Genomic DNA, 72,089 nt, shown 5'->3' with positions numbered 1-72,089 from the left:
TTTATTTTTATTTTTATATATATATATAATGTAAGATGATAAATATTTTAGGTTTTTGATGAATGCACATAAACTCTTTGTAGACGATGTAAATAAATTATATATGGTGGAGAATTTTTTTTCTTAAAATAGTTGATCTATCAATAAAAATTTTATTAACTTTTATTCATTACGAGAAATATAACAATAGTTTGACAAAACCAATATTTTATATATAATAAATATAGAATGCAGCTTTAATTTGTGCTTTTAGAAGCAGAGTGGCTTTCATGATATTAAGTCATTTTCGATGCTGAGGCTTTCGAATCGACTATCGGTTCCGTTAGACTTCATTTAAAGTATTGAAAATGTCTTGAAATTAAATAAATTTTATAATTTTTCATTATCATTTACCTAGTGATGATATGACACTAACATTCTAAATCAAAAATATTGAACTTGTTTCATATAGTATAAAAATTTTTCTATCAAAATTTCATGTGATTTTGATATTTTTATACTATTAGACTTGCAAACGGCATGTCCATTAAAGTATTGATTTTGGCCCTCTTTGATCATTAAGTAAATGATATTAAGAAATCGCAAAATTCATCTTCCAGATACTTCAAATACTTTAGATCAAGTCTAACAGAGCCGATCGTTGATTCGAAAGTCACAGTATCGAAAACGATTTGATGTCACAGAAGTAACGGTATTTCTAAAAGTACACAAGCCTAGCTCATAAATATATATTATTATATTTATAATATTATATTTTATTAGCTGTATTGATACCATGTTCGTGTCTTAATTCTTTTAAAGCTATTTAGCCGTTATGTCCAACTCGTCGTGTATTGCGTGTTTGTATCCATAACACCTAGATTACATCTCAGTCACATTACACACACAACAACACAACACAACATCTGTTTACATCCAAACATATGCAAGCTCATACAACAGCTGCGGCTATACTGCTTCTGCGACTTTTATTACACACGAGAAATTAAGAAATTATAAGTTTATTGAAAGCTAGGTTTAGCCAAAACAAGCAACAACGCGGAACATAAATCGGTGAAAATGACCATCAACAACAAGCGAAAGTAACACGACAAAACACATGCGTGCATGCAATATTACGGTGTGACTAAGTGACGTTCTCGTACGTATACGTATAATTGTACGTAGAGTATATCTTCCTGATCAGTACTGTTTGGGATGGGGTGGAGGGTACGTCGACTTGTACCCGTTCTTCTGCTGCGGTGGCGTTGGCTTGTGGTGCTGGTGCTGGTGCTGGTGCTGGTGGTCGTGGTCGTGGTCGTGGTCGTGGTCGTGGTGGTGGCGGTGCTTCTTGTGCTCGTGCTTTTTCTCAGGCGATGGCGGGGGGTAGCCGCTGACCGGGACCGCCGTCGCCGTCGCCGCTGCTCCCAGAATGATAACCAATGCAAACAAAACAAGCCATTTGCTCAGACCCATCTCTTTCTCTTTAGGTCTCTCTCTTTCTCTAGTAGTTAAGATGTTTGAGACTTTACTATGTTTACTACATCTCAATGGCCATGCACCTCTTTGTATATATACATATACGTGGAGGTATATAGTATAGTAAACCTGGTGGAGTATTCTTCTGGGGATTAGTTGCACTAGCTAGGGAGAAAAAGTAATACCCAGTATATAAGGTGTTGGTGTAGGGCTTAACTGTTCTTCTTCGGGGAAGTTGCCCCCACAACAACAACAACAACAACAACAACAACAATAAAAAAAGAAAAGTCTACAAGATGCATGTGCCTTACTTGGATGTGCCCTTCATTACTACCGACACTGCGTTCAGATTTGGATTGATCGGCAGTATTCGGCAGTGAAAAAGTGTCCGTGTGACAACTCACATCTCAGGGAGTCATCAATTTTAGAATTATTCTAGCTCTGATATGCTTAACCCTCTTAATCTTTTGCATCTAGACATCGTCCAAAATATTATAATCTGATTAAGAGGATNATATATATATAGTAGAGTGAACCTGGTGGAGTATTCTTCTGGGGATTAATTACACTTGGGTAAAAATTTAATTTAATACAGTAAAAGGTCTTGGTGTAGGGCTTAACTGGGAAGTTGCCAAAAAAAATATAATAATAAAACAAAGAAAATCTACGAAATGTGCCTTACTCAGATGTGCCCTTCATTACCACCGACACTGCATTGAGATTTGGATTGATCCGCGATATCCGGGCTCGAGTGATAAAGTGCGCATGTGACGCCCCATTTTTCATGGGTTCATCAATTTTAGAATTATTTTAATTCTGTCACGTTTATTTTCTTAATTTTTTAAGTATAGTCACCGCTCAAAATACTATAATCGGATTAAAAAGCTTAGTTGTATCATATCTCATATATAGAATTATTTGAAATTTTGGAAATATTACATTCTCACTATTTTTAAGCTCCAACGTTCTCATCGGACTAATACACACTCACAAGCACTAAGAGATGTGAGACTCGTCTCGCTAGCCTCAGCCAACCTTGTGGGGAGCTGCACTAGCTCCATTCACAACAATCATCAGTCGGGGAGCTATGCTCTACCCGCTATATGATTCTGACTCCGCAGAGACTAATCTCACACTTTCGGCTGATGATTAATTTAGATTCCAATTGTGACACCCCGTTTCTCGAAGAGTCACCTATCCTAGAACTACTCTAACCCTAACACGTTTAACTTTCTTAGCCTCTTGAGTTTAACCACATGCTAATTAAAATATTATATCCAGATTAAAAGATTTAGTCTTACTATACTTGATTTATAGGACTAGTCTAAATTCTGGGAGTGTCGCAGTGCGCCTGCGTGAGAAGCATATGATAGAATTTACTTCTTTTTCCAAGTACACTATTTTCATGCTTAAAGCATGACTTATAGTTGAGAATTATAGCTTTTGAATAATGAAACTTACTAAATCAGTCTACTGGTTTGTGGTATAATTTTTTTTTTTTTTTTTTTTTAGAGTAAGAATTTCTATTACTCCTTATGTATAGGTAGTAACATTAAATTGTTAATGGTAATATGTTTACTAATGATAAAATAATAGTGTTTACTAAATCTGATCAAAATAAGTATGTGATGAGCAATAATGACCAAATTCAATAAATCTCTCTCCGCTTTACATTTATAAATTAATCGAAACTCGCAACTCTCGTAAGCTTGTTTGAGAGGAGTTGTCATTTATTGTTTGGGTCCAGATGTCTCAGGCAATAACATGAAATTTATGAGGAGTGTTTCAAAATGGCCGATAGTTTAGGCGGTCTTCATACATTTTTTAATCTTTATTTTATTTTGGTTACAAAATAAAATGTTATCACATTTTAAATGATAGATTTGACCACCTAACAATATTAGGAGCGGTTTGGTTTCCGTAAAAATGTGGAGAAAAATTTTTCAATTTTTTTTTTTTTTAAACTAGCATTTTTGAAAAGATTTTGTTTAAAATCTTATGAAAAATTAATGTTTTAGTTTTTTTAAAAATTTGAAAAATGAAAACTCCACTTTTCTATGAAACCCCCAAATTTTTTTTTCCAAAAGAATCAATTTTTCTAAAAATCAAACGAATGGACAACTAAAAAAAAAAGAGGAATGCTTCAATACACCGGCTAAATTAAATCTAACCGTTCATATTTGAGGGGCGAGATTGACTTTTGCATAATAGTTACCTGATCAACAGGTTACCATTTGTAAGGGTAATATGGGAAAACAAATATAGACTAATTATCAAATTTGATTAACCCTATACAAATATTTGTTTCCTTATTTAATTTTGTTACTTAACAAATTAGAAAGTGCTAATTTGATAAGTAATAAATCTTTATTTAAACTTTATAATTGTGTACATTAAATTCAAATTTAATTTTAATTTTAATTTTTAAAACGAAAAAATTTATGTTTAAATGAATAGTATATTTCAATTCAAATTGTTAATTTGATATTAAAACGAAACGAAATTTCAAATATATTAACTTATTTTAAATTGTAAATTATGTTGTATTTATAAACATAACTTTTATTATTTATTTAAATTAAAGGCTTCTATTTTTAAAATTAAATTCAAGTGCTAATTTGATAAGTAATAAACCTTTATTTAAACTTTATAATTGTGTACATTAAATTCAAATTTAATTTTAATTTAAATTTTTAGAACGAAAAAATTTATGTTTAAATGAATAGTATATTTCAATTCAAATTGTAAATTTGATATTAAAACGACACGAAATTTCAAATATATTAACTTATTTTAAATTGTAAATTATGTTGTATTTATAAGCATAACTTTTATTATTTATTTAAATTAAAGGCTTCTATTTTTAAAATTAAATTCAAATTGTTCATTCGATGGTAAAAACAACATTAAAGTTTAAAAATATTGATTAAAATTAAATTTTAAATTTAGATTTAAATATAGATTGAACATGGATTTCTCTCTCAATAAAGAAAAAAAAAAGGGTAAAATAGCTTCGAGAAAAATATCTGTGGCTGAAAAGTTTTTAAAAATAAAATGGGATATCTTACCAAATTACTATAAGGGCATTATGGGAATGAAAATAAAAATTTACAAAAAAGCCCTTCATGCTAAATTTACATATGAGGAAATAATTTACCCTTGATAGAAGGGTGACTGGTACTTATGACAACAAAAGCCAGTCACCCTCTTAACTAAAAGACATCTCAACCATTCATTTTAAAAAATTTAAAAGCCGCGATCTTTTTGGTGCATAGGAGCATTGCTCAAAAAAAAATTTATAAAATTCTTTTTCAATACTTTTTTTCTACATTTTCTTGAGGAAACAAACAGCCCTTAGCTATGCTATCTAGCTTAATCTTTTGACTATAGCGATACTTCTAATTAGATATTCAATTTTAGTCAAGCATTGTAATTAATTAATTAATTGCTACTCGTTAATGCTAAGCGCCAACCAACTATTCTAAAAGTACGTGCTGATAGACATGGCGCACCCATCGCACTTAAGGGCTTAACCATAACGTTTACGGGTTTCGACCTAACTCAATCTATATGCACGTTAGGTTTATTGTTGGACCTTTGCTGTTAGGTTTCTTGTGGACCGCAATGCCACTTAACTTATTAGGCTCACCTAACTCAACTTATTAGTCTCCCGAACTATTATTATGGGACAGAAAGTTGAATCTATTTTAGCTCAATAATAAATAGCCAAGAGTTAATTACAGTAATTAAGCTCGGTATTTGTTCTTCATTAATTGCTGTAATTAGCACACAAAATTAAGTAATCAAAGCTAAATTTAAAAGTAAAAAAAATAATAATAAACTAGAATACATAGGATATATATATATTGACTAGCAATTCACAAACCAAGTCATAGGCTAGGCTATGTAGCCTGTTTATTTAGAGTTGCGCTGGTATGCTTATGGAAGCACGGAGGTCTCCATGCTTCTAAGTTATTTTCGATGTTCGGATTTTCGAATCGACGATCAGTACCGTTAGAGTTGATCTAGAGTATTTGAAGTATCTAGAAAATAAATTTCACGATTTTTCGATATCATTTGCCCAGTGATCAAAGGGGCTCAAAATCAATAATTTTAATGGCCGTGGTGAGCCGGTTGCAAGTTTAACGGTGTAGAAATATCCAAATCACGTAAAATTTTGATAGAAAATTCTTTATACTATATAAAATAAGATCAATATCTTTGATCTAAATTTTTAATGTCATATCATCACATTTTGTGATATTTTTATTTTCAGCNTATCTTTGATCTAAATTTTTAATGTCATATCATCACATTTTGTGATATTTTTATTTTCAGCCGTTGATTTTGAGCCCCTTCGATCACTAGGCAAATGATATCGAAAAATCGCAAAATTTATTTTCTAGATACTTTAAATACTCTAGATCAAGTCTAACGGAGCCGATCGTCGATTCGAAAGTCCCAACATCGAAAACAAATTGGAAGCACGGAGGCCTCCGTCCTTCCATAAGCATACTAGCCGCACTCGTTTATTTATTTATTTTACATAGGGAAAAATGTACAAAAAAGTCCTTAAACTTTAGTTCTTTCATAAAAAAGCACATGAATTTTTAATTTTGATTTATTTTGTCAAACAGCTCAATAGGCCCCTCTAAGTTATTAATTATATTGCTGTTTTGATTAGATGCGATGCAAAATCTTGTAAGACATCAAAATATTTTTAAAAAAAAGTCTATTTTTATATTCCAATTTGGATAATTAAGCGATTGAATAATAGAGTGAACGTCGTAACTTTGATTTTATTATTATTTTTATATATTAAAGTAAAAAAGTAAAATCTTTTGTGCTTTAAAACTTCATAATATTTTATACTAGATATACAGCCAAATTGCTGTGTAATTAATTATTTCTATTAAAAAGAGAGATCTATTGAACTATTTTATAAAATTATGAAAGTTCAAATGCCTATTTATAAAACAACCAAAGTTTAGGGGGGCCTCTGTACATTTTTATTTTTTTTATTTTCTATACATATAATTGAGTTGCATGAATGCGTGGAGTTGTTCATTAATTAGCTCAAATTTTGAATCCAAAGGATACAATAAGATCCTGTTTGGATGCATATATATTTTGTCCGCTATATTTTATAATTTATTTGAAAAGTTTGTACAATTAGTATATAAGAAGTGTGATCAAGGTCTTAAAATATATGCTATATTCAACTTTTAAGTTTTTCTTTTTTTATAAAACATATCACATCGCCGGTGAGATATATTGTCCTACCAAATTATGAATACCAAGATCTTTTAAGTAGCAAAATATTAAACTCCTTTTTCACAATCATATTAAAAAAAATTTTGTATCGAATAAGTTATTCTTGAATAACTCATTCTGACATCCAAACAAGACCTAGTATACGTACTCAAGATAGTATAGCAATATATGGGCCTATTTAGTAAGCGAGAAAATGGTAGAATATTATCATATTCACATTCATATTTTTTCTTCGGATATGAATTCCAATGCGGATATATATTGAATACTAAATTTTTGTAATCATATCTACTAAATATGGATCCAGATTCGGATTTAGATATGAATTAAATTTTCATTCAAAAACTATTCAAATAATAATATATATTAATATGTATATAAGAATTAGAACTAGTGCAAATCTATATCTATATCTATATCTATATCTATGTACATACATTATTTCTCATAAGCTTTTGTCACGTGGCAGCACCATAGTTTTTCATTCTCAAAATTTCTACTCTCCAATCATTGCGACCGCTCGTCTTTCTCGTAACATTTGCCTCTTCGGCTTTCCGTTTCATTAATTATTTCCCTTTAACGTCTGCTTTTTCGGCTTCTCGTTTCATTAATTCCTTTTCTGTAACGTATGCTTCTTCGGCTTACTGTCTCATTAATTTCTTTTCTATAACGTCGCTGCTTCGACTTCCCGCTTCATTAGTCTCTATTTTCTGAGAGGCGTTGCTCGAGGAGCTCGTGGGCACAGCATACGGCGTCCTCGACAACGACCTCACTTACTACGTCCGCTCCAATCTCAAGCCCCGCAGGCGCGCCGCCCTCGCCCTTGTCGTCAAGGTCTGGTGAGTCAAACTCTAACCCTAGCCCCAATCTTCCTCATTCGATCTCGACCACTTAAATTTGTAATATATAGTTATACAAAGGGTGTATATCCCTCTTCTTTAATGGCCTCGGAGAATGAAAAGTATCGGCTAAGATATGGACTTGCCAAAAAAGGGTTAAAAGGCATTGTGGTACTTCACAAAATCGTCGGTGTTAATAAAAAATACCCTAAACGAGGGTACAAAGGAGTCCAATTTTTATGTAATAAATTTTTTTCTCCTATAGATTTTTTATCTTTTGTTGTTTTCATTGAATTAAAATTCTATTCTAAAAATTTAAAAATATTTTTTATATTATTAAATTTAATCAAATATGATTATATATGCCGCATCGCGCTACACTAGTAAGACATAACACAACAAAACTCCTGCAGTCCTGTTTAAATTTCATATACTATATTTTATTCAATAAAATCTAACATTTAACAAATATAAATATAATTTTAACATTAAACTCATAATAAAATAAACAAAAAATATGATAAAAAACTAAATTTTGACAAAATCATACATGCATCCATATTTTTTTTCGAATGCGAATTTAAACGCGAATATGCACCGAGTGCTAAATTTTCATTACTGTATCCGCCAAATAAATTCGGATTCGGATATAGAGTGAATGTATATTCAGATATTATTTAGATAATAATATATACTGATATGCATATATTAAACTTAGCACCAATAATGCACAATGCAACTAAACTTCTGCGCTCATGTTTAAATTTCATTTGTCTATATGTTATTCAATAAAATATAATATTTAACAAATATAAATGCAATGACTTTGTAAATTATCGAATGTAACTCATGTAACTCATGAATCGTAAATTAACATGAGTTACATTCAAATTCTAATTAAGTTCATAATTCAATTCATTTGACTAAATATATTAATAGCTGACATATAAAGGCCAATGTGCATAAAAAATCTATTAATTTTGAGCTTTTGCAAAATTAGGCCGCATTTTTGAATTTTACAGATTCAGACCGAATTTTCAGAAAGATAACTAAACTACTCATCTTTCAAATTGCATAAAATATATATGCATTAAATGCCTAAAAAAATACAACTGCTAAGCCATAAAGTGTCATTTTTTTTAGAAATGACAACTGATAAGCCATAATTATATTACCCTTCTCGTAAAACGAGAATCCTCATTCAAGATAAAATAAAAAAATAAAATTTAATTAATAAGATAAAAGAGTGCAATATTCTTTCAAATAGTGCAACATCCTTTTCCAAATAGTGCAATATCTGTATAAGTAATAGAACATATGTATTGTTAATACACATTTTGTATAATTTTTACACTAAATTACGTATAATATAGTATATTACGTAAAAATAATATAATATATTACAACATACTTTAATAATTATACAATATATGTATAAATGGTGCATATTTTCACTATTTGTATAGATATTTACACCATTTGTATAAACGTTGCATTATTATGAGAGAATGTTGTATCATTTAGATGTGTGTTGCACTATTTTTTTAAAAAATTAAATTTTATTACATATTAAATAAAGTGTCAAATTTTTTGAAAATGACAACTGCTAAGCCATAATTATATGTAACTTTCTTATAAAGCGAGAATTCTCATTCAAGGCAAAATAAAAAAAAGATAATTAATAAGATGAAAGAATGTTGTTTTTCTCTTAAATACTGCAACATGTTTTTCCTAATGGTGTAATATTTGAAAACTTTAATGGTGCAACATTCTCTCATAATAATGCAATATTTATATAAATTGTATAAATATTTATACAAATAGTGTAAAATATGCACCGTTTATATATATATTGTATAATATTATAGTATAGTGTAATATATTATATTATTTTCACGTGATATACTATATTATTCGTAATTTAGGGTAAAAATTATTCAAAATGTGTATTAACAATATATATGTTGCACTACTTATATAGATATTGTATTATTTGGAAGAGTATGTTTCATTCTTTGAGAGGATATTGCACTCTTTAATTTTATTAATTATAGTTTATTTTTTTTATTTTGTCTTGAATGAGAATTCTAGTTCTACGAAAATGGTACAAATAATTATGGCTTAACAGTTGTCATTTTCAAAAAATTGACACTTTATTTAATGTGCAATGAAATTTAATTTTCAAAAAAAAAGTGCAACACACATCTAAATAGTGTAATATTATCTCATAATAGTACAATATTTACACAAATAGTATAAATATCTGTATAAATAGTATAAATTATCACCGTTTATACATACATTGTATTATTTTTATAATATGCTAAATATATTATATTATTTTTGCGTAATATACTAAACTATACATATTTAGTGTAAAATGATGCAAAATATGTATTAATAATGCATATATTGCACTATTTAGAAAAGCATGTTGCATATTTGAGAGCATATTGCACTCTTTCATCTTATCAATTATATTTTATTTTTTTATTTTTTCTTGAATAAAAATTTTTATTTCACGAAAAAGGTACATATAATTATGATTTTGTAGTTGCCATTTTCAAGAAATTTGAAATTTTATTTAATATGCAATAAAATTTAATTTTCAAAAAGAAAGAGTGCAACATCATCTCATAATAGCACAATATTTATATAAATGGTATAGATATCTGTACAAATAGTATAAAATATATACCGTTTATACATATATTGTATAATTTTTATAGCATGTTGTAATATGTTATATTATTTTTGTGTAATATACTATACTATACGTAATTTAGTGTAAAAATCATGCAAAAAGTGTATTAACAATACATATGTTGTAGTAGTTATACAAATATTATACTACTTTGAAAAGAATGTTACACTATTTGAGAGAATGTTGCACTTTTTCATCTTATTAATTACATTTTTTATTTTGTCTTGAATGAGTATTCTCGTTTCAAGAAAAAGGTACATGTAATTATTATGACTTTACAGTTGTCAGTTGTATTTTTCTAGGCATTTAAAATATGTAATTTTTATACATTTTGAAAGAGAGGTAGTTTGGTCATTTTTCTGAAAACTCGTTCCGAATCTGCAAAATCCAAAAAGACGGTCTATTTTGTAAAAGCTCAAAACTAATAGATTTTTTATACAAATTAGCCATATATAAATGATGTAACGTCTTAATTATTATTACATCATCAACCACAACGTTGCTATATCAATTTTATGCCAGCAACACAACAATATTTAGCATAAGTTGAAATATAAAATTTAATTATAATAATTTAAAAAATTCGAGTAAGAAATTATAGTGAATTAAAATTTACGAACCAAAATATTACAAATCAGTTTGAGAACCAAAAATATAATTTATCCCCAAGAAAAGAAGAATGCCAAAGTAGAAATTATTGCCTTCGTTAGATACAAGAACATCTTAGAAACGATAAGTTATGATGATAAAATCTTAAATTAAAAAATTTCTATATAAAAATCCTAAATTTTAGACAGATTTTTTATAAATCAACAAATGATCTCTTTTTAACTGTTAATTATTAAATATATTTAATACTTAACAATAAATTTTCAAATTTTATAATTTTTTATACATAAAGTTATTTAGATAATGTGACACCCACAATAGTCCCCACATCACCATATGTGAATTAAAAAAAAAATTTCTGATCTAAACTCAATTCCATACCTAATCTCAAAACCAAATTTAACCATCCAGCTCCAAATTGAATATGTATCAAATTAACCGGAGAATAAATCAAATCCAATTCAAAATCCAAATTTCAACATAGTTGACTAAAAACACGCACAAAACAAAGACACAGATCACAAGACCCCTTTTCTTTTTTTTTAAGTTTAGGGGGTTTTTGGTCGTCCGTAAGACTGAAATTTTTTTTTTTACACTTTATAGTATTTTGTTTGTAGAAAAAAAAAATTTCACCAATACCGGTTGAAAGAAAAAAAAAAAATTTTTATTTGGTTCCATAGAAAAGAATAATCGAAAAAAAATTTTATACGACTTGAGTTTTTATTTTTCGTCAAAAATCTGCGAAAAATAAAAATACTTTATTTTTTTTCAAATNGATTCACCGCTTTTATAAGACTATATTTATAAATAAAAATTTAATAAATTTACTTTTAGAATAAATGTTTAGGAAAAGACTATTACACTAAAAAACCCTCAAAACAACCGCATGAAAAATAATTTTCAAACCGAAAAATCATTTTTGGTGCATTTTACGGCGTACCAAACACACACTTACCCAATAAAATAAAAGTTCAAAAAAAAGGCTAATAGAAAGAAAAAAAAAAAAAAAAGAAGAAAAATAGTTTTCCGAAAAAAACTTTTTACGGCAAAACAAAATAATTTTCAAGTCAAAAAGTAATTTTTTTTTTTTGTGTATTTTACGGAAAATCAAACACACCCTTACCCAATAAAATAAAAAAAATAAAAAGAAGAGGATAATAGAAAGAAAAAAAAAAAAAAGAAGAAGTAAATGAAGGGAATGGATCTCATGTGCTAAAGCCCTAGAAAACCTGCTTCATAGAGAATCAATCTCACAGCTTTATCTAGAAGCAGAAGCAGAGGATTTAATTTCCGAGCAGCACAACACCGCCATTGCCACCTGGGTTTTTAATCGGCAAAGGGGCAACCTGCCTCATTGCTCGGTAGCATCTAAACATTCTTTCACATGACGATGATGCATCGAACATACCATATGAATTATTAATTAAATTAAAGCATTAAAAACAAAATAGAATGATAAAGAAAAAGAGAAGCAAACCAAATGGGTTAATGGAGATTTAGAGGGAGAGAGAGAGAGAGAGAGAGAGAGGGGGAGAGAGATTAAAAAGGAGGGGTTGTTGCGGTAAATGTTGTGGGAATGCTGCGGAGTGACAGGTGTAAAGATCGTTGCGGCACCACAACGCAATCCTCGGAAACCACTAGAAAAAATGGCGAATGGTTGGGGATGTCAAGGGGGATGGAAAAATTCTAGAATGGTCCGGAAATATTGGTGACGTAGCGCCGAAAATCAATCAAATATATATTTTTTTAGAGATATATATCTTAGAGAAAACTTCAAAAATCCTTCCCGTAGTTTCGTAGTTTCTCACTTTGCCCCTCTATGGTTAAAATATATCAATTTGCCCCTATGTGGTTTCTTTTTTCTCTTCTTCTTATCAATTTCATTATTTTTTTTTTTTAAATCAGTGATAAAATTAAAATTAAAGGGTACTAAAATGAATATTTGATAAATCTAGATGGGTATCTGAAATTTTTTGTATATAATTTAATAAAATATTAACGAAAAAGCTACCGAAAAGATAAAAACGAAACCACAGGGGAGCAATTTGATACATTTTAAACCACAGGGGGGCAAAGTGAGAAACTACGAAACCACTGGGGAGGTTTTTGAAGTTTTCCTTACATCTTATTATGATTATAAAAAAAATATTTTTATTGTACTTTTATTTGAAAAAAAGAAATGTGATTATCTTGTTTTTGATGACATGGTGCTTTAAGAAAAACACAGAGAAATGCTTCTGTGTTTTTTTTATGAGAACATATAAAATATAACATTACATATTTATTTAGAAGAGTTCGGCTGGTATACTATCGGTAGCACGGAAGCCTCCGTACTATCAAGTTGTTTTCGATGATGCGGCTTCCAAATTAACGATCAGCTCCGTTAGACTTGATCTACAATATTGAAAGTATTTAAAAACTAAATTTTATAATTTTTCGACATTATTTACCGATCAAACTAGTAGTCTAAAAATGAACAGCCGAAAATAAAAATTTTACAAAAAATAATGATAAAAGACTTGAATTTAAAATCAGAAATACTAATCTTACTTTAAATAGCAAAAAAAATTTCTATAAAAATTTTATCAGATTTGGATTGTTTTACATCGTTAAATTTACAAACGCATCACATCAACCATTAAAATTGTCTTTTTTGAGACATTTTGATCACTAGCCAAACAATGTCGAAAAATTGTGAAATTTAGTTTTCAAATATTTTCAATAGTGTAGATCAAGTCTAACGGAGCCGATCGTTAATTTGAAATATGCATTCGAAAACAACTTGATAGCACGGAGGCCCGTGCTATCGATAGTATAACAGTCTAGTTATGTACAGAAACAAACATGTTATTCTTTTTTATCATACTTTTACACCACATATAACGGAATCTCTCCATAATCTCAAACGAAGCTTAAGATAACCATGGTTTAATTATATAAATTCTAATTACTGAAATAAAATGTCAATCTTTTATCCAATTTTATTTTTCACTTCTCCTATTGTGTCCTAAAATTACTTATATCAATAAACTCTTTACAGCTCTTCCACTGCAGTAGAGATTGGAGACCATATTGCTCTAGCAGCAAGAGATCTTTCATTTAATTTACAAGTCCATCCAATCTCAATCTTCAACTTCAATTCAACAATCTCATCCAAGCAAGATTATTTGGATCAGCCTAAATCTAAATTCCACTAGCAATAGCAAGAATGTCTTACATCCTTTAATCTCTAAGTGATATGAACCTAATTTCTTCAAAATAACTTGAGAGTTGAAGTCTAACTTCAGGTTTTGCTCAGTCTGTGTACAATAAGTGGCGAAAAATGCCATCACACATATTACTATATAAAAGAATCAGAGAAAGAATTGACAACCAATTCAGATAAATATTATATCACCCTAATAGTCTCACATCAGCTATTGTGGAAAAGTATGACTAGTATATTAGGACTAATAATTAGGCTTCAGTATTTTGGGATGGTGATTTTGGTCCGACAAATTGTTGGTGTTAGTGGACAAGATCATTGTATTTGGTATCAGAGGACATCAGGAGTTAGTACTAATAACTGAGCTTGAGCATTTTGACCTGCTGGTTTTGGGTCAGGTCGTTACAAATATAGCTATGAGTAATTACATTTTACATTCCAATAAATAGTGTGATCATCAAGTATATACAAGGGTATGAATGTACAGAGATAACGAAAACTTAAAAAGAGAAGTATACCTTGTCTATAAAAATGCTCCAACATGCTTGCGAGCTTACGCCATCAATCCAGATTCTGACAAAGAACGAGATCGGACTTGCATTCAGAAGTTTTTCATGAGTTTTGTTCCAATAAGCTATCCCAACGTTTCCTTAGAATCTCGCATGCCTCGGAACACGAGAGAGCTACAACGTTGAGGTCTTCGTCCATGGGGAACTCCATAACCAAGCCCAATCTCACCAGTGTATCCATAGCCTTGTTGATAGGCATTTCAATCTACAGAGAAGTAAAACTCGATGATTAACCAATTTTTCGCTCTATATGTAAGGGACTAAGGAAAAGTTTCATTGCTACCTTTTCTTTGAACTTATCGTACATGAAATGTTCGCATGCATCCCCTATGGTTTTTCGGCAGGATATCTGCATGAGAAGCAATAAACTGTATACATGTACACTGTACATATGCATGTATTAAAGCAAGACTACAATCCCCAGTATGTGAACCTTAATGTTTACAAGATGCCGGCAAGATGCATGCTGTTGGATTTGGCGATTCATTATGTGGCAGAACCAGTTTAAGTTAGAGATTCTGCATAAATAGGGTTGCAACTAGGTTTTGCAAGGCAGTGTTTTTTAAGACTGTCATAGCCAAGGTTTTAAGTGCCTATCGGCACGCACCGTATCCACAGTACCGTACCGTGCCAACAAGATAACGGCACGATACAGACCTCGTGCCAATGGCACAGCTCAAAACCCTCTATTTTTTAAATTAGTAAGTAATTTCCTCAATAAAGTTCAAAAGATGTGATAAAAAGACATAATAAGTAGTTAGAATATTTTGTTGCTAAAGAAAATAAATATTTCATGCTATTATGTGTCGGCACACAAGATTATTTTTGACCGGCACGCATCGGCACGGCTCGGCACGCACTGTGCCATACCGTGCCGGCAAGTTTCCGACACGACCCCGTGCCACGGCACTTAAATCCTTGGTCATAGCTCATAGGTTTCGTTTGGGTGCAAAGAGAGCCAAAAGAGAGAAGTTCTCCCAGGAGGAAAGAGCGATGTAGAGAAGAATACCGCAACGTAGGGGGGTTTCAAAGTACGGCTTGTGGTAGAAGCAATTTTCTGGAAAGAAGAACTAGAGAAGTCGATGTACACCTCTTTTACTTAGTGTGGTATTTTCTCACACATATTGCCTGTGTTATTCTCCTTGTTCCTTTACTGCCTCTTTTGTTTTGGTATTACTGTGAACTAGCAAGGATTGTGTGCGTTTTGGGGGGGAAAACAAGGCCAATAAGTGATTTACGGCTTCTGCTGAAAATTTCCAACTAATGGTATTGGAGACTTTAATTGGAGATCTCTAAGAGAGATTGTGAAAGGAGGCCATGGAATCCGTGATCGGGAAGTTCGACCATACGCAGAGTTTTAGTTAGTAGCAAATCAAGATTCGACGATACTAGTGGGGCAAGGTTTGGAAGCAAGTGTTGAAAAGGAAAGGGATGAAGCAAAAGGACATCAAGCATTGAGGCAGAGTAGAAGATAGAGCAGGATTTGACGTACCTGATACTTTTTTGGACAGAGTAAAAGTGCGTACACCAAAACTGCTTCCTTATACTGTATCACAATGAAAATAGTTATTTAATACAAGATGAGTACTTTGGAAATACTGAAGGAGGAACACTTTTATATATAAGACGTACTTGTTGCTGCTCAGAAGCATCAAGAAGAAAGTAAACTGAACCAAAACCACTGGCTAAAGTTTTCTCATAAAGAGTTTTATTGACCAGAAGCTGTGGCAAAACACATGCAATCAGAAGAGTGTTGGGCAAATACAAAGACATGAAATTGCAATAAAGAAATGTAATTGATTTACTACCATATGATTACATGTCTAAATATATACGTCTAGGGCAAAGCCGTAGGTGTTGTTCGGTTTCATAGGTTTGTCTAAAAGAAGAAACAATAGATCTTCAGAATTCCTAAAAATATGTCATTTCTTGTATGTGTGATTGTACTAATGCATTCGTGTGTGTATGTGTAGGTATCTACGTATGTACATATATAGGCATGTGTAACTTAAAATAGTCATAGACGCATGGGCAAATATATTAGGGGCTAAGGATTTAAATGCCTATCAACATGAGCCGTACCCACGATGCCGCTCCGTGCTGATAAGATAACGGCACGATATGACCCCCATGTTGATGACACGGTTCAAAACCCTCTTTTCTTTGAAATTAGCAAGTAATTGCATCAATAAAATGCAAAAAAATTAATAAAGATATATAATAAGCAATTAGATATATTGAAGTCAAAGAAAATAAATATTTCATGTCATTGTGTGTTGGAACACAAGTATTATTGTGTACGACGCACATCAACATGGTACGGCACGACGCACATATCAACATAGCACCACAAGCATTGTGTTGTACAGTGCCAGCAAGTGGTTGGCACAACCCCGTGCTACATCACTTACAAGGATTTAAGTTTCCACCAACATAGGTTGTGCCCACCGTGCCAATGACATGGCTCCAATTCCTCTTTTCTTTGAAATTAATTAGTTACATTAGTAAAGTGCAATAGTTTTGATTAAAAAAATATATAATAATTATAATATATTTGTGCCAAAGAAAAAAAAAAATTCATATCATAGTGTGTCAGCACAAATGTATTTTTTTGACCGGCACACATCGGCATGGCACGTTATGCACCGTGCCAAACCATGTCGGCAAGTGCTCGGCAAGATCCTGTGCCACAGCACTAAAATCCTTGTTCGAGGCCTTCTGAGAAAACCTTCAGTTAAATCAAAGTTTTAAGTGCCCGTCGGCATGGACCTTATCGACCATGCCGTACCGTGCCAACAAGATACCAGCACGATACAGACCACGTGCCAATGACACAGCTCAAAACCCTCTATTCTTTAAATTAGTAAGTAATTTTCTCAATAAAGTTCAAAATATGTGATAAAAAGACATAATAAATAGTTAGAATATTTTGTTGCTAAAGAACATAAATATTTCATGTTATTATGTATCGGCACACAAAAATTTTTTTGACCGGCACGCATCGGCACGGCTCGGCACGCACCGTGCCGTACCGTGCCGACAAGTTTCCGGCACGACTTCGTGCCACGGCACTTAAATCCTTGAGTTAAATAACTTCTATACTATGGAAGTCTACAGGCTAGCAAGTTCTAAGTAACTACAATTAAATTAATCGTTATTTGAAATTATGTGTTTTGATATGTTCAATGAAAATTATAGTTCATGATCATGGTTTGATATTTAATTTACTCGTCTTTCCACATTTTGTTTGAAAGCATATTTAACACACCAAATTGAGAATGCATGACATCAAATTAGATTATTGACCCACAAGCTCCATTAAAACTCTTTGCAATTATCTATCTCAGTTAAGTAATATCTTTATGAATTTAAACAGATTTAGGGCTTGTTTGGCTAGGTTTTTTGGTGTAGTGCTGTTAAAAAGTACCGTAAGGGTAGTGTTGCACTGGAGAAAAAACTGTAGAGTGTTTGATTGATTTAATTATAAAAGTGTTGTAGAGTATAGAAAGTTGTTTGATAAATATTCCGATGTAGTGCTATAAACTGCTTATAGAGCTAAAATTACCAAAATACCCACCGTTGTAAGTTTTCATATAATAAAATTTTGAAGTTTTAAATAGAAAATAAGAATAAATTACAAAAAGAAAATGATATATAAAAATCTATTTTATAAATTAATTGTAGCCACAACAGTTTTTATTGTAAATTGTATAATAAAAAAAAATGTCTTGACTTAAAAAAAGTTTATGTAATTAAAAAAAAATGTTTACATAACTCGGAAACCAGATTCAAATTAATTAAAATACTATATAAATTGTAGGCAATAATATCTCAAATTACTATAATTTGTGTATATGGGCAAGAATGGAAGTGCAGGATTTTTGAGGTTGTTTTCTAACGCAGAAGCACCGCTCTGGCTATTTGTGTGTTTCCACCCCAAGCCGCAATTATTGCATCCTTATAATGCATTGCACGATTTTATCTTTTGCCCCAAAGGAATACACATGGGCTGTAAGCGCGGCCCGCTTCTATAAAGGCGCGGCCAAACACCCCCTTACGGTTGCCAAAATGATTAATACTAGTTAGTTGTACTGGCAGAAAGTGCAACCACTATATAATGTAAAACTGATACAATATTGATTGCTAAGGTCATAAATCACTGCTAATCAAATATTTAGACTTACCTGATACCTGTCCCAAGTCTGTTTGTAGCCCAACACTACACGAAAAACATATATTATCAAAGCACTGACTGCAACCACATCAAGAAGAATAGCCGATCTGCATACCCATAGATAAACAGCATCATAAGCTATTATGCATAAAGAACATGGCAATGAAAACCAATTAAAACTAGACATTCTGTGAGAGCTTCTAGCACCTGCTACAGAAATACCCGAAAAAAACCTGAAGGATGTACTAAACGTCATCTCAAGTTCATATGCCCTCTAGAAAGGTCATAGCCTCATACTACTTCCATTACAAAATATTTAACATAGTTGTTGACATCTTACTTTTTTTACGGAAGCGACCTTAAGATTTGCAGAAATTATATTTACAGCAAACTCCTAGCTAGGCAGAACAAAACTATGTGAAACATCATATCTTTTAATACAGGGAAAGAGAAAAGCATAAGAAGACAAAAATAAGGGTGTTGAAATAATAATAGTTTTAGTGGAACAATTTTTTTCTATTGATTCAATGATAAGGAAAAAATATATTATAATATTTTCAGCGAATTTTAAGTCAATATACTATTACACTGAACACTGCAAATTCACTTGAAATTTGCTAATGGCAGAATATGGTTTTCTACAAACAGATGCATACTCTTCAACCTTACAGGTGCACAATGATTTGTTCAATTTAAAATCTCTCTCAAAGATGTAGAAGTACCTTCATTGATTAAAAAGGCAGAAAAGTAGTCATGTGCAGACTGTCATATAAGTCATAATGATGTTCTTCAATATATAAAGATGTAATAATACTATTACAAACTGTCATTTATGAGAAAATGGCAAGAAATTTCACATGAATGTGCTAAATTACGATTTCCACTGTAAACGCAGAATGGAAGTACAAATTACATACTTACGGAGACGAGACTATGTTTTCAAATTTGTAATTGACAATGTAAGCCAACAGTCCTATTATAGTGGCAATATCCAACCGCACCTGCCATGTGATTATAGTAACTGTTAATTACACACTAGAAGAAGATATTGTTAGGAAAATCAGTTCAGAAGTTGTCTAGCTACACCAATGAACTACTGTTTTATGAGTTATGTTTTAAAACAATAGAGACTAGGAATTGGTAATTATTAAACATCAAAGCAACATGAACCACAAAAAAGATTGGTCAATCAAATCAACAAGATCAACAACCAATTTTGGCACACTTTTGGAAAGGAGAAAAAAAAAAAAGAACACGTGGCTAGCAATTTGTTTGGTGACAATTATAGTTATTGGGTCCTTAATTCCTTCCATTTAAGATACAGTGGACTAAGTATGAGATGAGCACTCATATTACATAAAGTAGCTCAAATCATTTGAATTTTGAGCAAGGTTTGCCCGTGCTGCCCGTGCCGTACCGTGTCGGTGCCGTACCGGCACGCAGCACTAGTCCATGCGGCTTGGCACCTAGAAATTGTGGGCATGCCGCTCTATATTGTGGCATGCCGGCCCCGTAGTGCCCCATATCGCAGTGTGCCACTCCTGTATTGCCTCGTGCCCGTTCGTGTCGGACCAGCATTGTTTAGCACGGATCTATTTACTCAATTTTCTATTTTAAGGTGTCAAAAGAGATCCTTTGAAGGTGTCACTGCTATTTCCGTGCCAGTGACAGTCACGATAATACACGTACATCACGATACAATTTGCTATAATGAATATGTTCACAATTATTATGAGATGTACCGGCACCAAATGAGCTTTCATCGGTATCAATAATATTTAGGGGCAATTGCTTATATACCCCTGAAAAGTTTCCGACTTTCTGATTTACCCCTCTTAGAAGGCTAATATTAAAAATACCTTTTCTACGTTCCAACCTATTTCTAATATACCCCTAGAGTTAAAATCTGTTAATTAACTCTGTTATCTCTGTAAAATTACTATTTTGCCCTTTCAAATATACTCTTCCATCATTACTGACTTTCTTATTTGCCCTTAAAGTCAGGGGCACAAAAAGTATTTTGAGTTTTGGTATTTTCCAATACACCTCTCTACCGTCACCAACATTTCTTATTTGCCCTTAAGGGCAAAATTGGCATTTTAATTTTTTTTAACTGTGGTAGATATTTAACTTACGTTTAACCCAAGTTAACTTAACAGGAGATAACTGCAGGGGTATTTTACAATAACGGTGGAACATATGAGGAGTTGTGGTATCCCTGGTGTTCAGCAGGAGAGGCTTGTCGACAGCTCTGGAGAGTGTCGGGACAAGTCCGAGTCACGTTGGCGCGAAATAGACGCAAAACGGGCTAAGCGGGGACGCGAGAGCAAGACTTGGCATTGGAATCTGCAAACAGCAGATTTTCTACTTGTTGTACCGGTACAACCATCAAGGTGTACCGGTACACTTTCTGTACCGGTACAACATCAGGGGTGTACCGGTACACTTCGACAGATTTTGCGCAGCTGCTCTCGGGTTGCCATTCGTACTGGTACACTTGCTCGTGTACCGGTACACCAGGGTAGGTGAGAGGGTGTTTTGGTCATTTCGTGCCTCGTTCACATCACCACTTCCCTCCACCGCTTATATAGGATTGAGAGGAGCTGAGAGAGAAGGTTGCTGTGTTTCTTCTTCCCTCTCTCTCTCTAGCATCGACCGAGCAAGGAGGAGCTCGGGTGGAGTGTTTCGTCGCCGACGTCGCGTCGCGGAGCCGTTCGAGCGCATGTTTGTTGCCATAGCATCGCGAGGAGGTCGGGCGAGGGTGCGATTCCGCCGTTCTCGACGTCGCGCCGGAGTTGGATTAGCTTTTGAGGTGGGTTTATCATCGGATTTCTACTCCTAAAGTCTCGGTTAACGGCATGTATATTTTGTGTTATGCATTTCATGTGTGATAGCTCGAATTCGTGGATTGTTCATGTCTTTGACATTTAAACTGAATTTGGAGCATAGTATTATTGGCGGATGACTTATACATGCGGACTTGGATTTGACTTAGGAGAAAATCCGCGATTCTAACCCTTCATATGCTTACACTACCAGATTTAGCTTTAGGAGCCGTTGTTATTTGGTATCGCCGCAGTATCAGCGTGGTGGATACCCCAGGTAGTGTAGATTGCTGTTACACTCGTGCTGGGATGCCAAGCCTATTTTTACAGTAGTGTTCAGATTGTTCCGGACTGTTGGGGCCGTCGGAATTGACGATGGACTCAGATTGCCGTTTTGGCATCAGATTGTGTCGAGGGCACGTGACTCGTTGGTTGTTAGACCAGTTGGATCCGGTATACTTGACTATAGTCTGCGAGAGCCTGATTGAACTCGACAGAGATATGCTTGCATACTCGGTTGGGTAGCGCCCACGAGTGCCACTCCGGAGTCGGGCTTAGTGCTTCTGCGTTGATGTCGAGGTGTCATGTTTGGACTTGCTATCCACTGACTGTTTAGTGTGGAGGTAGCTTTAGCTTCGACAGGCAGGACGGGTGAGTTCAGTCCCTAGGACGGGTACGGTTACAGTCCCGAGTGAGATTGCGTCAGGATTGACATTTTCTACAGATCGTTAGTGTTAGAGCATGATAGTATGATGGTTCTTAGCTGTAGATTTTGTTCCAGCATTATGTACTATCCCAACTCCCTTCTGTAGACTTAATGGGTGGACCGATGATGTTGAGGGCAGCACCCACTGAGGACTACTTTTTACAGTAGTTCTCACGTCCAGTTGTTCCTTTTCGTTTTGCAGAGCCGTCGTCGTCGGCTGCTGCTGATCCTGATCGTGGCAAGGGCGTCGCGAGTTAGAGCCCTACAAGATGAGCCAGAGCTAGTGGAGTACCAGCTACAGGTAGTTGTAGTTTTTGGTTCATTACATACTGATGTTATACCTCGCTGCAGCGAGTGTTTTTGTACCAGGATATTGTGTATATACTGATCCATTTTTATTATATACTCATGTTCGTTTTTCCTAGCAGCTCTATACTACTGGTTGTAGTATTGTATTATTACAGGTACAGTTACAGCTTCGCTTCGTGTACGGAAAAAATTTCTATGCATACGGCGGGTCTGTTGGCGTGCCCGGAGAAACGAGTAATCCGGGACGTGACAGGGGTATTTTAGAAAGAAAAAAAAGTAGGGGTAAATCGGATATTTTCAAACGTATGAGGGGTATATAGGCAATTATCCCTAATATTTATATAGTTGAGGGATATCAGTATAATCCATCTAGACAATCAATGTACTACTAGCAATGGAAAATTTTAAATTTTAGAGTTATGATTTGAGCATATTGAATTATCTCTAATATTATATGTGGTTAATTATTAGTATTATATTAGCAATTAAATACTTTCATGAGTTGTATATGAATATTTCGACTTGGACTGGATGAGAGATATAATTTGGATCAAGTTTATACGCATTACAAATCTTTAAACATCCTAAAAAGTTAACATTACTTGAAAAAAAATCAAGAAAACCTGTGCCAAATCTTGCCAACGTACCATTGACACAAGGCCATGCAGACGCTAGCACGGCACGTGCAGCTGTGCCATGCCGTGCCGGTGGCACAACGGCATGGGCCGTGCCGGTGGCAATTAATTATTAAATAAGTCTAGGGTGATAGTTATACATCTACTCAGATTCTAAAAAAGTAAACATCATTCATTAAGCACAAGGTAATTGTCATAAATCTTATCAAATTTGTGGATCAAGTCTATATGAGTAATGATTATCAAATAAGTTCAAGGTAATGGTTATAAATCTACTTAGATCCTAAAAATGACAATTTTCCAAAAGCTAGCTGGAGTGCTTTTGGAAGCATGGAGATGTCCGTGCTATCAAATAATTTTCGATGAGAGGATTTCCGAATCGATGATCGACTCCGTTAAACTTAATATAGAGTATTTGAAGCACCTAGAAAATAAATTTTGTGATTTTTCGATATCATTTATAATTTTATATAGTGATCGAAGGGATTCAAAATCAACAATTTTAACGGTCAAGGTGAGCTGTTACCAAGTTTAACGGTGTAGAAATATCTAAATCACAAAAAATTTTGATAGAAAATTCTTTATACTATAAAAAATAAGATCAATTTCTTTGATCTAAAATTGTTGTGTCGTATACAATCACTTTTTGTGAGAGTTTTATTTTTAGCCGTTGATTTTGAAACCTTTCGATCAGTACGTAAATGATACCTAAAAATCACGAAATTTATTTTCTAGATACTTTCAATGTTCTAAATCAAGACTAATGGAGCCGATCGTCGATTTGGAAGTTCTATCATCGAAAACAACTCGATAGCACGGAGGCGCCACCATGCTTCTAAAAGCACACAAACCCGACTCATTTTCCAATACATGCTTTTGGGTCATATCAAGCAACTCTGACCAGATAAATCTATAGTTAATTTTTTAAAAACTTTTTTAGCAATAGTCATCACATTGGATGACAAGAAAACATACTTTCTTCTTCAATCAAGATACAAATGTAAGTTCATATCAATTCATCTAAGAAGAAACTTTTGATGCAATTAAAGAGTAAAACCAGAAAAAAGATATAGGTTGCTCAAAAGAGATACTGTATCAAGGATTCGAAAGGACAGCTTCTTATGAGGAAAAACAACCTGCAAAAGAGAAGTTTAATTACTTCTTATGTTCATTTATAGTAACGGAAACCAAATCAAGATTAATCATAAGAATACTTTAGTCTAAGGTCTCATAAAATTACTGGAAGGTCTGGAATTGGTATTTTCTCGTATATCTTTAACTGCAATGGAAGCATATCTTTTTCATCTCTAGCTCTACTTTGAGTTGATTCATCAGTATAAAGCAGAATCAGTTCTTGGAAAGCTGGTTCCTGACACAGAACAAGAAGCAGAACAAATAACTATCAAACAAGCACAATGAGCCATGATACAATATCTTATATAGGAACTCCATATTCTACGGAAGGAAAATAAAATGGAGCCTTGCATCCTATTAATGACTGAACAAGGAATGATTCATTCTATAAAAAGGCCAAGTTCTCAACCATATGTCTAGAGAAGCTACTGGTTTTAAACAACTTACAACGCTACCTATTTATTCAAATTTGAAGGAAAACACCAATCATTTCCATTTCAGAAGGTTTTTTGAATAATCTACTGCAATCCATAACAAGGGTACTCAAGAAAGCATTCTAAAAAAACTTGAGTAAAATTTATTATCTTTGTGAATATATGCACAACTACATATTTGAAATTACCTAAAGGACGATTACCATTCAAAAGTACTACTATAGCATGATTACTCCTCCTTTGGATATTTCACACCAATGACTACTTGTGAAGGAAAAAAAAAAATCTAACAATTATACCTGAAGGGTTGATCGCCGAAATAAAATGGCAATAGAAGCTTTTAGTGTCTCCCAAACATTGCCGCCACAAGATTCTCTTGATGCAGGTTCCCATATATTTGTAAGAGTTATTCTTGGTAAGAAATTAGGCCTGAGGAGGATACTCATATCTATCAAAAAGTTTACTTGTCAAGTAAAAACTGAATCAAGTACATGTACGAAGTTTCAAGCATTGGAAAAATAATCTAAAAGCACTTTAGAAAGCAATTTTCTTGTAGATAGAATCAACACTGGCAAATTGAGCCTGAAACTAAAAAGAGAGACCGGTTGGAATTGACATATTGCTAAGGATGTACCATTAGCCATTACAAGCATCTGGAACATTTTCAAAGCAAGACACTAATTTTTAAAACAGTAAGAAAAATGAAAAAATTATAAGCTCACACTACAGTCAGTTGCATACAGGTGGAAAAAACTGCAATGATCAGTCAAATGAACCAGGCTAAATTTTAAAAATAAACACATTCTAAGAAATTCATATTTAACCCAGATAGACAGATAAGGCGCACCAAATTTGTTCTGGCTTAAAAAATAAAAACTAACAGACATTTCCTCATACCAGAACACAAGGACACTAATTTTTTTATAGTCATTGCCTATTAAAGTCAAATCAATTTTAGCAAGGCAACTTCACCACATTACCTAAAAGGTAGTTCCAATCTCCTCAATCCTCAATAGTGGTTTCTTTCCAAACATGAAGCATGGATAATTCAGTATGTAGCAGCATCCATATGAGTTTTCAGTGTAACAGACGTAACATGGATACACAATAGATACTTGTTCCATGCATCTCTTTCTCAACAAACTGATAGGTTCTCACTCCAAGAAACAACAAACCAAGGACCCAGAACATGCACTTCGTGTTTCACAGAAGTGCCATTGAAGAATTAGCCAGGAATATCACTGTAAGATACAAATCTATCATCTTGTTGTCTTTAGAAAGTCCATTCTTCTTTCTCTTCCAAAATTCACATTCTTCCAGAATTAACACGGGAAAATAAAACAGTAAGACACACAGTTGACAAGGAATATTATTCTGTCAGCACTAACCTCAAATAATTTTCTGAATACTTCATATCAATATCACAATAATTTGATGCTTCTGGTAGCGAAGGAATTAATCCAGTCCATGTAAGCAACTTCCTGATAAGCCGGCCACGGGGGCCAACAGGTGACAGCAGTCCTCTATAACGAGGGACTGCCCTTTGCGCGGCAATCCAAATAGGAAGATCCGTATTTGTATCAGATCCCACTTTGTTGTCAGAGGAACTTTCTTCAAAAGAAAGATAATTCTCCGGAGAATACTGCTCTTTAAGCCACTGCTTCACTTTCTCATTCCAAATTTGCAAATCTTCCATCCCACTCAAACTTTTCAGTGCCTGCCGTAAGCTAAAATAATTACGTCTTATTAGCTGAAAATGAAAGACATATGCAGAAAAAGTAAAAGGCAAACTCGGACTATTGAAAAATGATTGAAAAAACATGATAAGTCAGATATACTATGCATGAATAATATTGTCCAAGAGAAGGCTTCGACTGACCTCACTAAGCCATTTACTGATGTTCTTTAAGGGTGTAGACAGGCTGAAGAAAACTTTTTGCAAGAGCTTCGACTGTAGGTAATCAAGTTTTTCAACTAGAAGTAAGCCCTTCTGCCTCTCGGTAGCATACCCACGCCTACATAGATACAAAGTTTAGCCAGAGAACAGAAAGAGACTTTGTTTGAATAGTTAAAAACTTAACTACTCAAAAATTTTGCTGTGTAACTGAAGTAATCAAGACACAAGCTGAAGTATTTTACCTGAATATTATGACATTCGACTCAGATGCCTTTTTCCAGTCAACGTATATTGGCAGTGTCAAGAGATAATCAGTATTCAAGGCATATGTCAACAACAATTCTTGCGCAGATAGCTCTTGAAATTGAGCGTCACGTAGAAGTTTCATGAACGAATGCTGAAAATGAGTTGCAAAAGCAACTCTGCATATTATCGTAATTTGTCACTCTCAGCGAAGAATGTAATTGCAATCTCATTTTGTAGAAAGCCAATTCAAGAAAAAAGATGAGAAGAGAAACAGGACAAGAATATCAGAAATTGCAATCTCATTTTGTCAATGTCAGCAACCTTTTCTGTGGCAGGATTACACCTTAAAAATAGAAGCTCCAATTCGAAGCTTCCATTTCTCCTCCAGCTCAAAGCTATTGCGGAGCATGTGACAAGAAAGCTGCTAATTCCTTAACAAAAAGCTTTACAAAATAAAACTCTAGAAAAAACTCCAGCCAGCCCAAACGGAGACTTAGCAGTTGAGTGTCTGCAGCAGCTATATTATCTGATACAGCATGTACAGGAATCTAGATTCTAGAACAACATTTAGAAGTACCTCGATTCGGACGCAGTACTGCTAGAAGCTGTCCAAGGAGATGATTTAAATAGACTTCTTAGATCCCAGCTATCCGGAAAGTGCGGTGTCCACTCATCTTCCATATTTAAACTTTCTTTTAGACTATTTTCAGAGCCATTTAAACCATCTAAGGTTATATGCTGTCCATTCAATACAGCTTCATTCATAGGAATTGAAGGACAACTAATAGTTTCCTTGTCTTCTTGATGTGTAGACAAATAATAGGTTCGCATTTCTTCAAGTAATTCTTTATGTTCAGCGTGAAGTATCAAGTCTAAGAACCTATATCGTGAGAAGAAAAGCTCCATGTTAGCAACGTCCCCGAAAATTGAAAAGTGTCAAGTAGAATGACTGATTTGTTAGAAATAATGCAAAGGAATTGATAGGACGTAATAAGATAGGAATACGACAAAGAGAAGACATTAAAATCAGTAAAGCTAATTTATTAAAGAAGAAAATCCAACATTTAGCTAAGTTTATTTCTAAATGAAATAAACGAAGCAGGTAGCGTGCTACCTATCTCTCAAAAAAAAAAAATCCAACATTTAGTATAGCATTAATTTTACTAGAATCTGAATTACAATTTTAAAAAACTCCAAGGGCCCCGTTTGGACATCGGAAAAAGATATCCAATGATAACTTAATCCGTACGAAGATTTTCTTATGTGATTGGAAGTTAGTGTTGGTTATATGTCTTCTTTTGTATAGGGCGTAAAGATATTTGTTTGGCCCAAAAGATTTTTGGACTAATAACCAGATAATTATAGGAAGGAGGAAGCGATGCGAGGAAGATCAACACCTTATCGTCCTCGTCAAGCTTCATATCTACACTAAGCAGATCACTAATAATTTTATTAAAAATATTTAAGTGTTCAGCAACTGCCGTACCTTTCTTCATGCATAGCCCATATAATTTTTGCTTTAGGTACAACACATTAGAGAGGCTCTTTGTCATATATAGCTTCTTTAATTTGGTCCACATGCCAATAGTTGTTTCTTCGTTCATGACATTATACATCACCTCATTTGTCAAGCACAATATGTTGGTATTAAGTGCCTTCAGATCAAGCTCTTTCCAGTCTTCATCGCTCATTGTTGCTAATTTTTTAGACTCTCCCAGCAACGCCTTATGAAGACCTTGTTCTACTAAGATGGCCCTCACTCTTCTTTGCCAAAGACCAAAATTTCTTTTCTATCAAATTTCTCCACCTCGAACTTGGACATCAAGACATTCGGCATTTTTGTTGTAGCACCGACCCGTCGCTCTGATACCAATTGTTGGGACTTAGAATCGTCTTGCTTGTGCTATCAACAAAAATACACGTAGAAAGAAATAGCGAAAATAATAGAAAGGAAATACACAGGAAAAAAGGACAGCGATTTACGTGGTTTGGCAAGTTGCCTACGTCCACGGGGATAGCAAGAGAGATGTATGCTTTATATGAAGAAAACCAAAATACAAGCCCACACCTTTATGTTTCTCTCAATCTAAATACAAGAGCCTTATAATTACTACCACCCTTCCTTTGTTACAAGAAAAAATTCCTGCCTTAATCTCGAATGAATTTTTCTTAAAAGTAGAGAGAAACTCAACAAGCTACTAATTAAGTTCCCAGGCTTCACCTCACACCTCACTTAATTCACTCGTTGCTTATTACTTGTGCTTGTTACATTATCTGTGGAGTTGGAACCCATTTATAGGCATGCATGCAAATGCACAATTGAAGTTGGCAACTTCAATTGTCAACTTTCTTTAATTAGCCTATGTATAGGCTTTTGACAAACATGGCATGCATGTGTTTCGTGCATATACATGAAACACAAGCACACTTCACTATCATTGTATTCACACTTGAAATACTTTGGTAGACCCAATGTGCCATGAACCAACTTGCATATTCATGCCTCTTTTGCACTATTCTTTATGGAAAGCAAACTCTTTCAATGGAAGACGTTACTTTAGCCCTTCTATTAGAAGAGATCGGGAAGCAATCCAATTCGGAGGAGCCGAGTGAAGGTTTAGCTGTTAAAGATGCAGGAAAGGGACGACATAAGGAACGTGATTCGGATAAAGGAAGATCTCGTTCTAAGTCAAGGTCAAAAAAGGTAAAGTGTTCTTTTTGCAAAAAAGATGGCCACATGAAGCAAGACTGTGAGAGGAGAAAGGCATGGCTGCAAAAGAAGAATTCCTCTATAGGTACAGTAAGCGTAGCCAATGACCCCGATCAAAATCATGATGTTTTGATGGTTTCTTCAGGTATTGAATCTCTCGCTAACTGGATATTAAATTCGGGTTGTTCTTATCATATGACACCAAATAAATCTTTATTTGATTTCTATAAATCTTGTGAAAGCGGAAGTGTTATAATGGGTAATCACACTACTTGTAAAGTTGTTTGTGTAGGAACTATAAAAATAAAGATGTACGATAACATGGTAAGAACTTTGATAGATGTGAGACATATTCCAGGTCTCAGGTTGAATCTAATATCACTTATAGCTCTTGACTCTATTGGTTGCAGTATTACTATTGCAAATGGAGTCATCAAGATAAAAAGAGGTGCCATGACTGTCATGAAATGAGAAAAGAAAGAAACCTATACAGGTTGATCAGCGAGTCGGTGATTGGAGGTGTTGCAGTGACATCCTCGGATGATCATGATGCCGATAATGCAGAACTCTGGCACATGAGACTAGCCCACATGAGTGAGAAAGGGATGTTGGAGTTGCATAAAAGAGGAGTATTCAAAGGTATGAAAAACTGCAAACTCAATTTATGTAAATACTGTGTATTTGAAAAACAAAAAAGGGTGAGTTTCAGGTCCTCCAATCATAGAAGTAAAGACATACTTGAATACATCCATTCAGACATGTGGCGGCCTGCTCCAGTGACTTCAAAAGGAGGTGCACGGTATTTTGTAGCATTTATTGATGATTGCTCTCGTAAAGTTTGGGTCTTTTTCATGAAAGAAAAGCCTGAAGCCTTCTTAAAGCTCAGACATTGGAAGAAAAAGATGGAGAAACAGATAGGCAAGCAGATCAAGTATCTAAGAACGGATAATGGTGGAGAGTTCACTTCTAAGGAGTTTATTAGTTTCTGTAAGGAAGAAGGTATTACACGCCATCTAACAGTTCCTGGAACTCCACAGCAGAATGGAATAGCAGAAAGAATGAACAGGATACTGTTAGAAAAGGCCCTATCAATGAGGATATGTGCAGGTTTGCCAAAAAAGTTCTGAGCCAAAGCAGTGGATATGGCGTGCTACATTATTAATAGATCTCCTTCCACAACGAACTCAAAATACTAGAGGAATCATGGTCAGATAAACTTGCAGATTATTCCTTGTTACGTGTCTTTGGTTGTCCTGCTTATGTTCATGTTCAGAAAAATCAGCGCACGAAGTTAGATTTGAAGTCAAAACCCTGCATATTTCTTGGATTTGAGAAGGGGGTGAAAGAATACAAGCTGTGGGACCCCGTTGCCAAGAAGAAAGTGATTAGCAGGGATGTAGTTTTTGACGAAAAATTAATGCTGCAAAAGATCCAGCAGTAGGCTCAATATGAGGAGCGTGCAAAGACTACAGACATTCAGGTGCAGCGGCAGGAGAGTATACATGATCAGGTGGAGCAGCCACACCATTAAGAAGATCATGAGACATCAGTTGATCCAAATGAGAGCACTTTAGAAGAGCCCTACTCTATCGCCAAAGAAAGGGAAAGAAGACAAATCTGTCCACCATTAAGGTATAGTTTGGATGATTTTGCAACTTATGCTTTATTAATTATTTCATATGATCCTTCTTCCTTTGAGGGGGCGATGCAGGATAAGGAGAGTGACAATTGGATGGCTGCTATGACTGAAGAGATGGAGTCTCTGCGCAAGAATCAGTCATGGAATCTGGTTCCATTGGCTAAGGAAAAGAGAGCCATCGGATGTAAGTAGGTCTACAAGAGAAAGCAAAGGGCAGATAGTGAACCAATAAGTTTAAGGCCCGTTTGGCGGCCAAGGGCTATGTGCGAAAACAAGGAGTTGATTTCAATGAAATCTTCTCACCTATTGTAAAGCACATGTCTATCAGAATACTTCTAGCTATGGTGGCCATGTTTGACTTGGAGCTACAGCAGCTCGATGTAAGAACTGCATTTCTTCATAGGGATCTCGAAGAAGAAATATATATGGAACAACCACAGGACTTCCTTCAGTCTTGAAAAGAGAAGCTCGTATGCAAGTTAAAAAGGTCTCTGTATGGACTGAAACAGGCACCAAAACAGTCGTATAAAAGATTTGATGGGTTTATGATCAAACATGGATATAGTAGGAGTTTGTATGATAGTTGTGTGTATTATTGTAAACCTAATAATAGTTCTTTTATTCTGCTAATAATTTATGTAGATGATATGTTAATTGCAGCAAAAGATCCAACAGAAGTGCAAAAGTTAAAGGATCTATTGAGCCAAGAATTTGACATGAAGACCTAAGAAGTGCCAAGAAAATTCTAGGTATGGAGATCAGAAAAGACCGCTAACAAGGGAAGCTCTGGCTATCTCAAAAGACATATATAAAGAAAATTGTAAAGCAATGCAATAATTCATATGCAAAAGCAGTCAAGACTCCGTTAGCCCAACACTTCAAGCTATCCAAGGAGATGTGCCCGAAAATTGAGCAAGAGGTAAACTATATGGCAAAGATACCAGATGTTAGTGCAGTTGGTTGTTTAATGTATGCTATGATTTGTACTAGACTTGACATTTCACATACAGTTAGTGTTGTTAGTCGATATATGTCGAATCTAGGAAAGCAGCACTGGGAGGCAGTGAAATAGATCTTGCAGTATTTAAAAGGCATAGCTGATGTAGGAATTCTCTACACTAGAGAATCTGGAATTGCTGAAGTAAGAGGGTATATGGATTCCGACTATGCTGGAGATTTAGACAGGAAGAGATCCATTACAGGTTACGCTTTTTTGCTGAGTGGCGGACCTGTTAGTTTGAAGCCCACGTTGCAACGCACTGTAGCGTTGTCTACTACAGAGACGGAATATATGGCAACAATTGAAGCAGTCAAGAAAGCAGTCTGGCTCAAAGGCTTGGTAGGTGGATTCGGAATCATACAGGATAAGATAAAAATATTTTGTGATAGTCAAAGTGCTATTTGTCTTACTAAAAATCAGGTGTACCATGCAAGGAGAGAAAGCATATAGACATAAGATATCACAAATTAAGAGAGTTCACAAATGAAGATGATGGAGAAGTTCAACTTGTAAAGGTTTCTACAAAGGACAACATAGCTAACATCATGACAAAGCCGGTAACAGCTGAAAAGTTTAGGCACTACCTAAACTTGGCAAATTTGCAGGATTACTGATGACTGGAAGCTCTAGGGAGAAAGGGCATTAAAATGAGAGAGATTGAATGAATAACAAAAGAAGCAAAGGTGGAGATTGTTGGTTATATGTCTTCTTTTGTATAGGGCATAAAGATATTTGTTTGGCCCACAAGGTTTTTGGACTAATATGCAAAAGAGACATGAATATGCAAGTTGGTTCATGGCGCACTGGGTCTACCAAAGTATTTCGAGTGTGAATACAACAACAATAAAGTGTGCTTGTGTTTCATGCATATGCTTGAAACACATGCATGCCATGTTTGTCAAAAGCCTATACATAGGCTAATTAAAAAAAGTTGACAATTGAAGTTGCCAACTTCAATTGTGCATCTGCATGCATGCCTATAAAAAGCTTCTAACTCCACAGATAATGTAACAAGCACAAACAACAAGTAACGAGTGAATTAAGTGAGGTGTGACGTGAAGCTTGGGAACTTAATTAGTAGCTTGTTGAGTTTCTCTACTTTTAAGAAAAATTTATTTGAAATTAAGGCAGGAATTTTTCTTGTAACAAGGGAAAGGTGGTAATAATCATAAGACTCTTGTATTTAGATTGAGAGAAACATGCGGACTTGTATTTTGGTTTTCTTCATATAAAAGATACATCTCTCTTGCTCTCCCTGTGGACATAGGCAACTTGCCGAACCACATAAATCGTTGTCCCTTTTTTGTGTATTTCTTTTCTATTAATTTTTGCTATTTTTTTGTTCGTATATTTTTGTTGATAGCACATGCAGGACGATCCTAAGTCCCAACAGTTAGGAGTTTGATTATGCTTTTTAAAAGGTCTTGGCATCTATGATTTGGTAGGATAGTGTCTCTCATCTACGAGCTGATTTATCTTATTCCTGAAAAAATGACTTGAAGGCCAAATATCTTATCCATTCAATATATTTCATCACGTTACTCATCTACCAAATACTATGGCGCTGTTTGGATGTCCGAATAAGTTATCCAAGGATAACTTATTCGGTATAAAAATTTAGTATGATTGTAAGGAGGAAGTTAGATTTTTTTTACTTCTTAGAAAGTCTTGCTATTCATAATTTGGCAGCATAGCATACTTCACCTGTGAGGTAATTTATCTTACTGAATATCGTTTCATTAATTTGATAACACTCCTTATCTATCAAAATGTCCAAATTTCTTAAGTACATCCAGAGAATATACTAAACAAGATATTCATGCATTTTTTCGGCAAAATCCAAAATATATGCCGAATATGCAAATAAGATGTTTAATGCATTCAAACAGTGGTGAAGAGTAATCAAGCCCTTATTGTTTTCAGAATCTGACTCACTTGGCGAAGCGCGCGAACTCCGCGGCATCCTCCTCGGCCTCGAACATCGCAAGGACCGCCTCAAGGAGCTCCGCCTTCGGGACCGATATGTACTTCTGCCGCGGCACGTGGATCCCGGAGATCGTCGTCGTCTTCCTCTCCCCGCTCCCCTCCCTCCCATCCAAATGCTTCGAATCCCCCGGGCCCCCGCTGTTCCCGGACGCCGATTCAGCCGATCCCGAAGCCGATTCGAATCGGACGGCGTCGGCGGCTAGTTTCTGGGATCCGAGGGAGCATCCGGGGCGAGAAGAGGACGGCGACGACAACGACAATGGCGAGATGATGCGATGGGAGGAGGAGGAGGAGGAGAGAGGGAGGGAGAAGGAGAGGGGGGTTAGGGTTTTGAGGGGGAGCATGGTGAGGAGGGGAAGAGCGAAGAGGAGGAGGAGGAGGAGGAGAAGGGGATTGTGCTCATACTAAGAGGGGCTTTGGTTTGGAGCGCGCGAAGTGTTCGACGCGCGCGCGCCTCTCGATGATGGTGTCTGGCGGTTTGGGGACAGGAGCCGACGGCTACGACGGGCTAACATACGATTGGACCGCAATGGTCCCACGTGTCCATCAATATTCGGGCTGTAATTTTTTTTTCACGAAATTAAATAAAACTAGTGTACAGATCCGCGCGATGCAGCGGATAGAAATTATCATAATAAAAATTTATGAATTACATAAAAAAATAAAGACGAAATTATCATATTAAAATTTGTGAATTAAATAAACAAATAAAAATGTAAAGAAGAAACATCAATATATAACTACATTTTGAAAATTATTTTTTCAAATTTTTGGATATGTTAGTAAATTTTTAGATTTCGATGAAGTTTCTAAAACTTTATCAGAAAGCAGTTGATCTTGTTGGTAATGACATATTTATTGTAATATCCAAATAATGTAGAGACTTATCCATATAGTTTACTCCACAAAAGCAAATCTAACCGAAAACAAAAGAAATATGCCAAAAAAAAAGGTAAAAAAGGGTACGAATTGAATCCAAAATAGTTCAGAAAAAAGCCTCTTAAAAAATAAAATATTAATACTAAATAAATTACTCACGGCATAAAATCAAATAACACTAAGACAAAAAAGAATAAGAAGAAGAAGAAGAAGGCACTATACCATTGAGAAAGAACTGCATCCCCGCCACAGAGACCATAGGCTCTTTTTTAATATCTGCGGGGGTGGAACTGCACGCCGCTGTTGCCCACCTCCATAACCACCTCGTTCTCTAACACGCTAATACTGCCATTACTGGACCCTTTGCGTTATTTCTAGATCGAGAAGAATAAGACGGAGAAGAGCAGGCGGATGGGTGGGTGGGAAAAAAAAAGAAGAAGAGAATTTGAGAGAGAGAGAGGAGTGGAAGGGGTTTGGGATGGACTGAAAAAAAAAAAAAAAATTGAGAGAGAGGAGATGGAGGGGCGTTTGGGAGGAGCGAAGGAATCCAAAAATTTTAATTAAATGTGCCCCTCCTAATTAAAGAGAGAGAGAAAGTGGATCTCACTAAAAAAATTATTCCTAATATTTAGAGAAGAGGCAAGTCCCACTTTTTTCCTAAAACACGGGATTGAGACGGAGGAAACAGTGGGACGTATGGGAGGAGAGAAGGAATTCAAAAATTTTAATTAAATGGATCTCTCCTAATTAAAGAGAGAGAGGGAAAATGGGCCTGCTAAAAAAATTTATTCATAATATTTAGAGGAGAGACGGAGGGGTGTTTGAGAGGAGAGAAGGAACCGAAAAGTTTTAATTAAATAACCAATCTTAATTAAAGAGAGAGGAAAAGCAGGACCTATTAAAAAACTTATTCCTAATATTTAGAGAAAAGGCGGGCCCACTTTTTTCCTAAAACGCGGAGAGAGCTTGAATTCTTTGAGAATTTATAATATGTTATAGATAATATTTAGAGAAGAGGCATGTCCCATTTTTTTTTTTCTAAAACGTGGATTGAGAGGGAGGAGACGGAGGGGTGTTTGAGAGGAGAGAAGGAACCGAAAAGTTTTAATTAAATGACCAATCTTAATTAAAGAGAGAGGAAAAGTAGGCTCTATTAAAAAACTTATTCCTAATATTTAGAGAAGAGGCGGGCCCACTTTTTCCCTAAAACGCGGACAGAGCTTAAATTCTTTGAGAATTTATAATATGTTATAGATATGCTGTCAAATACTCGCTTTTTCACGTTCCTTCCCTTTCATTTAAAAACTTACATTTTGCCTCTTTGAAAAACAAAAATGTTCACAATGTGACAAAATAACCAAATTACCCTCATATTCTTCAACTCCTCCTTCTCAATCTTGCTCATCTTGGCGGCAGAGAATGGCGAGGGCGTGTGTCTGGATATGGACAAAGGGGTGGACGATGGCGAGGCTGCGGCCGAGGGCATGTGGTTTCGCACTTTCTCATTTTAGTACCCTATAGTCTAAAGTGTACCAATTTAGTATCCTATGATTTTATTTTTCTCTTTTCGTCAGCCCCTCCATTAATTTTTCGTTAAATCATATACAAAAAACTTCAAATATCCCACTTATAGTTTATTGAATATTCACTTTAGTACCCTTTAGTTTTAACTTTGTCACTGATTGGGATAACAAAAAGAGAAAAATAAAATCACAGAGTACGAAAATAATACACTTTAAATATAGGGTACTAGAGTGAGAAACTGTGAAGCCACATGGTGGTATTTGAAGTTTTTCCTTTTGTTTTTAAGTAAGCTATTTTACAGTATTACTTTTATTGTCTGGCTAAAATAAAAATAAAATTATATGTAATTTTTTTAAAACTACAATATAGTTTAAGTAAAAATAGCTAAATCACAAAATAAGCAGCAATTTTTGCCGCTCCCCCCAACCCACAAAAAACACACAAAAAAAAAAGTTTACAATCCAAAAAAAAATTGTAATATTTACAATTCTGAATCTAATATTTAAGAGACTAAACAATTCTTTAAACTACAATATAGTTTAAATAAAAATAGCTAAATCACAAAATAAGCAAGCAATTTAAAGTTTACGGCTCCCAAACCCACCAAAAAAAAAAGAAGAAAAATGCTAAGTCTACGACCCAAAAAGATTGTAAAATTTACAACTCCGAATCTAATAGTTTAAGACTTTAAACAATTCTTTTTGGCTTTTAGTTTAAAAAGAAAAAAAAAATGATAAGATAACTTTGTTAATTATAGCCTTTACATGGAATTAAGTTGTAAGATCACAATCCAAATAGAAAAATTCTACTTCCACACCACAAGAAGAGGTTAAACACCTCCATTTTAGGATTCAAAAAAATTCAAATAATTTTTGATAAAAATAAAACAAGTATTGATTTGATAAGTAAAAAATTAATGGCCTTTAGATGAAGTGGTACCTCTCACTTTGGGATGTGGGATATGCCAGTAACATTGCAGCCCGCAAAGAAAAAACTGCACGCACCCGAAAACAAAAAAAAAAAAAAAAAAAAAAAAAAAAGTTGAGGAGCTTATTGCGAATAATTTGCTACTTTAGAGTACGTAGATAACATTATTCTGAAAATGAACTTGAGTTTAGTAGGTCATCAAGCATTTTTTAGAAGTGTAAAATTTACAACACACTTTGGAGTGTAATCCTATAACTCCTCTTCTACAAAGATCTCTTTTTCTACTACTTATCTGATCAATTTTTTTTTTTTTACTATATAAAACTTAAAAAAGGGTTGGTACATCCTACTAGAATAGGTAAATTGTAAACACTAGTCCTTTGATCTTTTAGTCAATTTTCATTTTTGATCCTCAAACTATTTATTTCAGCATTGAAGATTCTTAAAACTTTTAATAAGATCTCCATTTAGTCTCTATATCGTCAATAACATTTTGTTTTAATTATTATCTTAAAGTAAAAATTATTGTCTGCATCTAATACATATTTATTCGTACTTCAGAAATCCTAATCATCTCATACTTTCAACTGAGGTTCACTTTTTATTTAGAAAATAGTTTTGTAATCTAATGGATGATAAGAATTGAAATACACAATAAAAAAAATAGTTGATAATGAATATTATATAGATGTACAGATTCACTGGTTGTAGGTAATTATTTATCTTTTATTAGTAAATATATATGAGGACTAAAACAAAACTCTTTTAAGAATTTACTATAAGAAAAGTAGAACTTAAAGATTCAACGATCAAAAGAACACTAGATTGGAACCTCGGGGACTAATGTAAAAATAACTTTAGTGGAGTCAAAGTTCAAGCTAAAATAATTTTTCCGTTGTTGTTTATTCGAAAGTAAGTTAATGGCTTAAACCTAAACGGTAAAAAAAGAAAAAGACGAAATTATAGAAAACCTTCTTATAAATATTTATTTTTTATTATTTTTTTTCTAACTTTCAAAATTTTATATTTTACCTCATCAGCATTTCAAATTATTGTATTTAGCCCTCATCTATCAGGATTCCATTACTGTTCTGTTCATTTCTTACAATTTATATTAAAAATATCTTTCAAAATGACAGAAATATATTAAAAAATTATTTTTTATAGAAGAAATAAGAATAATTTGGTTATTTTGTTTTTTTTATTAACGACATACTCCTTGAAAATATTTTTAAAATTTTAAAGAGATAAAATATAAATTTTTGAAGGATTAATTTTGTACAGGTCCCTACAAATATAGGGAATAGCAAATATATCTCTCTAAGGTTTAATTTTTATATGTTGTCTCTGCAAAAGTTTTGATTTTTATAAATATGTCCCTGCTGTTAGGATTTGTTAGAAAAAATCAGTTAACCACAACTAAAATACTCAACCCTAATTAGTTAATAAAATTTGACATTTTTATCCCTCTTTAATGGACATGATTTATGATGGCATAAAGGTCATTTCTCTTATAAAATAAATAGTGTTTTACATTTGAAAATATTAAAATTTTTGTAGGAATAATATACGAAAGTGAAATTTTTAAAAAATATATTTCTAACTTACTATATATACTGTGTGAAAGTAATTTATTTTTGAAAGTAATCAAATAAAAAAAAAAAGGAAAAATTTATACGAGTTTTCCTGTAATTTAGCCAAAATAAAATTAACATGTCTCTCACCGGTCGCCAGAAGACCACAGAAGGCTTCCCCCTCGTCCTTCCCCTTCCTGATTCCCTGCCGGCTGCTGCTGCCGCTGCTGCTGCCTGCCGGGGATCCCCCACTTGCCCCAGTGCCGTCTGCCGAGCAATCCCGTCCGGGCCGCGCCTTGTCGGTCAGGGTCGGCCCCTGGGCAAGAACTGAAGGTTCGATTCGTTCTCACTTTTTCTCTTTTTTGGCTGATAAATGCACCTCATCTCGTCTCCCATATTCATTTTTCTCTCCCCTTTTCCCTTTTCTTTACTTAATAATGTGTTAAATAATCTTGTCGTGTTTCGCTTCAATTTGTGCACTGAAATGGGATGATCAGAAAAAAAAAAAAAGAATGTTTCTCAGCTGATTTAGTATTTGAAAAACTAGGGCATCGTCCGCGAACTTAGTAGGAGGGGATGAAGAAGAGATCTTTGCGAGAAAAACAGCGGTTTCGATGGCTTTTCTTCGTCATTTAACCGGTTAACTTCGACCGATTCGAGCTCATTGAACCAATGGACGGATTACTAACTAACTAGTCGCCGTGCGATTTACGACCTCGTAGGAAACCCTAAGCAATAAGCTCGATCAATGTAACGCCCCCAATAGATTCCGATTAGTTTATATGAGACCTACACACTAGTAATAATAACTGGGCTTAAGCATTTTGGGCCGGTGGTTGGGCCCAACGAGTTATTGTTGCTAGTGGGCTGGGTCGTTGCAATTGGTATCAGAGCCGAATACCAGCCGGAAGTGTGAGAACTAAGTGCTATGCGGAACAAAGTGCTACACCAATGGGTTTGGTGGGAGCCACCTCTTGAACCCGTAGGAGCCACCTCTAGAATCTCACATCGCCTGATAATGGTCCTGGTTTGTCTGTCTGTGATCTGGTTTGGACCCGACGAGGACGTCAGGGTCTAAACAGGGGGAGTTTGTAACGCCCCCAATAGATTCCGATTAGTTTATATGAGACCTACACACTAGTAATAATAACTGGGCTTAAGCATTTTGGGCCGATGGTTTGGGCCCAACGAGTTATTGTTGCTAGCGGGTCGGGTCGTTGCAATCAACTCGGTGGTTACACAGAAAGAAGCGGTTTGATAATGGCTATTTTGGTGGTGTGGACTCATATTTCGTCGGTATTAGCTTTCGTAGAATATTTTTGGCATTCAAATATATATAGGCCACCTACTTTCGCAGCTCGGACAAAATAAGAAGTCAATTAGCTATGTCGAGCCGAGTTTTGCTTGTGACATGAAGGGGATAGTACATTCGAATGTTGTTTGTGACACGAGACACTTGAAAAGCCGACTAAAATTTCAGGTCGTCCTTATGAAAGGTTTGACCACTTGCGAAGCAACCAAGGGCTTGTTTGGATGTCAGAGCAAGATATCCGGTAGTAACTTGCGCAGAATTAGCAATTTCTTTTATGGTTGGCATCCAGGATTTCGTTAGATAGGGCATTCCACCAATGGGTTGATTTATCTTATTCCAAGAAAATGACTTTTGAGGCCGAATATGGTATGACGTTCTTGCATCTACTCATCTAACCATACTCCTCATCTACTAATTCCTACATTCTTTCTGAGTAAACTAAAGAGATGTGCTGAACAAGATGTTCGTGCATCCCAACAGACCCTAAGTTTTAAAAGTTGTAATGCAGATGAACCTGAATGGATAACTTACCAGCTTGTTCAGCAATTGAAGAGTAAAGTGCGCTAATAAGTTCCACCGGTGTTTAAAATGTTGTCCTTCCCAATGAAAGCACTGTTTCTAAATTTATGGTTCGCGAAGGAAATATTGATGCAGATGCTTCATACAGTTGGTTGCATTTGTTTCACATAGAACTTTTAATTTCGTAATTCAAAGCGCCCCTAACGGTATGTAATACATCCATGATAGTGTTTTTGATACCACAAATTAGTAACCATGTGCGACACCGACACTGACATTGGCTGTGTTAGTTTAGAGGAAGTACTTTGGAACAATAGATAGCATTAGATGTGTTAGTTTGCGGGTCGAAAGGAATCTACACCTACAATATTGTAATGGTACCATTGCAGTAAAAAGCACAACCACTTTTTAGAGAGAGAACAAATGAATGTTGATAGTTTAGAAACTACTGTGAGTTATGGAGGCCTGGTCTATCTTGGTCATAGGAAACACGTCTGTAGCGTTTCATCGGTTGGCTTATACTCCTAGTTTACGTACGACTTCAATATTTTATTGGCCTGGGTGCCTAGTGCATACAGTTTTAGTTTTATCAGTTTCAAAGGCATTGTTAGTTCCAGGTTGTGGTGTTATGTATGGGTTGAAAAGGTCTTCAAACTAAAAGATCGAATATATATAGAGACTCAAAATCACGAGATCAAAACTAATTCCGTAACTTATGGATATTAAGGCTTTGCTTAATGGTACTTTTAAGATTAGGTTCTATATTATAGATGTGGTCAATTTGGATCAACGTCGTAAAATAGATCAATTGAAATTTGAAGTGTTTCTTGGATTGATTTGGGATCTTAGTTTGGATCAGCATCCAGTCAAATTGAAACTTTGTGTGTGTGTGTGTGTGTGTGTGTGTGTGTGTGTGTGTGTGTGTTATAGAGTTCCTTGAGCTTCAAATCATAAATTCTGATGCAGAATATGATTACATAGCTCGCTACTTTTTGCTTTAGCTAATAGGCCGTTCGGTTGCATATAAAACTAAGAAGAACAAGTTCCAAGAAAAAAAATTGTGCTTTTCACTGAACTTTTAATTTATTTGTTCTGTTTATTTCTTTGATTCCTTCTATATATATATACACACACGAGAGAGAGAGAGAGAGAGAGAGAGAGAGAGAGAGAGAGAGAGAGTAGGGCTACTATCCTCTTAAGAGGATAGCAGCCCTGGTTCTATCAAGTTGTAGGCCATTGATCTTGCTTCAAGATCCATGTCAGGTAGGGAGGAGACGTATGGGAATTTGATGGAGCAGAGGTTAAAGGAGCTGGTTTAGCATCAATAGAGGGGAAAAAGAACAAAAGAAAATCCATTGCTCAGAAGCAGGAGACATAGTGTACTGGCAATGGAGATTGTCACTCTCTTCTGTTCAAGAGGAGAGAGAGATTTTATTTTTCTATCAATTAGAAGTTTTATTTTGTTGTATGTTATATGACTTCATTTGGCCATTGTTCTGTTCATGCAATGTGCATCTAAATATAAAGTTGACCTTTTTCTTTCTAAGATGTTTTCATCTACAATTATTAATATCCTTCTTAATTAGCTTTATGTTGTGCCTTCTATATCTATTTTCTAGTAAACTTTTTAAAGTGCGAGGATCAATTGATGGACTTTTCGAGTTCCATAACACCATTCATGATGGGGTCGCTTCTTGTGATTTGGAGATTTTCGATGGTACGGAAGTTGTGCTTGGAACCTCGTCTTTAATTGGGTTGAATAGTAGTGAGGCAAGAGCCGGTGAATCTTACGACAAACAAACAAAATCAACAAAATCACAACATGAAGGAACGAAATCATGTAGAGTTTCCTTATGTCAATGAAGCAAAAGATTTTTACAATATATATGCTTTCAAGGCTAGATGTAGTATAAGAAAACAAACCCACTGTAAAGCGAAAAAGCTTGATGGCATGATAACAGCTATGGTGTAACTTGTTCAGAGGAAGGAAGGAAAGTTGCAGCCTTGAACTAATCGGAAAGGAGACGAGGGTTCTTCACAAGCCTCGAACCAATGCCTCCTCCCTACCTGACACGGATTTTGAACAAAGATCGACAGCCTACAACTTGAAAGGGCCAGGGCTGCTATCCTCTTAAGAGGACAACAGTCCTACTCTATATATATGCACATATATATATAGATTTGGATATCTTTATGCCATTAAATGAAATAACGCTTCATATTAACCATTAAAATTATAAATTTTGAAACTCTTTGATCATTAGGTCAATGATGTCAAAAAAATTTAAAAATTAGTTTTTAGATACAGATACTTAAAGTGGTATAGATCGTGTTCAATGGTGCTGACCATCGATTTGGAGGCTCCCTTATTGAAAACAAATGGGTGGAAACGGAGCACATTTGCTACTAGTAGCATTCCAGCTCAACTCTCTCTCTATGTATATATTTATTTATTTATTTATCTGATGTGTGTCTGTAATTGGAAAAGAAAAATGCATACGAATATGATAGTGTTTAGCTACTGTATTTGTGGAATAGTTTTTTCCTGTTTTCATTTCCTTTTTTCTTGCGTTCATGCATATATATTCTATTTTTCTGAACCTAAATAGAATATAGGTACTTTATTTCCAGAGTCACAAATTTGTTTTGATATGTGGTTCTACTCACGAGCAATCGCTGTAAACTCCTATGTAAACTACGCTAAATCATATGGACTTATTTTCCCTCCCCTTCATGCAGTACATTTGATCCGCCACACCTCATTATTCGGAGGGAACTCATGAATGGCGCTTCGACTGTCAACAATACCTTACGGGCCGCGTTCTCGTACTGCGTGCAGCAAGTCCGCAGCTACGACTACCACCACTACCTCTGCCTCCTCCACCTCCCGCCGGCTGTGCGCAGGGCTGCTTTCGCCCTCCGCGCGCTCAATGTCGAGACCGCCCGCGCCATGGACGTCGCCTCCGACCCAAAGATCGGCCTCATGCGTCTCCTCTGGTGGCAAGAAGCCATCGACAAGATCTACTCCAGGAAGCTGATAGAGCACCCAGTGGCACAAGCCCTTTCCTCGGTTGTCTCCGACCACAAGATCAGCAAGCACTGGCTCAGAAGGTCATTGGATGCTCGAATAAACGACGCAAACCGAGACGAGTACTCCATTCCCGAAAAAATTAGTGATCTTGAGAAGTATGCAGAAGATACCCAGTCAACTTTATTATACATGACTCTTCAAGCTGGTGGGATCGCATCTACGGCCGCAGACCACGCGGCCTCACATATTGGGAAAGCAAGCGGGCTCCTGTTGCTGCTTAAATCTCTGCCTCACCACGTAAGTCGCTCGGGAAAGGTTCCGTACATCCCCGCCGATGTGGCGGAGAAACACGGGTTATTGATAAGATCGGGCAGTGGATCGGAGGTCAGGATGGAATCGGGTGAGGATTTGTCGGATGTAGTTTTCGAGGTGGCATCGGCCGCCGGCGCTCACCTCCAGAAGGCGCGGGAATTGGCTGGAACGGTTCCGGCCGAGGCCGTGCCTGCGCTTCTCCCGGCCGTGCCTGCGCAGGTCCTCTTGGATTCGTTGAGGCGGCGGCAGTTCAATGTTTTCGATTCTCGGTCGTCGCGAGGGGTTCTGGGGATATCTCCTCTTTGGTATCAGTTGAAGTTGAAGTGGCATGTCTTGATGAACAAATATTGAAGTAGTGTAAGGTTTTTGAAGTTTTGATACATGAAAGAATAAATGGATCAGCTACTGCAGCAGCTTCAGCAGCAAAAGGAGAGAGCTTTTGTATGACAAATTGCGGAAAAATTTATAGCTGCTTTTAATTTCATAAATTGTGGAAGCAAATATTTATATGTTTTGTTTTGTTTTTTGTTTTGTTGTTTTTGTTTTTAGGTAATTTTAAGAGCAATTTCTGAGTGTGCTCTCTTTGAGAGTGCCATATGATGCTTCTATGCAAAAATTTCCCCAAATATTTAAGCATTTTGTAGCTTTTCAGTTTGTTTTATAGCACTGTCTTTGATAATATTGTCATGGAGGTATACGTTCATGCTTTTATTTTATTTTCGATGACATGACTTTCAAAAATGACTTTCAAAAATAAAAGGCTGGCTCTGTCATAATTAATCTAAAATATTTGAAATCTCTATTTTATTTTTTGCTGCTTTTTAATATCATGTATCTAGTGATTGAGTAGTTTCAAATAAAAGGTTCAAAATAAAAATTTTATAAAAAGTAATAATATCGCACTAGTATTTTCAAACAGAGATACTGATCTTGCTTTTTTAATTTGCATAACTCTGTATCATTAAATTTGCAAATAATTTATATCTATAACTAAAATTGTCAATTTTAAACAATTTTGACCACTAGATAAATGAGAAGTTATCTATTGTCTCTAACGCAGGTGATAAAGGATTTGGTGGTTGGTACCCGAGGTTTCAAGTTCGAATACTAGTTGATTTACATTTCCAACTTTATTTCTAAAAAAATAAACGAAACGGGTAACATGTTATCTTTCTCTCTCAAAAAAAAAGAAGAGAAGTTTGGCTCCTAGAGACTCCAAAACTCGAGATTTAGTTTAATATAATCAATTGTCAATAGTACAAAAAACCGCAAACTTCTACAAGTAGCCGAGCTCAACTCAAGCTCAACTCCAATAAATATTTTACGTCCCACAAAATAACACAATTCAAACACACAATAATAACACAACATTACTCGAAAACACCTAAAATCAGAATAACAAAAAGTTATTTAACTTGAAAAAAATAACACAAATTAACATGATATAACACAAATAAACCAATCTAATCTATTTTCTTGAACATTTATAGTAGTATAGTAGACCTGAACTGGACCTGCACAAAGGTTAAAACTATACTCCAAGCCAGAAGGGCACACCAGATTCAGGGATCCACAACTTGCCATCTATGAACCTCTCCACACTGAATGGGGCTGCATCACTTGCCTGCTGCAGCACATGAAACCCAGGCCACTTCACTCTCATCTCCGTCGACGCGCCGTCTCCGGTGTTCATGTACTCTGCGTAGTACAGCGTGCCGATCGCAAACTCCCCCTCCCACCTCGCCCACCCTTCCGGGTGCACCAGACCGTCGATATCCGTCTTCATGACCACCGTCCGCGAGAACTCCTTCCACGGCCGCCCTAAATAACTTTTATACGACCCCTTCACTGCCGTGAAGTCCCCCGCGGGCCTCACGCGGCACGCGTGGATCGATATGCCGGTGTTCTGGCTTGGGTCGTCTCTGCCCTGCGCGGTGATCACGTTCGACTGGCGGGGCATTGGTTTCCTCACATAGATGTCGCAGTCCTGCAGGACCGCCGCGGCATTGCCGAATACGAAGTCGACCGTGCCGTAGACATGGCATTCGCGGTAGAACTGGCGCTGCGAGTGGACGAAGAGCGTGTCTTGGTATCCGCGGAAGCTGCACCGGTAGAACGCGGCGCGGTCGGAGGCGACCATTAGGGCCACTGCCTGGTGCTTTTCTGGTCCAGCGCTGTTCTCGAATGTCATGTCCCTTGCCCAGAATCCATCGCCGGAAACGCCTGGGAAATATTATCAGTTGGTTAGTTTAGCATCACGTTTCGTACTTTCTTACGAAAAAAAAAAACTTCAGATACTCTTCGTGTCCTTTACTACTTTTCTACTTTATTATTCTGTAGTTCTAGCTGAATCACTTAAGTATTCTATAATTTTTATTTTTATTTTTAGTTACACCCTCCGTTGACTTCTCTGTTAATCTAGTCATGTGTTACACACGTGCGTCCTGAATTGCCTCATTTCCTGTCCCATTCGGGATGGGCGGCGCGGGAGCTCTGCCAACCCGAATCCGTTTGCAAATTAGGGTTCTACCGTGACATACCAAATGTGGCCGAGCTGAAGGTAGTGTAACCATCAGGCACGTTGCGGTCGCCGGTGACGACTGTCCTGTCGATGCCGTCTCCGATGAACATCACGTTCTTCATGTGCCGATCGATCTCGACATTCTCCTTGTACGTTCCGGACTTCACATAGACCACTACTCGGTCGTTGCCTCTCCGTCGACGCCACCCGCGAAGCGCGTCGACGGCTTCACCGATAGTTTTGTAGTTCCCTGAACCATCCTGAGCAACAACCATATCTGCATCACTTCTACTCATGGATGCATTTCGTGCCGCGAGTAGTCCTGCGTTATCGGCCGTTGGTTTCCGATCGGACGGTCCTGAGAGCATCAGGCATCCAAGAGCAATTCACGCAAAATATTATACATAGATAAAACATACATAAAGAATTGAGCTCCTGTGCTATTAAAAGAGTATTTGTGCTTGTGACTTTTTAGCTGTCGGAACATCTCGAGATTGTGCAACACTATAACGATGTATTCTATTAAGTCTTCTTTACTAGTGCTGTACGAATCTTGAGATGATCTGATGGCTGAAAAATCACAAGCAGATTAACTCCTGTGCTTCTAAAAACATAAGAGCTCAACTCTAGAAAAGAATTGAACTCCCGAGCTTTTAATAGCTCGGGAGTATTTGTATTTATGATTTTTTAGCCGTCGGATCGCCTCAAGATCCGTGCAACACTATTAATGATATGTTCCATTAAGTCTCCTTTACTAGTGCTGTACAAATCTTGAGACGATCCAATGGCTAAAAAATCACAAGCATATTGAGCTCCTCTGCTTTTAAGAGTATAAGAGCTCAACTCTAGAAAAGAATTGAACTCCTGTGCTTTTAAAAGTATAAGAGCATTTGTGCTTATGACTTTTTAGCCGATACGTTATGACTTTTTAGCCGTTGGATCGCCTCAAGATCCGTACAATATTATTGTTAATGATATGTCCCATAATTAATTTTATGTAAAAACTTACATAATTTATCTAAACTATGAATCATCTTGAGTTGACTGCTCAATCTTTTAAAATTTTAATTTTATTATTTAATCTTTTAATTTGTTTGATTTCAAATTTTGAATGTGTCGTTCATCTTTGCTGTTTTAATTAACACACTTCATACAATTTTTACAATTATAAATTAATAAAAATAAATAGTTAGCTTAAATTCCAATGTTAGAGTACTGTTGACCGACTCAAATATCAAACAAATTAAATAATTGAATAATAAAATCAAAATTTTAAATAGTCGGATTACAGATTCAAAATAATTCATAGTTCAGATAAGTCCCGGTATGGTTTACCTTACCTACGTCATTACTCATTGTACGATTAACAAATATGGGACTAAAAATTTACTCTCTCAGTGTGATCCAAATCCAACGGTTGAGGAGCTGCAGGATCAACAAGCAAGTAGAAATTTTGTACGCACAGATTTGCATAAGAAAAAGCACAACAAAACATTCTATATTTTTGTGCTTTAAATTAAATAGAACTATCCAAAGTAACACATATTTGCAACTGACTATCTAAACTTTTAAAGTTTCATATTTTGAGGCCTAAACTTTCAAAAATTTTCAATTGACCGAACAAGTTGCTATTTTAATAATTTAAAGTGACTAACATTACCCAAATGATTAAAAAATAATAAGTAACACATGCTGGCACTATAAAAAAGCCTTTTTTGGGAGTAAATTACATTAATTGTTGGCCCTCAAACTATGAAGCGCACGACACTTTAGTTCTCGAACTTTAATTAGCTGTAATTTTTAGCTCAAACTATAAGACACATGACACTTTAGTGCTCAAACTTTAATTAATTGTAATTTTTGGCTTAAACAATAAAAGCATGTGAGATTTTAATCGTCGACTTTCTGAATTGTAGTAATGTTCTACTTGAGTATACAATAATAATCAAAATATTATATGACTTTTTGATATTAGCAATTTATCAATACTTATTTTAAAAAAAATTAAGTTGTGGAACTTTATTACAATAAGAATGTTCAAGGACTAAAGTTGTAATATATTGGACCGACGCTAATTGACAAGGCCGCAGTATGAGATGAAGGTTAGTGTCTCTAGAGAGTTTTGGGATGAGTTGGACATGTTTGACTTGAAACAGACGCAAAAATAGAATTTGGGAACGAGTGTCACTAAAACCTAAGTTTCAAAGTGATTCCGGATGCCCGGAATTGGTTGTGAGCATCCGAAAGTCCTGAGTTTAGGAGAGGTTCTGATTCGAAGGATTCAGATGGTGAACTGGAAATCCGAAATATTCAGTTGGAGTTCTAGATGCCCAAAAGTCTGTTACAGGGACTACGTGGTACGCATGACCGTTAAATGTTAAAATTATTCGACTACACACTTGACATGGTTATTTCTGTGTACTAACATCGAGAACGTTGGCATAATTACTTCTGTGTGCTAACATTGAGAACGGTCACTCACCGTGCATTTCCTTTTGGGTCCCTGTGACGTGCAAGTAAAGCGCCTTTTTGAGAACATCTCGAAGTTGCTGTTGCGGTGGCGGCGGCGGCGGCGGCGGCGGCGGTAAGAATGATGTGTTCCTCCGTTGCAGCAGCAGTCCCTCCACGCACGTGGCATGCGCTGTCATGGCACCGCTTATCCACGTGGTGGCATCCGAAGCGTCGTACTCCCGACCGGTGGCCATCGTCATCACCAGCCGTCCGATCCGCTCCTCGCTGTCCTCGTACAGCCGCACGCAGTCGGCCCATGCAAGCCGCCGATCATGGGCCTCCGGTCGGAGGGGCCCGCTAGCTTCTACTTCTGGGCCCATCGAAGCGGCCCAGTTTCGGGCCCTCAAGAGGGCATCACGTGCCTCCTGGATAGCTTCTAGTTCTCTTAGGACCTGTTTGGATGTTAGAATGTAAAACAAAATTTTTATAAAAATAAGAAAAATGTTAAATTCATCATTAATTACTAACACAGTTCAAATACTAGACGTGATGAATAATAGATTTGATGATTTTATTTTTCATTTTTTTTTGGGCTAAAATTCAAAATTTTTTTTCTATATATATATATATATATATATATATTATTGTTCGTGAGCCAGCTCGTATTCGACTTGTTAATAAACGAGTCGATCATGAGCTGTATATATATATAGGTCATGGCTACTATACTATTATGAGTATTGAAGCCTTCGTACTCATAAGTTGTTTTCAATGATGGAGCTTCCGAATTGACGATTCACTCCGTTAATTATGATCTAAAGTATTTGAAACTTCTAGAAAATAAATTTCGTAAATTTTTGAAATCATAATAAAGTCCATCAAGTAGGCATAAAATGAACGGTCAAAATCGAACGACGTCCTAAAAAAGGATGATCGGATCCTTCAATTCAAGATCGGAGTTATTGATCTTTATCTATGTAGTGAATAGAATTTTCTATCAAAAATTCAACAAATTCCGATTCTTTTACACCGTTAAACTAGCAAGTATCCCATACCGGCCGTTAAAAATTGTCAAATTTGTGACCTCTTGATCGTAAGGTAAATGATGTCGAAAAATTATAAAATTTGATTCTTAGAAGTTTTAAATGACGTAAATAACGTTTAACGGTGTGGATCGTCGATTCGGAAGCTCTATCATCGAAAACAACCTTATTGAGTACGAGGCGATCGTACTCATAATATGTATAGTAGCGACCTATATATATACATACATATTATAATGTATATATTACATATGTCATATGGATATGTATAGTAATACATATACATATGTATATGTATATATTTACATATATACATATGTATATGTATATATACAAATATACATATGTATATATATTATAGGGTCTCGGGCTTTACTATCTATTAATAGGATGGGTGCTATGTCCTATCTAGTCGATTTGAATGATCGGACTTCAAAAATTGATTTAATCAGGCACGTTGAAGATTGATCTACACAATTAGAAAATCGTTTAGGAAACCAAATTTGGAATATTTAAAAATCATTATCAAGTTCATCTTAAGAGTTGAAAAATAAATACGGTCATCAAATGAATTACCTTCTAAAAATAGAGGTTAGACTTTCTCAGTCTTCGTAATCAGAGTTATCTAACATTTATCTAATAATATAAAAATTTTGTAATCGAAAAATTCAAGTTAATTGGGATTGCTCTACACCGTTATTAAACAGGCAAAACGGCCTCAGTATAGGCCTCAAAAATTGTCGAATGTTACGACACTTTGCATCACCATGTAAACCAGTTATCAAAAATTTATGATGATTTAGTTCTAGCATATTTCCAAATACTCGAGATCAACTTCAACAGGCTCCGCCAATCATCGCATTCGGTAATTCATCGCATCATCAAGAGCAACTTGATAGGACAAGTGCTCTTATCCTTATTAATTAGGATAGCGCCATTTAGCCTATTATATATATATATATATATATATATATATATATAATATATATATATCATCACTTTTACACTTTTCTCCATAGTTTTAAATCTATATTTGTCCCATTAAAATTTTAAAAGATGTTTTTCAGAGGGCTACCGTTACTGGATCTAGTTGTGCGAAATAAACTAAATTTACCCTTACTTTGTTTTATGAAGAAAAATAGTAAATTTTTAATATATTTCTATTATTTTTAAAAGATATTTTTCAGTTATTAATTATAAAAAAAAGGATGGATAAGACGAACTGTGGAGGGAGCTAAGGTGCATTAAAGTTGTAATTTTTGGTGAATGAAATAAAATGCGGGGGGGTGTTCTGAAATTAGGGCGGGTAAGAGGAAAAAAAGTTAAGGCTAATTTACTGAAATTTTCTTGTTTTACCTTTTTTCTTTTAAAAAAATTCTAGAAATATTATCCAGTTATAAATTGTGTGAGACTAATATAATCTTTGATCTATTTCACAGTACATGAGTGATAACCTAGCCAGTGACATATATTATGTATTACAAACATTCTAATTAATAGTTATCATATAATTAGTATATACTGTTTACAGACATCTAATTGCCCAGCCTCTATCTGTTTTGGATGTAGCGAGAAACATTAACCTGGTAATCCTTATTGTTAACAGTAATGCCATCCATATATATATATGAATATTATTAATATATATATATATAATTATGTATATATATATATACACACGCACACAATCTTTTTACTCCATATATTTCAATTTAACAAGTTTGGAATAATGTGAACAATCGGATTTATTTCGAAATGCATTAAATCTACCTATCGCGAACCAACATATATGGTTATAAAATTAATACGTCAATAGTACTCTGTCTTCACGTATCGAGTGTAGATCGAGGACTTTTTGATAGGCTTCAAACATGGTACTTGAATTAAATAAGAATAAATTTCAACGAAATTAGTCAACTTGAAGGGGTTCATTCGAACTTTAAAGATATATAACCCGGCCACTGCCCACTCTGTACTATGTGAAATAATATATATATATATATATATATATATATATATATAATAATCTATACTATATATATATATATATATATTATATATATATATATATATATTATATATATATATATATAATATATATAACCCTCTCACCTGTGGGGGGTCCTTGGGTGGAAGAAGAGGAGGAAGAAGCAGGAAGAGCTATGTGCAAAAGCACTGGGAGAAGAAGCAGCAGCAAATAGAACAAAGGTGTTCTGTGTCTAGCCATCATGCATGTATGCATGAGAAACAATGGAACCAAATTTGTGGAGTGAAAATGAAATACAGGAATTGCTTCCTTAAAAAGCACTTGAGCTAAAAGCTAGAAGAGAGGGATGCTGATGAGGGTTGCTTGTGGGTAATGATCAGAAGAAGCTTAGCTGCATGCATTGGGTTTTAAATTTGTGAGCCCAGGTGGCATGCAGGTGGGACCCACAGGTGAGGGACACGTCGAAGGGAGTATTGGGGAGGGAAAAGATGTAGGGATGCAGACGGATCCGGGTGGGTAGAGTTTACTGTGATCTGTCTTGAATGAGGCAGTAAACAGGAGAAAATAAATAGGTTCGGAGTAGAAAACAGAATAATTTTCATGATTCGAGATGGTTTGGGAGTAGGAAATGAAAAATTTTTTTATCCCCTCCGAATCCGCCCAGCATGATCCGTTCCGAATCCGCTCCAAAATACAAATAAGTTGGTGGCTCGCATTTCTCATATATTTGAAACTTTTTAATTTTGCTTCGCATTGTGATTGATATTTTTTATTTTTATAATTTATATTGTTAATTGTATATATAACTTAGTAATATTATTCACTATTATTATTAAAAAATTATTAATTTATATTTTATAAAATATTAATAATGTTATATTTTGTTAAAAAAATATTAATTGATTGGGTGGATTCGAGATGCCAGCGGAAGATGGGTTATGAGGCTGGACGGATCATGGAATATATATTTTTTAATCCATCGCGAATTCGGGACAGGAGGCGGGACGGAATTTCGGTAGTCGAGGCGGGAGGTGTGGCAGGAGTCCCGCCCTCAGACCCGTCCTATTTGCATCTCTAAAAAGAAGAGTGTTGGATGAGAAGAGCCACCATGTGTTGGCTTCTGATCTGACACTTTATAACCAAATGCTAGCTTGCTTGTTTTCTGGATTTCGGAGGTTGAATTCGTGATTTCAAAAAAGTCATCGACGTCAATATTTATATTCACATTTTCATTCTCGTTTTTATGTAGATCGATCTTTTAATTTTAGTTGAATGGAAGGCGAGGTCGAGTTTCGCAAAACTCATCAGTTTTTCGCTCTTCGACTTATTGCTTCCAAATAGCCCCTGAATGCATGTGAAGGTCAGATTCATCTGTTTTGATATTTTAAGAACATTTTAAAAATCTGGAAGTACTTAATTTTTTATTCACTTTTACTTCAGCATCTAGAATGATTGTGGAAAACTGTCACCAAACACTCTTTATTAGTGACAGTTTCCATTACAATTTGACAGCATAAAAGGAGAAAAACTCCAAAATATTTTTAGAAATTTTGGATCCTCCAATGCGTCGAAGTGGTTTGCGCTCGACCATCATACCACAAACATATAAATTTTCTCCCAATTAATTGAAGCTCTGGGCACGTTAAAAATGTGTCAAATTGGACTAGAAATGATACGTTAATATTAAAAATAAGATCAAATTATTATTATTATTATTATTTTGCTACGTAGTTATAAATGATTGACTTCTAGGTTGTTAATCAGCTTGGAGTTTGGCGGTTTTATAGTTATCCATCACAAACAAAGCCTAAAATCACCGAGCGATGTGTCTCAGACCAGCTCTGGTACTAAATATGATTACTCGGTCCACTAATATATAATAATAATTAGTTAGATCCAAACCATAAGCTCGATCTCTTTCCCAACTAAATGTGAGACTATTAGCGTGTTACAGACTTTCCGGTTTAGGCACTGATGTCCTCGTCAGCCCATCACATATATAATTTAAAATCACTAGGTGATGTGCCTCACACCAGCTTTAATACCAAAAGTAACGATCCCGTATACTAATAGTACGGTCCAAACTACAAGCTTGATCCCTTTTCCAACTGAATATGGGACTATCAAGATGTCACAGACTCTTCCCGTTTAGGCTCTGACATTCTCGTCAATCTATCACATATACAGCATAAGATCACTAGGTGATGTGTGAGGTCGGTCCTATACTTCCGACTTGTAAACCGGCTCTGATACCAAATGTAATGACCCAGTCCACTAACAGTAATAATTCATTGGGGCCAAACTAACAGCCCAAAATGCTTAAGCCAAGTTATTATTATTAGGGTTCATAGTCCCTTATATTTTTAATCCCATACATTTTGCAAATTTCAATTATTACTTTTCAATTCGAACTTTTTTAATTTTCTTTTGACTTTTTACCCAATAATGAGCAGACAATCTAACTTGCTGTTCGCAAGCCAGCTCATACTCGGCTCTTTAATAAATAAGCAAATGGTCCCCGGTTAAGATAATAGTGGTCTCCTGGGGTTGAGTGGGTAGTTGGTTGAATAGTATGATCTAATAGGTGAAAATGATCAAATGGGTAATCTAATGGTCGAAAACTTATGAGTACAAAGAGATCTATACTCATCAACGCAGGGTTTGGTTCGGGGACAAGCTAGGGAGGAATAAGCCCTTATTCCAAACGCTGTATTTGGTACCCAGAAATAGTATTTCTCGGGTTTCTGAAATAAGCTGGTATAAGGTTGGAACTGTTGATGCTTATTTTTATTGGATGCCCCGACTAGAGAAAAGAGTGGACGTAAGGCATGGCAAAAAGAAAAAGAAACTGGGGATTTTGTCCATTTATTCGAGAACAGTAAGAGCTTCCCCGACAACGACTGCTTTTGCTCCAGCGTCGTGATCGAACAAGCATGGATAAGAGGCTTGTGGGATTGACGCGGTAGAGATGGCTATATTGCTGGGTAACGAACTTCAGGCTAATATATGAAGCGCATGGATACAAACAAGTTATGCCTTCGCGAAGCCTCTTGCTCATATCTCTCATCAAAGGGTGCTATTCTATAATGTCTCTTTAGCAGATTCCCTGCTAACCCGAGCGAGCATTCAAATATCTGTCCCACATTCATTCGCGAGGGTACTCCTAAGGGGTTGAAGACCTTCCCCTTTACTTTAACGCTCTAGTTCTCGCTCTTTAACTCGCTATAGGGTTGGATGAAATGAAAGATTTTACTAGTTATAGATAGGACGGTTGGCTTGCAAGTCACATCCTCTGAAATGCATACTTAGCCAATTGAGCAGCGACCTCTTTTCAGATCTACACCCCTCAGGATCGATTACAAAAGGCTGTCGAATCCACCTTTTTCTTCAAATAAGCTTGTTCCTTGGGAACAAAATTAATTAAAATCTAAATTTAATTTTAATAATGATATTAAATTATTAATTAATCTAATTAATATATTTTAATTATTATTTATTACTTAAATAATAAAAAATAATTAATTAATTAATTTATTATTTAAAATTAATTATTAATAATATAATGTATTTATCTATAAACTAATATTTATATTGACCAACAATTAATATTTCTATTAATCTAATTAATTTTTTTACTAGTAATCTAGCTAAAGTAATTTACTAACTAATTAAAAAGTTAAATTATATTTTATAATTAATTAATTAATTAATTAATTAATATATTTTTATTATCTTATACAATATTCATAGCTAATAAATTTATTAATTTATTCATGTATTTTTAAGTAATATTTTAATATTAATTAATTAGATAAAATAATTTTGATTTAAAAATATAATTTTTATTCCTATTGTTTCAATTTAACCATCAAAATACTATTTACCTTATTTCTAGAAACAACCCAAATTTTATCTAAACGCAAAATTGATCTAGTTCCTACTTATATTTGAACTTATACATATCCCAAAAATATTTTTATTTTATATCCGAACAAAATACAGTCTAAAAGTATAATAGTCTGACTCATATATATATTAATTTGTTTAATCAGTTTATAGCCAGTGGAAATTGTGGCTTACACCAGAATCAGAAGGCTGGGAAGAATCCTAACGTCAGATTTTTAGGGTAGCGCCCCGTTCACATAAAACTAACCAGCTATATTATTTTATCTTGGCTTTTATCTAGATGGTTTTATGGCCTAGAATTAGGGCCGGCAAATGAACGAGCTGGGTTGCGTTCTCGACTTCAGCTCGATATTCATTTTGCTCGAGCTCCACTCAAAATTAAATGAACAAAAAACACTCAAAATTTATTTTAAGTCGAACTTGAGTATTACTAAGCTCGCTCGAATTAGTTATGAAAAGGTTGAGTATATNGAAGAAATAAATTGAAGCATTCAAATACAAAGATAGCTAATTGGCAACACGAAACAACGACCTAATCAACTATTTAACATATGCTAATAAAAATTTAAAACAATTAATGTCATTTTCTAGTGAAACCGTGAGAATTACTGTGGAGCATTAATTGAAGGGCAGTGGAGATTTTGTTTAATACAATTAGATTCATTGAGCTTAATTTCTTGTACCAATCCTCTTGTGAATAGAAAATTTTGGGGGTTTCTTTCAAAAAAGAAACAAAATGAATATAAAACTCTGGGAGATCTATAAAATGACAAAGAGTAGATCTCAAATAGAGTACTAAATTGACACTTTATCTTCAACTTCTAATCAAGTATCTATATATCATATGGCCAACATGATAGTCTCCTTAGATAATTTATTTATTTATTTCTACCCAATTAGTTATAGCTAGCTTGTGTACACAGGAGTCAATGTAAAGTATAGCATTAAGCCTTCTTTGCAGGTTGAGCTAGTCCATGGAAATTAAATTGTTCCAACCTTTTGTGAAGGTCATATATATTTGGAGCATGTGAATATTTTATTATATTTGGTAGATGAAATGTGTGATCCAATAAGAATATTATATTCAGCATTCAAGTTATTTTTTTTGAAATAAAATAAATCGCCTCGCAGGTAAATTTTGCTATCTGGCCAAATTATTAATGTCAAGACCTTTTAAGAAGAAAAAAGCCAAACTCTTCGATTCCAATCACATACACAAAAAATTCTCGCATATATATATATATATATATATATATATATATATATATATATATATATATAGAGTCCGGCTACTATCCTATTAATAGGATTGGGACCCTTATCCTATCAAGTCGATTTGAATGATCGGAACTTCAAATTGATAATCGGCACCGTTGAAGTTGATCTACACAATTAGAAACGTTTAGAAACCAATTTTTTTATTATTTAAAAATTATTATCCAGTTCATTTTAAGAGTTAAAAAATGACGGTCATAAATGAATAACCTTCCTAAAATAGAAGTTAGATTTTCTCAATTCATAATCAGAGTTATCAAATATTATCTAAATAGTATAAAGAATTTTCTATCAAAAATTCAAGCAATTTGGATTGCTCTACACTGTTAAACAAGCAAACGGCTCATATAGGCCATAAAAAATTATCGATTTTACGACACTTTGATCACCATGTAAACCATTATCAAAATTTATGAAATTTAGTTTCTAGATATTTCAAATACTCTAGATCAACTTCAACGGCTCCGATCATCGATTCGGAATCTCGATCATCAAAAATAACTTGATAGGACAAGTGCGCCTATCCTATTAATAGGATAGTAGTATTAGCCTATATATATATATTAAAATAAAAAATATTTATAATATATATTTTAATTATACGTAATAATATATATTATGTATTTTAATTATATTTATATATGTAGAGTTTTGGTTATTGAACATATTTACTGGCCCACAAAACCAAACCAGTAAAATCCTACTCTAATTGCGCGCGCGCTCTCTCTCTCTCTCTCTTTTTCACTTGCTCATATAGTTGCTTCCCCTAAATTATTATTTTTTAATATTATAATATCGTATTCATACATTTATTTTATATGTTGAACTATTAGACATGTTTTTATAATAAATTTAGATAATGTTATCTAAAAATTAAACTATAGATTGCGTGATGTTAAGAATTTCAAGCCACTCGTTTAGGGCTTAAGCTCGCTCGACTCAAAATTATTGCTCGCTAGAATTCGGCTCGAATTAACTTTAAGCTGGGCTTGAGCCTAAATTTAGACTCGAAATTAATTTCAAGCTAAACTTGAACTGAGATAAGGCGCGACTCAGTTTCCACCCCTACCTAGAATGGATATTATAGAGCTGGAAAACTCTGTAATATATTTCTCTAACATCTCTGCTTTCTTTTGTGTCCTTCTAAATTTCTTTTTAATTTACGAAGCAGTTGCTAAAGATCACATTTGGAATTTTCATTTGTAATGTGAAAAACTACAAGGATATGGTTTCAAAAGTTGTACATAAGGATTTAGATGGGAAGTGCAAACTGTGTAATGCATTCACAAGAAAATTACTACAAATGATTTTTCTGACACCTCTAATATTTAAAATAGTTATATATATAAGATGAGTGAGGCTACTATGCTATCGGAAGCACGGAGCCTTCCGTGCTTCCAGCTCGTTTTCGATGTTGCGACTTTCGAATCGTCGATCGGCTCCGTTAAACTTGATCTAGAGTATTTGGAGTACCTAGAAAATAAATTTTATTATTTTTCGATATCATTTGCCTAGTGATCGAATGGGCTCAAAATCAACAAATTTCAATGGCCGTAGTGAGCCGTTTGCAAGTTTAACGGTGTAGAAATATCCAAATCACGTGAAATTTTGATAGAAAATTCTTTATACTATATAAAACAAGATCAATATCTTTGATTTAAAATTTTAATGTCATATTATTACATTTTGTAAGATTTTTATTTTCAGCCGTTGATTTTGAGCCACTTCATTCACTAGGCAAATGATATCATAAAATCATAAAATTTATTTTCTAGGTATTTCAAATACTCTAGATCAAGTTTAACGGAGCCGATCAACGATTCGAAAGTTGCAACATCGAAAACGAGCTGGAAGCACGGAAGGCTCCGTGCTTCCGATAGCATAGTAGCCTCACTCTATATAAGATATAATAAAGCTAAACTTCTTAATCTGACTATAACATATTGGACAATGGATAGTCTCAAGAGGTTAAGAGGGTTCAATATGCTAGAACTAAAATAGTCCTAAGATAGATAACCTCTCTGGAAAGTACGGGATCATAGTATATATCAATTTACTTTTCAGCCAGAAGTGTGAGATGAGTATCTCACATCTCTTGGTATTTATGACTGTGCTTGAGCCTGACGAGAAAGTCATGGCTTAAAAAAGAGAGGAATGTGGACAACCTTAGTATTTGGAGTAGTATTATATAAAAGATATAATAAAACTAAATCTCTTAATCTGGCTATAGCAAATATGACGATAGCTGGACCTAAAAAAATTAAGAGGATTAAGCATATTAAAGTTAGAATAATATTTCTATAATGGGTGACCTTTAAGAAGGGGGACGTCACAATTTCCGACAAAAATTCATTATTCCCATATATTGAAATAACCATCCACACCTCTAACTATCCTTTAGGCTCATTGTTTCAAATTCAAAAAAGAAAAAGAAAAATAAAAACAAAAAAAGGGCTTGTACTAATTAGTCAATGGTTATCTACATGTAGGTGCTAAATTATTGAGGAATTAAAAAAAATACCTAGAAATGACCTGGTAATGAACTAATGATACACTAAAAGATTCCTTCTTGATATATATATCAATATATATAATATTCTCATGGACTACAAAAAAGGAACCTGAATAAATAATCATTTTACACATGGGACATTTGCAACAATAATGTAGGTGAATAAGACAATATTATAACAATATAAATATTAGGGATAGTGACTTGTGTGTACAACTTAACATCAATCACTTGATTTGTCTTTTTTTTTTTTTTTTTTAAAGGCAAAATTTTATGGAGATCCCCCAAATTATATATTATTATTATTATTATTTTTTCTAATTGAGACCTTCACAATTATAATGATTTTGAATCAAGTAATTTATATTAAATTGAATAGGAATTTTATCAAATATAATGATATTTTGTTCAATTTGATGATTTTACAAGTTTTTCATTAAGATAGCTGATAGTGCCAATCTTTTTTTTCCTTATAAATTTGTAATTTTAGTATAAGTCGAATCAAGGTAATAAGGTATTACAAAAATATTAATCCATAATTATTTTTTCCAGGTCTATTTTAGAATGGCCTATAATGATGGGCTCTTTTTACACTTTTACCATCTCTTTATTGAGGGGCTTGAGGATGGTTCTACAATTATTTTTGTTTCTTTTTGTGAGATAGAGAGAGAGTGGTACCATATTAGCTGTTTTGATCATTTATTTAGAAATGAATTTAACGAAAAATATAAAGAATTAGGTTTCAAATTTGAAAACTCGGTTACCAGTCATCGAGTTTTTTGTCACTTGTGATAGGAACGATCAGTATGATTTAGGAGTAAAATTTGGTGATACGAAATATTAGGTTTATATTAGTTGCATGCATTATTAACATGTGATAAATTAATATTACTTGCACTAAGCAATGAGTCAAACTATGCATGTCATCAACATGTGATTGTAACCACCATGGACATAGTTCAATGCACATAATTGTCCTAAAAAGTGAAGTGAGTTTATATCTTTCTTGCTAATAAAAAAAAAAAGCTCTAATTAGTACAATGCAACCTAAATGTTTAACGTAGTAACAACTTATACTACAACAAAACGGTCTATGACGACACTTTTAAATATCGGTACAGGTCAAAAAAAATATTGCTGGCTAAATTACCGACACTTTTAAAAAGTATTGCTATATGTGGGGTTGCTAGGTATATAGTGACAGTTAAAGAGTGTCGCTATAAGCTAAAAAGAGTGTTGCTAATTTACCAACACTTATTTAAACATTTAGCAACCGCCGGAACTCTACCTCATTGCTGCGGTGGCGGTGGAGGAGAGGGAAGGGCTTTTCGTCTAGAATTTAAATGGATTGAGTAAGGGGAGAAAGAAAGATGGTAATCGATTTTTCTTTTTTTTTTTCTTTGCTGTTTGTAATCGGGCCAAACGGGCTGGGTGGGGTGGGTTGAGTAGAGTAACCTTTTATTTTTTGTTGGATTGGACTTTATATTTAGGCATTAGTATATTTTTTAAAAAATTTTGACATAAATGAGACACTTATACAAAAGTGTCCTAAACATATGTCCCTATAACCTAATTCTATTGTAGTGGTAGATTTTAATAAAAAGGACTTTATTCACTTATTTGAACAGTTCTACTCATTATGCACTTCTGCCAAACCCTATATATCTGCCAATTGAATAGCCAGCTCTTCAAGAATGATCAAAATCGATTGTCATATATCCTTGTAGAAACTTGGTAGGTGCAAAATCAATATCACATTCACAAGGGTTGTTGCACAAAATATGCTTTTAAGAGCCCCTAGTGCTTTCATATTATTGTGATCATTAAAATTGAAAGTAATGGGCACTCTTGTTCCATTTTAGAGCATCTTACAAAAATAAAATACAATGTACATCAGAGCCATGATTAAGCACATACTTATAATGGAATAATACATGTAGTGCCTAAATTTTTTTTTTCTTTTTTTCTTTTTTTTGAGAAATAGATAGCACGGTATCTGCTTCGTTTATTTTATTTAGAAATAAACTTAACTGAGAATGTGAATCAACTAGGATTCAAACGTGGGACCTCGGATACTAACTACCAAACCCATTGCCACTTGCTTTAGGAACGGTCGGTCTTAAATTATTTTTCTAAGATAAGATAAAATGGCTTTATAGGTAGAATGCATTATCGAATGAAATTTTAAATGGTAGAAATGTTATAACCTCAATATATATATATATATATATAGAGAGAGAGAGAGAGAGTTGAGCTAGAATACTATTGGTAGTAAACGAGCCGTTTTACTACCGATTTGTTTCCGATGATAGAACTTCCAAATTGATGATCGGATATGATCTATACCACTTGAAATATTTAGAAATCAAATTTCAAATCTTTTCGACATCATTTGCCTAATGATCAAAGAGTTTCAAAATTTCTAATTTTAATGGTCGATAAGAAGCGTTTTCTCGTTTAACGGCGTAAAGATATCCAAATCAATTGAATTTTTGTTAGAAAATTTTTTAAACTATTTAAAACAAGATCTAACTCTTGATCTTGATTATAATACTCCTATCATCATTTTTTAAAGAGTATTCATTTTCAGCCATTCATTTTTCTGTTCACTTGATGGATAAAAGAACAATATCGAAAGTGCGTGAAATTTGATTTCTAGGTAATTTAAATGGTTTAGATCATATTTAACGGAGCCGATCGTCAATTTGGAAGCTCTATCATCGAAAACAAATCGGTAGTAAAACGGCTCGTTTACTACCGATAGTATTCTAGCTCAACTTTATATATATATATATATATATACACCTAGGCTGGAATATATACTATTAATAGCATCAACCATTTAGTGTTGTTAGGTTTTCGGCCCTTGAATTAAAAAATGTACGATTAGGATGATGTGGGCCCCCTAGGGTTGAGTGAGTTATTGATTTAATCGTATAATCTAACGGGTGAAAATAGTTAAATGGTTAAATCTAACGGCAGAAAACTCGATAGCACCAAACACTTGTTGCTATCGATAGAATCTCAGCTAATCTATATATATATATATATGAGCTGGAATGCTATCGGTTGCAAACGCGCTCCGTTGACACCCATCTATTTTCAATGATGGAGCCTTTAAATCGACGATCGGTATTATTGAACATAATCTACATCACTTGAAGTGTCTAAAAATTAAATTTCAAATCTTTTCGACATCATTACTTAATGATCAAAAGATTTCAAAATTTGTAATTTTAATAGTCGATATGAGACGTTTTCTCATTTAACGGCGTAAAGATATCCAAATTGATTGAATTTTTGTTAAAATTTTTTTTAAACTACTTAAAACAAGATCTATACTCTTGATCTTGATTACAAGACTCTTATCATTACTTTTTAAAGAATTTGTATTTTCAGCCATTCATTTTTGTATCCACTTGATAGACAAGTGAACAATTTCAAAAAAACATGAAATTTGGTTTCTAGATACTTCAAGTGGTATAGATTATGTTCAACACTACCGATCTAGATTTGAAGGATCCATCATCGAAAATAAATGAGTAGCAACGAAGCCCGTTTGCTACGTACCGCTAGCATTCCAGCTCAACTCTATATATATATTGATAGAAAAAAATTAATCTAGAGTGTACAAGTTACTATTGGATAGCTTGTTTGTAGAACATTACAGGAAAAGGCATATCCATCCCCATCTTTTGTGATTTATTTTGTTTCACTTGGCATTAGGTTGAAGGTTTTAAATTCGAATTCCGCCAAATATCTAGATTCATTTAATTTACTCACATTTCAAGTCCACATTTTAGGACAATTATGTCCATACTATTGTATATAAAATATAAAAAAATATCATTCTCTGAGGTTAAGTTTTTTTTTAAAAATTGGTTGTTTTATCGAAACCATTGTTACATAATTTGAAATAACCGCAATTCTATGTGAAAACGTAAGTTATTAGAGAACCGTTAATATTTTTTTAATACTTATATTTAGCACTCCGCTTCATATCTGTACTCGAGATATTTTGATAGGGTCTTAAATTAGATAACATAAAATTAAATGAGATCAGAAACCTGCTTTTTAATATTATGTTAAATAATGTGGAACAACTTATACTTTCCAAAAACTTAATTAAACTGCCACACTGGTATTTTTAACAGCTAAAAAATATATAGATTACCTGAACTAAGAACCATATTCAATTATCCAACCTTTTAATTTTTTTTTACTATCCAACCTTTCAATTTGTTTGATTTAATTCAACCAACGATAATTTGACTTCAAATTTTAAATGTATTGTTTATCTTTTCAGATTTAGTTATTAAACTTCATATAATTCTCGCAACTACTTAAAATTTGAAGTCAAAATACTGCTGATAGCTCAAATCAAACAAATTAAAAATTTGGATAGTAAAATCAAAATTTTTAAAGATTAGATAGTTTACTTAAATAGTCCACATACAATTTTATTATTTTAATATTTAGGAAAAATATCAAATATCACTTTTATGGTTTCACACTTTCTCACTTTAGTACCCTATGATTTAAAATGTACCATTCCAGTACTTTGTGATTTCGTTTTTCTGTTTTCATTATTCGCTGCATTAATTTTTTCGTTAAATCAGTGATAAAGTAAAACCACAGGATACTAAAGTGAAAATTTGAAAAATCACCGGATACTAAAGTGTATATTCGATAAACTATAGGTGGGGTATCTGAAGTTTTTTGTATATGATTTAACGGAGGTGCTGACGGAAAGATAAAAATGAAACCATAGTGTACTAAAGTGATACACTTTAAACCACAGGGTTTTAAGAAAAAAAGCACAAAATTATAGGGTGGTATTTGAAGTTTACCCTAAGGGTGCGTTTGGTTCGTGCTATCTTTTAAAGATTCCTAGTAATCTAATGAGAATAAAAAAAATATGACGGTGTTTGGCTAAACGCACTAAGTAATCTAGTTGGTAATATTGGATTCACTTGGGAATAAGATTCACCCCAAAGTACTAATCTCATTCCCTTGAGGGAGGGTGGGTATCCTTATATTAATGGATTGGGGTAATCATAATATGTCTAATCTCTTTCTTTCTTCCTACCCGCCGTCTAATTGATATTATTTTTCTTTACACTCTAACTTTATATCTCTCTCTAAACTTATTTTTTTCTCTAAAATTCATTTTTTTTTTCTCTCTCTAAACTAAGCTTTCTCTCTCTCTCTCTTTCTAAAATTTCAACTCTCTCACTCCCTCTAATTTCGACTATATTTTTCTTTCTTTTTTTTTAAATATGCTCTCTCTCTCTAACTTATACTCTCTCTCTCTCTTTTCTAAAAAGATGTTAAAATTTTTGGTAACATTATCTAAAATTAATTAAATAAATTAATTAATTAATTGTATATTTTTTGCAATATTTAATAACATGGCTAATTAATATTACTGTGCGAACCAAATACAAAAATTTCACATTCTTAGTAATAGGATGAATATGAATAAAATTCTCGAATATCTTTTATTTCTAGTAATCTTTCATAATGCGAACCAAACGCACCCTAATATTTATATATTCACACACTCTTGATGCTTCCTTTTGGCCACATTGTAAGCAACTTGGAAGTTAGGAATTGACCAAAAAGGGCAAAATCATTCAGGTTGGTTACTACTTGTAACTGTTTCTCTCATCTATCTATCTATAGAAAGGAGAGAGAGAGAGAGAGAGAGAGAGAGAGAGAGAGAGAGAGAGAGAGATGCAGGGAGAATGAATAGATGTTACTGAAAATTATTTGAAGAGGAGCTGCAGGCCAGGAGGAAAGTGCTAGCTAGCAAGCCATGCTGCTGCTGCTGGAGCTGGGCATCTGGCTGCTGCCCTTCACCCTCATATTCGCGCCGCTCCGCCGTCTGGTGCGGCTCGTCGCAAACCTGCAGCAGATTCGCGATCAGATCGTCTCCGGCCGGGGGTTGTCGCTGCCGTCACGCGCGATCTGGGGCCGGCTCGAACGGCTCGACTCTGCGACCGTCATGATCTCATGATGATGTAAATGTAAATTTTGGAGTTCAATCCCCAAGTTCTTCCTTTCAAAATTTTTAATTTTCTCTTTTAAGCACTGGTTATATATGTAATGTGCATTAATTATAGTTTATTGTTATGTAGATAAGGATTTTAATGAATAGAATTTGCTTTACTTGTTTTGAAGGGAAATAATTAATAAAGAGATAATTAAGAAGAAAAGGCCATATATGTTTGTGTAGAGATTTTTTTTTATTTCAATTTATTTTGAGGTTTTATTTTTTTTGGAAGAGAAATACTCCTAGGCTTTTATTTATAAATAGGCAAAAAATTACAGAACTTATTTGAACTATATATAAACCATTTTGATTCAACCGCCTAATATTTTAAATTTTAATTTTATTATCCAATCTTTTAATTTGTTGGATTGAAATTCATTTGATTACCCTTTTGGTATAAAATTTACACTAATTGGTTATTTTAATGAATTTGTAGTTTTATGAGTGGTATAAAATATGCTAATCAAGTCGGTAAAAATAAATGACAAATTTATGTTTTGAAGTTAAAAGAGTTATTAATTGGTTCAAATCAAATAAACTAAAAGATTAGATAGCAAAACTAAAATTTTGAAAGGCTGGTTTGTTAGATCAAAACTAGTGATAGCTGAGATAAATCTATACATTTGTACCTAAAAATATAAGCTAGATTACATAAATTATAGTTTTGGAGAGATTTTTAAACGGAGTCCCAATAAGAGTAAATTTGATCGTTGTTGTTCGTTTTATAGAAATAGAATTTAGATTCTTATTCTATTCTGAAATGGGAATGAGTTTCAATCTAATAAGAATTTAGATTCTTACTGGAGAGAGGTCAAAAATAATTTTACCACGCACTACAACAATTTCATTCTATTGTGTCAATTTGATTGCATTGAAAATTAAGTTGTTGAATATATAATTTACTATAACAATTTGTGTGCTTGTAATAATACAAAATTGTATTGCTTAGCTATTTATTATCATATGATTTATCTGAACGATTTGCGACCATCGTGTTACTTTCCAAAAGTTACTATTGTAACTAACAGTTATCAATTTCAATAATATTTATTATTGCAAATGAATAAATATCTAGTAACGCACTCTTTACTCTTACTTTTAGGGACCGTTTGGTTGCATGTAGTTGCAACTGCATTGCAGTTATAACTGCATGTAAATATAAATTTCGTGTTTGGTTTGATATATTTAACTCCCACTGCTGCAGTAGGAACTGCAGGAGGAGGCCCAACTGCAACAGTTCGAACTACGCCCAAATTGGCTGCGCAGTTTCAACTACAGTAGTTGGAGAGAGTAATTTTAAATAAAAAGTATACTTACCTCCTCAATATTTTTTAAACAAAAATTATTTTTCTTTTTTACATTGGAGGTAATTTCACCATCATATATATAAAATAATAAAATTTAAAAAATTATTTCTCAACTGCATACAACCAAACAAAATATTTATACTTGTAGCGCTTTCTACTACATCCAACCAAATAAAATTCATATAGTTATAACTGCTGTATTTTCAACTATATATATTTCTAACTACACTGCATTTATAATTACATCTAATCAAACGTTCTGTTTTAGTGAAACAATTGTCTAAATTTTATAATAGTGTAATTTCGAGGATATTACCTCCTAGTTGGGAACAACAAGTTTATGGGGATAGTTTCCATGATAAGACGATCCTATAAATTGTCCTTTTGTGGAGTAGAACGAATCTTAATGCACGGTGGACAGTAAATGAGACTGTCTCATTATAGAGACGGTCCCCATAAAATTTGTGTCAGGTAAAACGTACGTAGACCCTCTGAACTTTAGCTTATATGCAAATAGGCGCCTGGAATTTTAATTTTGGTAACATTTTTTTTTAAAACTTTATCAAATAGTTCAACAGACTCTTTTTTTCAGTTAAAGTATTAATTACAATTTTACTCTTATATATTGCATATGGTTTTATAAAACTTCAAAATGCAATTTTTTTTTTGTATCTAACATATAACAAAAGTGACAAAGAAAATTGTAAGTTTGGTTTAACTTATTCTTGATTGTCATGCTTAATTATCAAAATTAAAAGAGAAAAAAAATACTTTGTTCTGTCTATTTTTTATATTTTTAAGTCTTACGGAACTATGTGCATGATATCAGATCAAAACGACGGTGTAATTAGTTACTTCAGTACTTCACTTGAGGAATGGGACATATTAAATTATTTGATAAATTTTTAAGGGTTTCTAAAATTTTAAAAAGATAAAATATATGTTTTTTAAAAGTTAGAAAGGAAAAGTAAGAAATCGGCTCTTTTACATAAAGATTTTATGTATTTTAGCCTTTTATAATTTACGTAAATTTTGTTGTCCAGTATTTTGAGGACGCTTTTATTTCATAGCCCCGCATAAGCATCCGCATGCGCCCCCATCCGCTCCCATTTCCTGTCGTGTCCTCTTTCATTTCAACTTTTCATCTAGCAGTAGTAGAGCTGACAATCTAGCTTATTGTTTACAAATTGACTCGTATTCGACTCGTTAATAAATAAACTGAACATAAGTTGAATTTTTCTGCTTGATATTTTAACAAATCAACTCGCGTTCGACTTGTTTAATAAACAAGCGAACACGCGCCAGTCCTAGCGTTCATGTGTTCGGCTTGTTGACAGCCTTACTACTTGGAGGATGCTTTTTTTTCATAGCCCTGAATTTGCATGCACCCCGATCCGCTCCCATTTCCCGCCGTGTCACGTCCTGAATTACCACATTTATCGAGCTCGCTAACAGACTTGCCGTATACATAAAAATTTTTCGTGTACATGAAGTGATAGTTGAACCTGCGAACAGATAAGTGTAACTACAAAAAGTATAGAGCTGCTAAAACTGAAACATATAAATATAAAGAAAGCCTACTGTACATATAAGTTTTCAAAATACATCTCTGTCCATCCAACATACAGATACAATCTCATGTCAATACACAAATAAAACAACCGTATGTACATGGCAACTCCCAAAAAGAAACTATCTCTAATAGGGGTACTTCTCTAACATGATGATCGGGGTAGACAAGGATCTAGCTCGCGATTCCCTTATCTCGATCAAAAGCAGCAGCGGCAACCGGCTGCTGCTCTGCAAGAAAAGATTGCAACAGCGAGTGTGAAAACTACTATAAACTAAACTAGTCCTCACTGGGTACCGTCACCGACCCCAACGGCCTACCCGCTAAGTCTACGAGACTAACAGTATAACTGGTAGGTAAAGAAATAGTAAGATAAGCTGAAATAAAACTCTACAACTATTATGCCACTATCTTACCACTATGCACATCAAGATCTCTGTAAATATATGCATCACTAGCTAATAAAACAGCCCTCACTGACCCAATCTACAGGGATTGCGATACGCTCGTCCCGCCTGTCTAAGCTATACCGTACACCACCCTGAGAGCAGCTGATGGAGAGCAAAAGTCCAACATGAACTACTACGACATCAACCCGAGGTAGCCAGAGTTCGGAGCGGCACTCGTGGATGTGACCCAACCGAGTATGCAAGCGTATCTTTGTCAAACTAAATCAAGCTCATACAGGCTATTAATCAATACAAATGTGTCAAATGGTTTAACAACCAAGGCTTACGTGCTCTCGGCACAATCTGACGCAAGAAGTAAGGATCTGCGTCCACCATCAGCCTCGATGGCACCCGATTGTACAGAACAGCGTAAACTCTGCTGTAAAAATATGTTCTGCATCTCAGCATGAGCGTAATCTCAACTTATACTAAATTAAGTATCTACCTAACACTAAAAATGGTGATACAAGAGTAAAAATAGCTCCTAAAGCTAAATTTGTTAACATTCTCGAAAAGTGACATGTGTAGGTTTAATGAATTTTCTCCAAAGTCAAGTCCCAGTTTAGTTTGTAAAAATTTATCTAAAATTACTAAATCATGCTCCAAATTTAGATTTCATTTAAAAACATGCAAATCTTTAAATTCGAGCTACTAACATATTGACATGATACAATTAAACCATACTGAAATTCTTTATAATTTAGGAGGGATTCTGAAGTATTTAGTCAATATTAACCCACCTTAAACATTATTACAACGACTAGAAGTCGATCGAAAAGCTAAAGAACCAGCCACAACTTGCAACAAAAACTCAGGTTTCCAAGATTCGGACCCTCCTGCCTGGAGTTCTAGGCACCCGAAATCAGAGCCTAGAATTGCACACAGCTACCCTCAAAATGCAGGAGTTCAACTTAGAATTTAGCTCAATTGCAGGCTTTAAACTCAGTAAAACTTAGTCCAAGCTCACCTTTAAGGTTACGAGAACTTGATCTTCCACTCCCTACAAAATTGAATTTCAATTCATCCACCAAAGGTCCCTCAAGAGAATTCGAATTCACTTCTGGGTGTCCAAAACCTGCACCCAGATTTCAGCACTTAAGCAATTCACGCAATTAAGCTTAAATCGGAAAATTCTCACTTGTAATTCAAGTGGAAAGGGATCCAAAACCTCTATGGATGAGTGAAGGATCAATCCACAACTAGCAATAGGCTCCCCATCAAATTTGGATTCAAAAATCCAAGATTTACCATCGAAACCTTAAAAAACTACATTAGAAGCTTAATTACCTAAATTCTGAGCCAAACTCACCTTCCCAGCTGCGATTTCTTGTGAGGAAGGCTTCTAAACCAGTAGTGAACGATAAGAAACCAAATTTCACTTCAAAAATCCACCTCCACTAAGATTTAGATCTATAAAAACCAAAAAAACCTCAATTTTAGCCAAAATTCCAGGTTTTATGGAAATTCAGGAATTTACTGTTGCTAACCTGAATTTAAAGCTACCGGAGTGGTTCCATAGCCTTTCCTTCAATTCTAGAGTCCGACAATCAGTTCCCCACAGCAATTGGAAGCTCCATTGGATACCAATTTTCCCAATCGGATCAAGTTGCTGCTGAAATTGAGTTGAATTTCCAATGTCCTAATAGGAAAAATGGATTTTTTAGGAATTTTAGAGGAAATTTAGAGAAGAATTTAGGTTGGGTGTGAAGGAGAGTGAAAAAGAGCTCTGGGGGGACGTGCAAATCTATTTATAGAGGGGTTGGATAGGTAAAATAAACCACAAGAATAACAAGGCTTAACCTACACTTTTGCTAAAAAGTCCGGATTCAGGCGCCCTAAACCAAAAACTGGGCACCCTAAACCTTCTCCCAGCATTACGAGCCCACACCTCGGAGGTCTGGTGTGCCCTAAACTCATCCGACGAATCTCACCTACCACTAGCCATGTCTCAGCACATTCGATATTCACGAGGTGAACTTTCAGACTCAACTTTCGGACGCCCTAAACTGGGTCCAAAATGACTTCAGCATTGTCACGCCCTGAGACCCGCCTATTTGGTCGGATTCGGGCCCGCTAATAGACCGCCGAACGGACAGAGTTTCCTCTGTACGTTCTTGGCGTCGCAATCAATACAATACGCGAGGTTCCAACCAGGAACAGTATTCAACATACAGATTGCATAAGGAAGTATCAAAAACATAAAACAACTAAGTCATTACAAGCATTCAACTCACTTGCATTTTACATTACACTTTCTTTTACATACGACTTTCAAATACAATCAACCATTGCAAGATTATTACAAGTTCGTTACTTTCATTTCTATACCCTTAAGCTAGACCACCTCGGGGTACCACTATCTCTCGTCCAATGGTAGGGTGCTATCTACGGAGCTACGCCCTTTCCTAGTGCTGCCGAGCCGCTCGCGTGTGAACATGTAATCCCCAAAATAATGTGGGGTGAGAACTATTATCCATAGTTTTCAGTGGGTAAGGCCACCCAAGGGAAGAGCTCGACTCACCAGGTCCAAAGGAGACACTGCAACATGTTAGTCCAACAGATATCCACATGTATATATATCA

General features: G+C 34.5%; 3 protein-coding genes across 7 annotated transcripts; 1 reads left to right on the top strand and 2 right to left on the bottom strand.

Annotated features, from left to right (window-relative positions):
* Positions 14,392–34,811, bottom strand: LOC109727187. 5 transcript variants are annotated; one of them, XM_020257152.1, is made up of 14 exons: positions 34,303–34,807; positions 27,596–27,898; positions 27,015–27,194; positions 26,755–26,890; positions 26,264–26,592; positions 25,175–25,304; positions 24,548–24,676; positions 24,399–24,443; positions 19,754–19,833; positions 18,843–18,939; positions 16,291–16,380; positions 16,151–16,204; positions 14,942–15,007; positions 14,392–14,863 (listed from the first exon to the last, which is right to left on the bottom strand). In XM_020257152.1, exons 1-14 carry the CDS (start codon positions 34,695–34,697, stop codon positions 14,702–14,704), a joined length of 2,196 nt encoding a protein of 731 aa, XP_020112741.1. In that variant the 5' UTR covers positions 34,698–34,807; the 3' UTR covers positions 14,392–14,701. The 5 variants fall into 5 exon arrangements, with proteins under 5 accessions (XP_020112741.1, XP_020112745.1, XP_020112742.1 ...); XM_020257156.1 differs by lacking the exon at positions 34,303–34,807 and adding an exon at positions 28,505–28,942; XM_020257153.1 differs by lacking the exon at positions 16,291–16,380 and having other exon boundaries at positions 34,303–34,811.
* LOC109726949 (NADH dehydrogenase (ubiquinone) complex I, assembly factor 6) lies at positions 39,387–45,092 on the top strand. The gene is made up of 2 exons (XM_020256775.1): positions 39,387–39,590; positions 43,828–45,092. Exon 2 carries the CDS (start codon positions 43,868–43,870, stop codon positions 44,780–44,782), a length of 915 nt encoding a protein of 304 aa, XP_020112364.1. The 5' UTR covers positions 39,387–39,590; positions 43,828–43,867; the 3' UTR covers positions 44,783–45,092.
* LOC109727511 (pectinesterase) lies at positions 45,963–49,783 on the bottom strand. The gene is made up of 3 exons (XM_020257652.1): positions 49,435–49,783; positions 46,972–47,310; positions 45,963–46,654 (listed from the first exon to the last, which is right to left on the bottom strand). Exons 1-3 carry the CDS (start codon positions 49,781–49,783, stop codon positions 45,963–45,965), a joined length of 1,380 nt encoding a protein of 459 aa, XP_020113241.1.

This window comes from Ananas comosus, linkage group 22 (genome assembly GCF_001540865.1).
Source record: "Ananas comosus cultivar F153 linkage group 22, ASM154086v1, whole genome shotgun sequence".
Lineage (NCBI taxonomy): Eukaryota > Viridiplantae > Streptophyta > Magnoliopsida > Poales > Bromeliaceae > Ananas > Ananas comosus.
The sequence above is the reverse complement of the archived record's forward strand: the minus strand, read 5'-3'. Positions and strand labels throughout refer to the sequence as shown.

Bases quoted from the DNA above. Each gene is read 5' to 3' on its own strand.
- LOC109726949 (XM_020256775.1), top strand. From the start codon at position 43,868: ATGAATGGCGCTTCGACTGTCAACAATACCTTACGGGCCGCGTTCTCG.
- LOC109727187 (XM_020257152.1), bottom strand. From the start codon at position 34,697: ATGCTCCCCCTCAAAACCCTAACCCCCCTCTCCTTCTCCCTCCCTCTC. The intron at 27,195-27,595 runs GTACTTCTAAAT...GATAATATGCAG, and splicing joins AGTACTGCGTCCGAATCGAG to AGTTGCTTTTGCAACTCATT. The intron at 26,593-26,754 runs GTCAGTCGAAGC...AGCTTACGGCAG, and splicing joins TCAGTAAATGGCTTAGTGAG to GCACTGAAAAGTTTGAGTGG.
- LOC109727511 (XM_020257652.1), bottom strand. From the start codon at position 49,783: ATGGGCCCAGAAGTAGAAGCTAGCGGGCCCCTCCGACCGGAGGCCCAT. The intron at 47,311-49,434 runs GTGAGTGACCGT...TGATGCTCTCAG, and splicing joins GACCCAAAAGGAAATGCACG to GACCGTCCGATCGGAAACCA. The intron at 46,655-46,971 runs GTATGTCACGGT...AATATTTCCCAG, and splicing joins CTTCAGCTCGGCCACATTTG to GCGTTTCCGGCGATGGATTC.